At 38.3% G+C, this 66,854-nt stretch overlaps 2 protein-coding genes across 2 annotated transcripts; both read right to left on the bottom strand.

The window, feature by feature from the left end:
- Positions 1-25,267: 25,267 nt before the first annotated feature.
- Positions 25,268-34,379, bottom strand: LOC149067488 (uncharacterized). Its single transcript, XM_089252721.1, has 4 exons — positions 34,088-34,379; positions 28,086-28,162; positions 27,095-27,228; positions 25,268-25,909 (listed from the first exon to the last, which is right to left on the bottom strand). The coding sequence occupies exons 3-4, from the start codon at positions 27,201-27,203 to the stop codon at positions 25,620-25,622; spliced, it is 399 nt and encodes a 132-aa protein (XP_089108847.1). The 5' UTR covers positions 27,204-27,228; positions 28,086-28,162; positions 34,088-34,379; the 3' UTR covers positions 25,268-25,619.
- A 16,127-nt stretch (positions 34,380-50,506) lies between these two features.
- Positions 50,507-57,134, bottom strand: LOC149067487 (tubulin polymerization-promoting protein homolog). Its single transcript, XM_089252729.1, has 3 exons — positions 56,909-57,134; positions 53,547-53,679; positions 50,507-50,935 (listed from the first exon to the last, which is right to left on the bottom strand). Exons 1-3 carry the CDS (start codon positions 57,100-57,102, stop codon positions 50,729-50,731), a joined length of 534 nt encoding a protein of 177 aa, XP_089108855.1. The 5' UTR covers positions 57,103-57,134; the 3' UTR covers positions 50,507-50,728.
- Positions 57,135-66,854: the final 9,720 nt, after the last annotated feature.

Raw genomic sequence — 66,854 nt, 5'->3', positions numbered from 1 at the left:
AAATAAATAAGAGAAATATAATTTGCGGACCGGCAAAAAATAAATAAATAGGAGAAATAATTTGAGGGCACATTAGAAAAAAAAAAACAAATAAGAGAAATAACTTGAAAACCACAAATAATATGTTCCTTTTGAGGAAATAGATTGGTATTATAGCATATGGTTATAGTGAGATTTTAATTGGCAAAGGAGTATTTATTGGAAAAAAATCGATTTTTTTCTTATTATTTATTTAATACTTATTCAAGTTCCGGTAAAAGCTTTTAAAAGACTAAATAAAAAGAAGGAAAAGTGGTTGAAAACAGAAGACCGTGGGAAAATGGCTTTTTGTTGGTGATCGTGTGAATTGAATTGAGCATTCTCAAGTCCATCCCTGACATTGTTGACTCAAACGGATTCGTGATAGAAATTCCTAGCGAGTATTTCTCGTTCGACGACTTTTCCGCAGAGTTTCTTCGTGAGAGTTTCATTTAAAAACAAAACACATATTAGCATATTTTATGGGATTTGTATATATATGAGGAATTAATTATCGACATTATATTAATTGCCGCATTCGAGGGAAAATATGTTACTGTGTCGATATCCGTGCTTCACGAAAAGTACGTGGGAGTTCTCTTGTGATGCTAAATACGGGAGCCACCTTGGCTCGTGATCCGCTGCTTATTGTATTTGTAATATGTAATTAGTAGAGCCCGGATTATATGCAAATGCATAAATGCATATGCAACTGCATATTTTAGCAAGTGCTTGTACTTTTTACTTTTATAACTTGTTACTTTTTATAGCAAGTGCAAGTAAATGCGTGAAATCAACGGAATTTTTGAATAAGTGCATATCTTTAGCACTCCATTGTACTAATGCCTGCCAGACTATTTTTATCTTTTTATTCTTTAAATTTTTAATCAAATTTCTTGAAATTTTTCAAGAAAATATATCTCACCATAGAGTATTTTTATTTTAGGGCATATTTTTAAATGCATGTTTTTGCACTTCTAAGTACAATGTACATGTGCTCATTTTTGAGCATATATTTTTAGTTTTACAGCATATTTTTCCGTCCTCGTACGTTAGACTTTCATATGCATATTTTTAGGTCATATTTCTGCATTTTTAAATACACATTTTTGTACATTTTTTGCGCATATTTTTCATTTTTATGGAGAGAGAGAGGAACCTCAGCATTTTTAAATGCATACTTTCCCATTTCACATATATTTTTCAGTATACCTATAATGTATAAGCCCTTTAGGGCATATAATAATTCATATTTCGGTATTTTAAATATACATACTTCAGTATTTTAAACATACATACTTCAGTATTTTAAATATACATACTTCAGTATTTTTAAATGCATATTTAAGAACTTTATGAATTTTTTTTCGGCACTCTTTCAAAAGCATTCATTTTTTCCATTTTTTCATAATTTTTCATTTTTAGTAATATACTTCGGTGTTATTAGATAGATTTATTTTCATTTTTTGCGCATATTTTTCATTTCATAACACATCACGACAAATGTAAAAGATTTTCTTACTCACAGACATGCGTACGAAACTTGCGTACTTCTTGAAATTCATAGAATGCTTTCTCGCTCTTAGACATGCGACGGGAACTTCCGTACCTCTAGAAATTCATGGGGTACTTTCTTAGCACTAGAAATTCTTTCGAAGCTTGCGTACCCCTAGAAATTCATAGGAAAATTTCTTGCTCCTTAACATGCGTACAAAATTTTCGTACCCACCTAAAATTCGTGGGATATTTTCTTTCCAATAGGCATGCATCCGAAACTTGTGTGTACACTTAGAAATTTAAGAGATACCTTCTCATCTTTAGAAGTGCGCTCCTAGAAATTCATACGAGTCTTTCTTACTACCAGACGCGCTTATGAGGCTTACGTACGACTAGAAATTCATAGTGGATTTTTCACTCCTAGACGCGTGTAAGAAGCTTGAGCGCCTCTAGAAAGTCGTCGGAGGATTTCTTACGTAGACTTGTCATTTTTCCTAGACATGCTCACGTAGTTACATTACACTCCTAGAAACTCGAGGGAGAATTTCTTACTCCTTGACATGTGAATAAAATTTGCGAACCAATTTAAAATTCGTATCTAATCAATAGCCATGCGTCCGAAACTTGCGTACACCTAGAAATTCAAGCGATACCTTCTCATCCTTCGACGTGCGCTCCTTGAAATTCATACGAGATTTTTGCTACTAGAAACGCGTGCGAGGCTTACGTAACTAAAAAATTCATAGGAGAACCTATGAACATACCTTTAAAACCCTAAAAATTCATAGAAGACTTTCCACTCCTAGATACACGTACGAATCTTGAGCACCTCCAGAAAGTCGGACGTTTCCTCACGTCGACATGCTTACGTAGACATGACATTTTTCCTAGGCATGCTTACGTAGTTTGCGCAACCCCTAGAAATTCATAGGAGATTTTCTCACTCCCAGAAGATACGTGCACGAAACTTGCATACCCGTAGAAATTCGTAGGAGAATTTCCACTCCTAAACACGCGTACGAAGCTTGCGTACCCCCTTAAAAATTTACAGGAGACTTTCTTACTCCTAAATAAACGTACAAAGCATGTGTACACCTAGAAATTCATGGGGGACTTTCTTACAGACATGTGTACGGAGCTGTTGCCCTACCTCTGGAAATTCATAGAAGAATCATACGCTCAGGCATGCGTACGTGATTTGCGTACACCTAGAAATTCGTGGGATAATTTCTCATTCTTAGACATGCGTCTGAAACTTGCAGGCCCCTTAAAATTCATAGGAGAACTTTTTGCTTCTATACACGTGTACGTGGCTTGCATAACCCCTACAAATGCGAATCTGGGTATTTCCTATTAAAAGACCAAATGTATTTGCGTACCCCTTGAAATTCATGGGAAATTTTCTCACGACTATACATTCGTACAAAGCTTGCGTACCCCCTTGAAATTCACGAAACCTTCTTATACGCTTATACATGCGTGCCCATTCACATTTATTGGGTACTAACTCCCCTTCTAGAAATGCGAGCCCATTCATGTCAAGAAATGCTCTGACATAAATATTTCCCTATTCCATCAAGAAGAACGGTTTTTCCTCCTAGATTTATAGGGTCGAACGTTCTATTAGTTTGGTATGTCATAACTATTTTATACGCGTAATGTGTAAATTGTTATTACGTTTATTATTATTATTATTGCCTGCAGGAGAAGGAAGGAAGGAAGGAATGAATGAAGGCATAATGGCGGCTACGACCTGTATGTTAAAAAGTGAAATATAAATAGAAAAACAAAAAAAACATTGTAAAGATGGCGAGTCGCGACACATAGCACTTGTGTTAAAAGCATTCTCTTGTCGCATCCTAAAGTAAAGAAGAAGAAACCTTTTAACCATAACTTCCTTGGAATTTCTTGCCTGAAGGCAAAGGAGAGATGGACTGCTGCAAGGAAGCTGATAGCCGTTATCTTCTCTCGTCCACAAACTTCTTACTTATTTTCTCTTTTGCGCCACCCCCCACCCCTCTTCCTTAAAGGACACGCATGGCTCTCATGGCATGGCATCCATGAAATAGACATGACGCTTGTTTACATTCTGTATACCAGTGTTTCTCAACCGCAGGGCCGCGGTCCGGTACCGGGCCGTGAGTGATTCACTGTTTCATTTTGCTACATTTTTTGCTATATTACTCGTGTGTATGATTGTGTGCCTTCCATTCACGAAAAAGAAATAAACTGGGTTGCGGGCATCCAAAGATTGAGAACAATTGTTATATAAGTGCTATTCCGTATGATTTGTTAACTGTTCATGATGAAGAATAGAATTTTGTAGATCAGTGTTCTTCAACCAGTAGTCCGCGGAACAGTGCCGGTCCGGCAGCGTTTCCTGCCTGTTCCCGAGACGTTTCGGCCTATTTTACATAATTGAATATTACTCGGTCTCCACATTTTTATTCATGTCTTTGCCGTCAGCAGGTCTGCGAATTATCTATCCTATTACTTTTTTTTGCCGGTCCGCAAATTATTTTTCACACTAATTTATTTTTTGACGTCCATAAATTATTTCTCCCATTTATTTATTTTTTATTTGCCGATCCGCAAATTATTTCTTCTATTCGTTTATTTTTGCCGGTCCAAAATTTTTGCCCCATTTATTAATTTTTTGCACAGTCTGAAAATTATTTCTCTCATTTATTTGTTTTTGCACGTCCTCAAATTAATTTTTTGCTACTCCTTCATTTTTTGCCACTTTTCACTGTTCGCAGTTGTTGAAAGGTTGAAGAACACTGCTCTAAATCAAATGGTCCTGTACCTGTGATCATAATGCGGTTCTAGGATATCTTAAGGCAGCGTTTCTCAACCTATGGTCCGCAACGATATCGGTGGTCCTCAGGCAGACTTGATAATTTAACCGTTGTAACTGATATTAGTAATATCCATATGGATCAAATAATTATAATTTTATTTTCATACTTAGGTTTACCATACACGATTCATACACGGAGAATGCAGGAAAATTGCGGTCCTAAATACGGGATAATACTGAATTTTGAAAAAAAAATGCAATTGATTGCTTTAAATGCAATTTGCAAATTGCTGAAGAGTGTGGAAATAAAGGGTTGCTACAAATCACAGTAAAAAAAAAAATGTATTTCACGAAAATATATTCAAATGATATGATGACCATATTTCATTGAGAAAAAATTCGGTCAACTGGGATCTTAAATAATAATCAGTAAAATATGGGACATCAATAATTGTCAATGAAAACATTGTCAGAAGTAGGCACAATCTCCAATCGTAATTAAAATTCCAAAAAAAACAACAAAAAAACAACTGAACACAAAAGGTTAAACCTGTCAAACATGAGACATGGATATTTATAATTTTTGGCAAAATTATCATAATGTAATCTTTTTTATGAAACGCTATGTGTATATTCACGACTTTAATAAACATTAGAAATGCAAATAAAAAATATCGTTGAAAAAACTGGACAAATGTATAAAAAAAATCGGAACAACGAAAATTGCAGGAATGCCCCGTAATACGGGACACAAGTGGTCCGTCAAATTGTTTCAGACATTCTACTGGTCCTTGTTTTAAGAAAGGCTGAAGGGGATCCATGAGTGAAAATCAAGAAGAAGGGGGCCGCGACAAGTGCTATGCCACGGGTCACTTGAATGATTTGTAACTGCACCGCGGGTCACTTTAGTTGTTTGGAAATGTGCCGTGGGACGCGCTGATTTGGGAATGTGCTGCGACACACTTAAAAGCTCTGGAACTATGACGCAATTATCTGTTATTATGCCGCGGGTCACTCAAAGATCTCAGAATGTGGTGTGCGGGCCGCTTGAGTGAATTTTATATCTGCCGCGGGTAAAACCGAAGTATCTGGAACTACATCGCCGGCGAATTACTATTTCCTTCATAAATTCTGAATTTCCACCATATCTGGATTAGCTTTCATTTCAGTAAATTCTAAATTTTTGTTCACTCTCGGGAATTCAGAGTTTTCATCATATTTGTAATTCAGTTCATTAGTTCTGAAACTATTTCTCTCATTTATTCTGAAAACTTTCATAAATCCTAAAAGCATTTCTTTCATTTATTCTAGATTTCCATGGGTGCTGGAATTATTTCTTGCATTTATTCTCAATTTTCACGATTTGCGTTTTCCGAATTTTCGACCCCCCTCACAGAAGTAACAATTCGGCCGTGAAGGCGAGCGGCGCTATTAGCTTTGCACCAGGCTCCGCGTCTGGTAAGGGTGGCCTTGATGGGTTGAGCATGTATGATCTAGAACCAAGGTTTCTAGAATATATAGAACAGTGATCTAGAATGTACAGTGGACATGGAATAGTGGACTAGCACAGTAGAATGAACAGTGATCTATACATAGAACAGACCTAGATTCTAGAACGAGGACCCGGAATCAATCATATTTGAAACATAATTTTACACGAAAAATTGCTAAAGAAGAGCCCGTGAAAAACTATGACATTGGGAACCCCCCATCCTCCAACCTAAAGCCTATTTCAAGAAATGGGAGTGAGGCTGGATTGAGGAAAAATTTTGAAGTTCATAGAAAGTGATTGTAACAGTATTTTTGGGGGAATTTGATTGTATGCCAAGCCAAGCTGTTGTTTGGATTAATCGGACTTTGTCGAAAGAAAGATACGCCGCCCCCCAAGTAAGAAAGCTGGCTCCACATGTATCACGTGTATCCTCGAGATTAGGTTGGAGAGAGATGCTGTTTATAGAAACAACAACACCAAGTCTCTTCCTGCTGTAGTCTTTGTGGCGCGACTGTTTCCTCTTTATTCCAGATAATCCCCACCAATGAATACGTATTAGGCCTATTGCCAAATGTTGAAGAGTTTCATCATATTTGTGCCACCCCCCCCCTCCGATTGGAGGTGTCATCAGGGGCCCCCCCCTCGACACACGGAGTCACCATTAGGGATGAGCGACAGGTGCGGTCGCATCGGGCCTCGCACTTGCGGTAGGTTATTTGAGGCTTCGCCCCCCAATGGTGAAATTTTTTGCATCGATTCTGAGTTTTCTTCAAAATTCTGGCTTTTTTTTTCTTCCTTACTTCCCAATTTTAATTAATTCTGGAATCATTTCTTGAGTTCATTTTTAATTTTTTTCAATTTTGGAATTTTTTTTCTTCCGTTTATTCTGAATTTTCATCATTTCTGGCATTTTTTCTTCCCAAATTCTGAATTTGCATCGATTCTGGAATTTTTTGTCTTCCATTAATTGTGAATTTTTGTCAATTTTGGATTTTTTTTTCTTCCATTAATTGTGAATTTTTGTCAATTTTGGATTTTTTTTTCTTCCATTAATTGTGAATTTTTGTCAATTTTGGAATTTTTTTCTTCCGTTTATTTGTAATTCTCCTGAATTCTGTAATTTATCTCTTCCGTTAATTCTGAATTTTAATTAATTCTGGAATCAAAACACACACACATTTCTTTCGTTCATTCTGAATTTTCTTCAATTTTCTAGAAATTTTTTCTTCCGTTAAATCTGAATTTATATCAGCTCTGGAATTATTTTCTTCCGTTTATTCTAAATTTTCCTTATTTCTGGTATTTTTCTTCCAAAATTCTGAATTTTCATTGATTCTGGAATTTTTTCTTCCATTAATTGTGGAATCAATTCAGTTCAATTCTGGAATTTTTTCTTCCGTTAATTCAATAAATAAATAAATAAATAAAAATAAAGATTGACCAAAAAAAGTGACGGTGTGCAAGCATTAGAGAGACGAAAAGAGTGACTTTTAGCGACAGAGGCGTATTTAGAGGAGCAGGTTTGGGGGGGGGGGTCTGTGTGGGCCTAGTGCAGGATTTCTGACAAATGAGTGGGTAGAATAACAGAAGAGCGGCAAAATTTGTGTGGACCCACGAGTGGCAAAGTCATAAATACACCTCTGTTGGCAGAGCCGTCTAAGAGCACCATGAGGCCCCCGAGCTAAGTAATTTTTTGGGGCCCTACCAGAAAATGCATACTCCTCGAAAATTTCAACTATATTTCATTTTTATGAAGCGCTTTTCTTTTGAGGCCCACTCTGTCTGGCAGTCACTCATTGACTGGTTCTTTGCTTTCTTGGTCACTCTTTTGATCTGCTTGCGCACTCTTTGTTCACTTACATGCTTACAAACCCAGTGGGTCACTCGTTTTGTCACTCACTGACCTTAAAGCAGGCATCTTCAACCCGTTGCCCGCGAGCATCACGGTACTCTCTCAACTATCCAAAGTGCTCGAGGCTTGTGTCCGATTTCATGCTCGCGAGCACTTGATCAATGCTCGAATTAAAAAACTGGTACGAATGGATTCAAGGATTGAAATTATCCTGATTTTATGCATTTCTATGCTCAACTTGTCGTAACGGTGCTCTTCTTTTGATGATGGGTAATCATCAAAAGAAGTGTGAGTCAATCATCAGTGCTCGCGACTGGAGAAAGATTGAAGACTTCTGCTCTAGAGCATAGTTTCCCAAACTTTTTGTTCCATCGCCCCTTGTTCAAAAATGTTTTCTTCTCATTGCCCCCAACTCAAGCTGACCCATAGGATTTTATACAAAATCCAAAGCTTCTACTGCCTCCCCCCCCCCCCGGACCTCTCCATTGCCCCCAGGGGGGGGGGGAGAGAGGTAGAACCTACTGGTATAACATAGAATATTATGGGTACGTTTGAGTTGGGATTGTTCAGAGAAAAAAATTTCTGAAGAAATTTTTGGGGGTGATGAAGAGCAAAACGTTTGGGAAACCAAGTTCTAGAGCAGTGGTTCTCAACCTTTTTGAAACCGCGGCCCGGTTTCCATAGGCTGAGATAGACTTGGAAGTCTGGGGGTCATTATTGTTGGGGGCTGCGCGATGATGATGATGATGTCAATTCATATATACATACTGTATTTACATTAGCTGTTCCAGACTCTGCCACGAAGCTGGGCTGGAAGAGATCTCGGCAACGGGATAAGTCCAGTGGCAAAGTTCTGGCGTTCATTCATTCATTGTATATACATTAGATCCACCTTTGACGCTTGGGGGGGGGGGGAAGGGCAATACGGCCCCCCCCCCGTATCTCCGCCCATGCCGGTTTCATTCATCTTTGCGAGTCGAAGGCTCGGTCAAACACACGAACAACGGAAAATGAATGAGGAAAAATGAAACGGCTAATCACTCGCTGCCCGATATGAATGATATCAGAGACCGGTACCGGGTCGCGGCCGAGAAACACTGGTCTAGAACAGTGTTTCCCAAAGTGGGTAATATCGCCCCCAATGGGCGATGGAATGGTCCGCGGGTGGGACTAAAGAAGCTACGGATTTACATAGGATCCTATGGGTTCAATTGAGTTGGGGGCGGTGAGAGAAAAAAATTTCGGAAGAAGGGATGAGATGGAACAAACAGTTTCGGAAACTGAACCTATAGGATCCTGTGTTATATCCCCAGTTTCTATCGCCCCCCCCCCCTCCCTCCGGACTATTCCATCACCCACCAGGGGCGATATTGCCCATTTTGGGAAACACTGGTATAGACAGAGACATATTAATGGCTTTACCAATTGGGAGCTGTAAAATATTTGCCAATTTTCTCACATTATAATAATTTTCTTGACCACAAATTCGCCGCCACTCCGGACTTGCACATTGTATTATGAATGTGCTGCCATCTAGTTTTTTTGTATAACTATAGATATTGATGCAATGAAATCGATTTTCTTGCACGAAAACATTAAGAGATGCACAATATTTGTCAAACGTTGTGGGGGGTTTTGAGGTTTTTTACTCAATAAAGTTTTTACAAAATGAACGATTTTAAAGGATGAGAAAAAATTATAATACAGCCTGGTCACATTCACATTGCCACACTACCGACACGCATGCACAAACACTTGTATTTTCCTCATGGACATACGACGCATACCCCCCCCCCCCCCAGCGTCAAAAATGAAGTCTACTGATCTAATGCTTATATATGAATTGCCATAATCATCATCATCGTGCTCTCCCCCCAGACTTTCAAGTCTATGTCCGCTTATGCCCTCCCGTAACATCGTCCTAGGTCCGCACCTGATTGACACGGCCCTTATTGTAATTATTAATTTTATCACTATACGTCGCGTTGTAAGATATGGAGGGCATCTTTCTCACCTAAAGGATCATCCGGGTTCGCACCGGGACTGCCAGCATCTTGCCAATAGTAGTACGAGAACTGGTACGGGCCGCAATAATATTGATAATAGCCGATGTTGGTGCAGCCTATATCAAGCTTACAATCGGAGCTCGCCTAAATTATAAAAAAAAAAAAAAAAAAAAATCTAAGGAATAGAGAATACTAATTCAAAATAATAATTAATTGAATAAATAATTCAATCCACGTGCGGGCCAAATTGAAATTTTCCACCAAGCCCGCGGGCCACTGTACAGTGGTGCGGTATTTAGAATTGTAAGATTGTACGCAGATTCACAAGGACAGTGCAATGCCGTCTTAACGAATGGGCCAAAGGACCCAGGACAGTCTTAAGTGTATCATGGGCCAAGTGATTTTTCTGAGACCCTTCTTGGCAAATTTACATGCTAATTCTCTAATTTCTGCCAAATCTTATTTGTGAGTCCCATCCCCCCCCAGGCCGTGCCAGGTGGGCCCATGAGTTAAGACGGTACTGAACGGGCCCCAATTGGGGACCCAAAAATATATTTTTTTCATTCTGAAAATATTTCTTCCATTAAATACAAATTTTTAATTATTCTGCAATTAATTCTCGCACCAATTCTGAATTTATTTTTCTGTTACATAATTCTAAAATTACTTTCACAAATTATTAAAAATAATTTCTCTTTTCAAATCTTTACTGTTTCTAAAAGTAATTTGAAATTATACTTCTTTCATTAACTATAAATTATCATTTTTCGTTAGTTCAAGCTGCCTTTCATTATAATGAAAATCAATTATGAATTATTTTTCATGTAGAATTTTTTAAAACTAATTATGAAATTAATTCTTTTAATATATATATGACTAGCTATAATACCCGGCGCTGCCCGGGTTTTCTTCAATGAGGCTTTTTTGGATCACGTGATATCTCCCTCTCTTTTTCTTGAGGGACATACAAACCGTGTCCAAGTTAACCAATATAGCGACTTCGCGATTCATGAAATAATTAAATCTAGATTTCCAGAAACGTAGAAATGAATATATATTTTTCCTTTTTTAAGGGGTGCTAGGTATTTCGATAAACCTCCACCCCCTGAACTTCAAGTTACCCATCTTCATGTTACCCACGAATTCATGTAAATAAATATCAAAAGACAATACAGAGACATTAATTTTCATGCTTGAGAAAATATAAATAAAAAGTTGAAATCAATGTTATTGCGTGGATCTCAACTCAAAAGTAGGTTTTGGCTAATCACTTCATATTTAATCTCCTGGGCTTCGTACATCTCTAAGCGAACTCAATATTTCAAAAATCGAGAATTCAATACAATTTTTAAAATTATTGATGGGGCGGAAAATCCCACTAATTTCCGCATTTTTACAGTAAAATCGACAATTTTAGCACTGATTTCTATGAGGATCACCCTTTTCCTGACTCTCAAAGCGATGCTGATGATGGTTATGACGTCTATTCAAAAAGCCTCATTACTGAGAGTATATTGAAAATGTGGCAAACCATTATAAAGGCATAAACTATTATACATATACTAACAGGATTAAAGAAGTGACAAACCATTGTAAAGGGATATACACGTCTGAAACGCATTGCTAGGGAACCACGGTAACCAAAGTAAACGTTCGGAAAATGATTGTTGAGGCCCAAAAACCATTGTTGCCGGACAGTTTTTTGCCCATTTGGGGCATTTGCCCTGGTCTGACGAAATTTTAAAGTAGCCTATTGTTCAAGTCGGGTCCCATTTGGCATATATGCAAAATTTGGCGACGATCGATCTAAAATTGTAGTTTTGTATAGAGAACATACACACACACAGACAGACAGAAAATCAATTTTATATATATAGATAACGAAATTATTTCATCCAATAATTCTATAAATTTTATATTTAAAAAAAAAAAATCGAATATATTGATGGAGGTGCTATCTATATAAAATAAGATGGTCGCATTCATTATTTTGTCCAGTCTGTGCTGCCATCGAATAGAAAGAAAAACAGACGACAAATATTTTTAAATGCAACTTTTATTTGATTGGTGCTGCCATCTATTATAAACTATACAAAAACAAAAGACTAGATATCAGATTTTATTTCCAATTTCTGTTTTTTACAAAATTTTTATTATTTCGCAGAGGTGAATGCAGACCCGCACGCATTAATATGGCAACGAAAATTTTTGCATATTCCCGCATCACTCACATCACACTCCCACCTTTGGGCCCCCAACGGGGGAGGGGGCTCCAGGACAATTCTTGCGAGTTTTTTTTTTTCACACAACAAATGTACTATAATGGGACAGTAAAAAATATTATCAGAGGCCCGCCGAAGATAGCAGACTGTAGCCTCTTCTACAATATGTTTGGGCAGGGGGGGGCACCAAAGCAGTGCCGTCTTAACGCATGGGCCCACCCGGGCACGGCCCGGGGGCCCTCGATGCTCTTAAGACGGCCCTGCACCAAAGTTCAAAGTCTAGTAAAATGACCTATAAAAGTTCTTTGGAATCGGCAAATCTCTGGCAACGATTTTGAGAAGATGAGTAATTTAAACTATAGAGAATAGTTAAATATTGTCTTAAAAATCAATGAAGCCCTCAGTGTCACAGAACGATAACGCACCCCCCCCCCCACCCATATAAAAGTGGGGTGGAGGGAAGCACGGGCGGAGAGATACGGGGGCGATGTATCGTTTTTCCCCAGACTTCCAATTCTATCTCCGCCTCTGCCTTTCCTTCCTATGCCAATCCCAGGCAATTTGCAGGTCGGAAGATACTCTGCAAAGGCTAGGAACCGACGAAAACGTTCAATTCTGGTCTGGTCTGGACATGCTGTTTTGCTGTCTTGGTTGAGCATACGCTTGCACACTGGTTATTCACATGATTGCTCATTGTTTTGGTCATTCACATGTTTGCGCGCCCTACAACTGAATCCTTTTGGGACACTCTTAAGGCGATCTAGGCCAATCTTTTGTTCTCTCTGATCTGATCTCTTGTCCTCTAGGTCACTCACTTGCTGTCACACTGTTTTGGTCACTCACATGCTTGCAAATTTCATAGGTCACTTACCAACCTGGTCCCTCGTTTCTAGGGCATTATTTTGGTCATTCACGTAATTGAGCACTTTTTTTGTCACTCTTATGAGCGCATATGCTCTGGGTCACTGTTTTGGTTTCAATCACGTGCTTGCAAATTTGCATCAATGACTGACTGCCCTAGGCAGGATCATATGTTATAACCGTAACTTCAACCACCCCTCCCTGGAACAGTTCATCGCCCCCGGGGGCGTTAACGACCACGTTGGGAATCGCTGGTCTAAATGGGAATCACGTTGGGAATCAATGGGAAGACGAATGATATCACTCCTCAAACGCATAACAGATATTCCCCAACTGAGTCTGGATTCTATCACATTAAGCAGCGTGCTCTGTAGTAAATATTTTAAAAAACCTGAATTTTTTTCCTTCTGAATATCTTAAACGGTAGATTTTTCCGATTTCATGTTTTCCATTCAATATTCGTACTGGTGCTTTTTTCGTTCTAGCTTTTCAAAAGTAAAACCTTCTCACGTATAAATAAAGCATCAGGTTTCTGTTTGCATCTTGTACCTGTTGCATCAGTGAGTTTTGCTGCTCGTTCAGAAATTCACTTTGAAATTCACTCAAAAAAAATAGAGCGTTGGACAAGTTCTAAAATACTACGGATAATTGTACAGCGCCGAGAAATGAAATGAAGAAAATTCTTTCGATCACAAAAGCTGTGACTTCCTGATTAAGTACATTGGTGCACACGATCGCTATCATTGCTTCCCAGAAGCCCGAACATCACAGTCGACACCAACAGTAAGTGGTACAAAAGGAAATAAAGTGGCTGATGCATTAGAAAAGGCCGAAACAGAATTTGAGTAACGAAATAACACCTCAAAAGTCCCCGGATGAAAAGAAAAAAATCGGCTCATATGTCCGGATTATGAATCCGTCCGAATTATGGGTGTCCAGATTTGGGAGATCCTACTGCACCATTTTAATGGTGCATTTGCACACCGTTTTGTATATTTGGCAGCGTGTGCTTAACTGTGTATTTAAACTGTTTTAGCAGCACCTCGTAGAGATAGAAGGCCTCCACAGTCTGCTTGTGACGTCAGTAAGTAGTCCATTTTCCCTCGGAATATTCAGGGGGAAAAAATTCCCTAATTGTGCCAGTATCATCGTTGTTAGGAAAAGAAATGATCGGGCTCAGAATTATCGATTTCTATGCTTCACATCCAATCACTATGCGGTATTTGTGAGCCAATCAGGAAGATTATACGCCAAAATAAGAAACGGAATAGGATGCTGTGTTTCAAAATGTGGCAAACTTACTAGGTAGACTGAAAGACGTTTATGGCAAACAGTGCAGAGGCCTTCTATCTCTAGGAGGTGCTGGTTTTAGTCGATTATTTCTCTTTCTTTAGTTCTCATTCATCAGCATATTTTATGCCCAATGAAGTCCAAATAAATGTTCAAATGAGAAGTGCCCAATGAAATTCTACGCCTTTAACCTAAAGGAAGTGCCACGACACAGCCCCTTCGGTTTCTTTTTTTTTTCAACGTAAATACGGCAACGGCTATCGTAGCCTTGTATTGGATGGCCCGGGTTTGAGCTCTAACCCAGGAGTCCCGTCCTATCGCCTCCACATCCAATACTTATTTAAAGTCACTTCGAAACCCCAGCCTTCCACCCAGGTGTAGATTAATCACAGCAATCCAGAGGAGATTACCAACACACCTATATAAGGCGCCCGCCCCTTCTATAGGTGGTGTTGGCTCTACTCATCCCGTCCTCGCCATTATACACCTCACCCTGAAATCGCACGTGATATAGACTGTTTGGTTCTTGTTGAAACAAACTGACAGTGACAAAGTGGCGAAAGGGACGTCCGTTTTAGAGATATCCCGTTCGAATCCCTCCACGCATACACACGCATAGAATGTTTTATTCATTTTAGTTTGTTACGCATTTAATTTTAATTATTATAACTAAATTTTATTTATTTTTAATTATTGTTTTAACTATAAATTTTATTTTATTATTGTTATTATTATTTTTTTGTTGTATTTGTCCAAAGGGCCCTCTATACATGAGCATATAATCACCAACACTCAATCAAAGTCATCTACAAAACAAAATATCCCCCCACTGTACACCCAAATGACTTGCGCATTCCGAAGGAGTAAACTCTCCACTATACCCACACCCACCAACACTCTGAGAAGCACTGTAGACCTTGTTCAATTTGAAACAAACCAGTTAACGAGAAGCATCGAGGGAATATCCGTCGAAAGGTCTCGAAATCCATGTCAAGGTACCCAACCCATTTGTTTCTAAATAAATTGAATTCGAACTGATAATAAATTATTAGGACCTTCCTATTTATATATATTTGATGAAATTTATTTTCTTACTGTTAACAATCAAGTATTCAGTCAATAGTGGAAGATCAACTTGGCAACAATTGCTCGTTTCATCCACTCTTTGATATTTACAACAATGATAGTATTTGTATTGCGTTTAATCGGTGTCGTTCTGAAAATTGAAAGTCACAACAGTCTTTTTTCATGTTTTACTTGTTAATTTTTAAGCGATTGTTAAAATTTCCCAGATCCGCAATTATAACTTCCACAAAGAAAATCCCTAAACTATCTAGAAATTTTCACCTATTTTTCAAGAAGAATATTTTTTTGAACGATTTTGTGCGATGATATTGTTTTCCTCCCGAAACCAAGAATAATAGTAAAAAAAAGGAAGACAAATTCTCTATCTTTTTTTTTTTTCATTACGTATTTACACACATATTCCTTCACTATTCCGAAAATAAGGCAAAAAACACCGTCTCTCTCTCTCTCTCTCTCCCCATTATCAAACTTTGAACAAAAGATAACTCCCTCCACTGGCAGTCTCCTAATTCAGATCAACAGATTGGGTGGGGTAGAAGATACATTTAACTGTAAAAAATGAAAAGGTTTCAAGGAACCGAGGTATTTTGTGATTGCCGAAATAAAGGGCATCATGTTAGATGAGGTATAAATACAAATACAAGGTCACAACGGGAAAAATGCCCAACGAGATGGCTTAGAAAAAGATGCAAATGCGCGGAAAGGGCGATAAACTGTCGGGCAGCAATGGTTTCTGGGACTAAACAATAACTTTCAGAATATTAACATTGGTTACCGTGGTTCCCTAGCAATGCGTTTTCGACATGCATATGCCTTTACAATGGTTTGTCCCCTGTTTTATGCCACCAGTATTATGTTAATATTATATATTCATTCTTTTATAATGATTTGTCACTTTTTTAATCCTGCCAGTAATTGAAGAAAACCCAGGCAGTGCCTGGTATTTTATAGCTAGTGTATTTATAAAATACAGCAACACCAAATTGAAAATGAAATTACGAAAACTAGAAACTATACAGGGTGAATCCGACCCATTCTGCCAAATGAAAGGAGGTGATAGATGAGTCCAGGTGGAACATGAAACACCCTACCAACAATGTCTTATCTCGAACCGTTTTCGAGTTCTGGTGGATAATCGATTGCAGAAAAAAAAAAAAAAAATGCGAGTCAGAAAAAAATAATACAAATTTGTGAAGTTTCTAAGAGATAAAATGCGCAAAATAAGCACATATTTGGAAAGAGCAGGAAAAATTCTATGAAGTGATACCAATTTCATCGAAAGATCCGGATTTAATGACGAGCGGTAAGTGCTAAAAGATAGGCGAAGTTCAAAACGGCATTGTTGCCAAAAATTTTCATCGTGAATTCCGCAGACACCCTTCCAGCTACAACCGGTAAAATTCACCAAAACCCTGTCCATTGCACCAGATTTCGTTCCTGTTTTATATGCTCTTCGATTGCAATCACAGGAAACTAATGAGGGGCCCAGACCAGACCAGAATTGAACGTTTTCGTCTGTTCGTAACCTTTGCAGGCTGTTTTCCAACCTACAAGTTGCCTATGATTGGCATATGAAGGAAAAGACGAGTTTGTGCTTGCGTGTTAGTAGTGTAGTGAGTGTATATATATTTAGAGAAATATAAATTTTAATGTCAATCTCTCCAAGTGAGTAATTTACAGATCTTAGAATTCAGAGCAAGAAATATTTACAACGAATGAGTGGCAACCGCGAACGGCGTCAGTTGTGTTTACAAACTGAAATGAGTATTACTGAAATGATCAACAGCATAATGGTCGCCCACCGTGTGCCAAGTACGAATAAAGACAAACCTAAACCGATTATCGTTCAATTCTCGTCCAAGCTGGTGCGTGATCAGGTGTTGAAGAAACTGAAAGATTAAAAATTAAGTGCATCACACAAATCAATTCCCGATTCTCTGCTATCCCGGTATATTTCACAATGAACATTTAACTCCTGAGCTGAAGAAGTTGTTCTTCCTTGTACGAAAATTCAAAGCTGAGCATAATTATAAGTTTGGTTGGGTACCGTGACGGCAAAATGTTTTTTGCGAAAGAATGAATCACACACATCCAGAGTCTTATAAACTCTGAAAAGGATTTATCTTCGAATTTCTTAACTGATTATAATAACTGAACCTGATTATGATTGTAAAATTATCACAAGTCTGGATGATATAAGTGCTTTTTCACGTCTTTATCAACCAAGTTTAGTTTAAATATATTTCATAGTTTAAATATATTTCATAGTTTATTCAGAGTTTGCGAGCTAAGATCCGGAGTTAAAGCTGTCGGGTTTTAATGGAGCAGGGAATCATCGGATATATCGCCAAATAGTACAAATGTACAAATGTTGTAGATTACAATTAATGATTCTGCCAAAGCAGAAATTGTATCGTTTTCAAGGTTATTTGGGGGTTGTATGCGGGCCATATTTGGTTAATTTTTATTTTGCTTAATCTGACAGTTCAACAAGTAGAGTAATCATTAGGGACGGCTTAAGCGAGGGTGCAAGGGGTGTGGTGCACCTGGGCGGCAGGTTGTAAGGGGCGGAAACCTAAACTTTTGAGAGTTTTTTGAAAACAAACAGTCCAAACAAATTTTTTAAAATTTATAATAATGAAAATTAAAAGACAAATATATACGCGCTGCCACTCTTTTGAGCCATAACTTGACAACAGAAATGTTGAGAAAACTGGGAGCATACAGGGCCTGGGGCAGTAATACCAGAAACAAGAATGGACTATATGCACTACTTCTCTTGTCGGAAAAGTCTGCATTTTTTTTTTTGGTTTGGCCATGGCCCCCCACATCCTGCAGCACCCCCCCCAGGCTGGGATCTTTGGCATCCCCCCAGGTAGGATTTCTCACGGGGCTCTTTATAGTAAATTTACAGTATGAGAAAAAAAAGATGAGATCGTTTCGGGCTGGTGCCCTGTCAGTACCACCCAGTAATTTTCCATTAGCAGTCAAATAAAGGCAATGGAAAAAATTAAGGTCCTCACTTGTCCGGAGTCCGAAGCACCAGAAACCCCCACATTTCCTTACTTTTCACTTTTTCACCTTGGAAAGCTTGGAGTAAGTAATCCGTTAATAAGGTTCAACTGTATTTTAAAAAAAAAGTAGAATAATTGAAAAATTCGATTCCAAAAGGAAGGAAAATATAAATTCATCAATAAGAGCTGAATGTGTAAAAATTTATCTTCTGTCCTAATTAAGAACAGTAAAATAATTCTTAAAAAAAAAAGAAAAAAGGATCGTATGGACAAGTACATTTTTTGTTAAACATTAGTGTGCGGGTGAAAAATCAGGTTTATCTCGGTGTCCCCGTGACTAAAGCCCTTTCAGCCTTCCACAACGGATGTCTTCAGGTTTTGCACCCGGGTGGCAGGCGAGCTAGAGCCGTCACTGGTAATCACTAAAAACTTGTCTGGATGGAAAAAAATAATTTTGTATTTACTTTTCATAGTCTTGGACAGTAACTAACATTCACCATTCAAAATTAAGGTGCACATTTTGTGTATAGGTGAAACAACAGTTTGCATTATAAAGCAGTTGGATACATAGGCCTATTCTAGGTTTGGTGATTCTGATGCTGCTACCCAATAGCATTCCATCGTCTTCCGTATTTTTAGGGCATGCAGAAGGCATTAGCAATGTATACAATACTCAGCAAAGAGCTAGAAATGAAAGTGCTTCATTTTTCAAAAACGATTACACTGGTATTGAACAGTAAAATGCAAGCAAATCCTTTAAGAAAGAGATGGCAACGCAGTAAAATCATCCGATTCACCTTGACTTCACCTTGACCTCCGGTGAAAATAAACATCAGAGCTTGTAATTTAAAACATTTTGCACTGTGCTTTTGAAAGGGGTTTCGAAGGAGCATTATTCATAAAAATCTTACATGCTTTCATAATTTACTGTGCATTGTCGAAAACACTTGACAGAGAACAGAAAACATAAAATTATCTGTGGTTGCTAGTGCACTGTTTTGGCCAAAAATTGTTTTTGCAACCAAGTCATTTCTCTCATTTTGGTTTGACTTGAATCAATCTTATAGGGTATTGAAATAGTGCTATAAAAAAAAATAATGGAAGAAATTTTTTTTTTGTTATGCTATAGTTATGTTGTCTAGGGGGGGGGTGCCCTCCTCCATCCTACTTTTTTGTCCTGCTTTTTCGTAGTTTTTCTAGTTTTTTGAGTGGGAGCCCTGCACTATGCAATATGCTGAAATATCCGTTTTTAGAGTTCAAGGAAAGAAAACAACCTCTTATCATAGTTCATTTGAATTCATAAAGATGATATAACTCTACCGAACCTTTAAACTTCTCTAAAACTAGAATGTTCGAACCAGAGCTAGTGAATGTTGCTAATGTCATGATGACACAGTAAGTCTCAATAAATTCCTACATAGCCTAGTACAGCGGTTCTTCCACGGAAGAAAATGAAGTGGAAAGGGATTCCATGACAAGTGATTTGGAGGGCCACAGAGAGCCGAGAAGAAAAATTTCTATTTCTTCATTTAAAAAAAACATTAAAATTGCAGCTCAACCTTTTGAAGTGTACGGGCCACTTCATTGGTTTGAAAATGTGCAGCGGGACAATCAAGTGAACTAGAAATGTGCAGCAGGTCACTTAAATTATCTAGGAAAAAAATGCACCCTGGGTCACTTAAATGAGGTAAGAATGTGCCACAAACCACTTGAACGATCCGTAAATGCACCACGGGTCACTTAAGTGGTCTGATAATGAGTCGTGAGTCACTTAAGGAATTTAGGTTATGCGCTGCTTCGTTCATTTTTACAAAATTAAGTTTGAAGTTACAGGCCACATCACACATAAGATGACTCCAATGGCCACAATTGGCCCTTGGGCCAGGAGTTGAGCACATATGTTCCAAGAGAAATATGGTGGGGGAAAAGTGTGATTACTTCAAGAATCCCGCAAAACCACTCATAAAAACAGGGCCATCTTAAGTCCTCCTGGCCTGACCCCCCCCCCATATTTTACAACAGGGCGTCCAGGATAGGGTGATTTTTGCAGACCTCCTGGCTAGATTTTTCTCTGGTTCCTTCATATTAAATTTATAGTGTAGAAAAAAATGATGAGAATCATATCGGGCCCTAGAACCTGCATATCCTTAAAGGATGGGTCAGGGCACATTTCAACTTTTTCCTGGGGGAGGGGGCAAAGTACATGTACTCAATGTATGTATATATATATATATACACTATTTTCAGTGTATTTTAAAAAAGCCAGGGGGGGGGGTCTTCCCCCCCTCAAATGACGGGCCTGGGTCAGAGGTGAATCACAAACATTATTAGCATGTTTTGTTTAGATTTTTTTTGTTGGTAGTGTCGTAAACACGCGTGACTTCACGTGACACGCATTTGATGATAAACATAAAAAAATCCAGTCAAATGTCAAAGAAACATTAGTTCATAGTTGTCGCGGCTAGAATCAATACGTGAAGAACTATTCAATGAATCTTTTTTTCCAAATCTAAAAAAAAAGTTAAAAAATAGTGTTTTTTTAGTTCTGTTTTGAATTAATTAAAAAAAAATGAAGCCAAAATTAAATTTGCCATAGCTGAAAAGACATTAAACAATAAATAAAAGAATTAACATAAATTAATTAAATGTAATCAATTACAGAAAAGAAACCCTGAATTTTCTAACAGATAAACCCCGTATTTGAATAATATTTAAGTAATGCTAAGTAATAATATCATCATCTAAGTAATAATATTCAAGGGGGTGCGGGAAGGAAAAAAGGTTGGGAACCTGGCTCTCACCCAGGAGGCCAGGGTTCAATTCCCGGTGTAGAAAGTTTTTGCGCCCGAGTGGATCAGTGGTAAGATGCTCGTCTTCCGCTGTGAGGACTACCGTCAAGGTCCGCGGGTTCGAATATGGCAAAAGAACAAGTGAATTGTGATGAATCGCCACAGAAGACGCACCATCACGCCAATCTCGATAGAAAGTTGCTTTGGCAAGCCTGGAGAGAAAGGGAAAATCTTTCCTCTTTGCGCGTGGGTAGGTGTCAGAGCAAGGTGAATAACCCCGCTAGAAACATGTAAAGATGTCCTTTACGAATATGCAGTTGTTGTAAATTAATTATCCCAACACTGATTTAAGTATAATGTATAAAAGTAATTGGTTACCATCGAAACGTTGTGCATTCGATTAAGAAGGCAAAACCATCAACGGACTCTATATCACCTTAGAATCAAGTTCTTTACCTACCGAGCCTGCCATTTCAACACACGTCCCTAAGTTGGCATGGCTTTGAAGTAATCGTGTCCATAGGAGCCTACATGATGAGATCTGTTGCTATGATTTCCGAGCATAAATATGCAAGCTGTTATGTTTACTTCCAGCTAAGTACAGGACACACTGAACATCACTTTGTTCGAGGACCCAGGTTAGTGAGATGACTACGCATAGAACCACCCCCCCCCATAAAAAAAGGAAGTACTGAGGCCTAGTACTGAGCTCTAGCCCAGGGTAGGTGCGGACCCATAATGATGTGTCGGGCGAGGCGATTTATTTTGTAGGTTTTGATCGTCCCATATTTTACACAGACCTACTTTTCCCATATAATTCGGCTCTTGGGAGGGATGATCACCAACCAACCCTCTCATGGATCCGTGGCTGGTGCAGGGTCACATTGATCGATCTCATTTACAAACTTTGTGGTTAATATAGATTTAGTTTCGAGTAAATTTAATTCAATAATTAAAAGAGTCAAACTCCTATATGGGGGGGGGGGCACGGGAAGAAAATATGGTCCAAAGGGGGCCCATGGACTAAAAAAGATTGAGAACCGCTGCTTTAGGCACACAGGCCGTGAATGGTACACACACTACAGTATCAGTTCTTTCAAACATTTCCAGTGGAATTTTCGTTGTGGTGCTTGCTAGCAGGGTCAGAAATGTTTGAAGTATTGTTTGTTTCCTTTCATCTTCAAAAAGGAATAATTGAGGTAATATTCTCTACCAATTTTATTTCTTCAAGCTAAGGATGTACAACTTCCTGCCAAATGCAACCCTCCAACGGGTCCTATCTGGCCAGCGATACTTCTCCCGGGAGAAAAGTATCAATGCACACAACACAATAAATACATAGGCCGATCATATTTCTTTCATAGAAATACGGGATATTTTATTGTCAAGCAAGTAAACTTGCAAATTACAACCCCAAACATTGTCGAAGGCAAGTAAAGTTGTTGTTAAAGCAAAAAAAAAGGGGGGGGGATTGTCAAAGGCAAGTTGCAGCCAAAAATATTCTTAAATGACAGTAAAGTTTCCATTTAAAGCCAAAAAGTGGATCGTTTATTTCAGAAAGGGCGCACGTCACATTTTTTAAAATTTAAACCGGACACATAAAACTGTTTGTACCTACCCCCCCCCCCTCCGGAGTTCATTTCTATAAAAAAATAAATTTTGAAAAAAAATGTGATTGTGCCCTTTCTGAAATAAACGATTCAATTGCCAAAGGCAAGCAAAGTCGCGAACTACCGTTGAAATTGCTGGAAAAATCGCCAATCACTGAAAATAATGGGTACCGTAAGTCTCAAAATATAATTCACCAAAAAAAGAATGTTTGGCAAAATATGTGACATGAATTATATTATATGACTAAAAACCTGAATTTTTCAAGTTTTTTAACCAATCCGTAACGGCGCCAACACGCAGAATCGGAAACCAGCGTACACTATGGTTCGTGTTCTAAGGATAAAACCCATAGTGCGGTAGGTTTTCTGATTCCTAGAGTCACTTGACCCAGTTTCGGAATCGGAAAATCTGTCGCACTATCAAGGAGACTTATTTTCTGGATATTGGGCTGAGGTGATCTCGGAAAGAAAAGTCATCTCGTCTCCGCCGGTACTCGAACTCAGGCCTTCTTTTCTTGCATACCGGGCCGCCCGGTATGCAAAAGGGCGTGAGTTCGAGATCACCTCAGCCTAATATCTAGAAAATAACTGTTTCCTTGATATCTTGGGCTGAGAAAAAAGCCATCTATCTCTGTCGCACTATGTTCTTACCCTTAAGGTACGAACACGCTGGTTGCTGATTGTGCGAGTCAGCGCTGTTACGGATTAGTTAAAAACCTATAATTTCAAGAGTTTTTTTAACCAATCCCCCCCTCCCCCAGTAATGGCGGTGATTCGTAGAATCAGGAACCATAGTGCAGCGTGCACTATAATTGTTGTTCGTACCCTTAGACTCTGTTGCAACTGGTTTCGACAATGAATTTTGATTTGATCGCTCACCAGGTACCAGCAAAATAAAGCATATTCTATCGGACGGTCCCGTAACTTTTTTTTTAAATTGTAAAATCATTAAATGTATTTGTGTTACGGTAAATGTTATAAATCGGTTATATATTACATATAATAAACGGCTGTTATGCATACTTACCAGTCGTCTTGGTAAGTTTGACAAATTCATCACTGATAAATACTTAAATTTATCTCCTTTATCTGTGATTATGCATAATACTATAGTATAATTGGTGAATTTGATAAATATGAAAAAAATTCAAAATGAGAGTACAGTATGTGTGATTAATATAGACGGACCCCGATATAATAATAACAAATTTTACTATCATATCCCGGTATAAGGATAAAATATGTATGACTTATCGTGTAAAGTATACAGGGTGATTCAGAAAAGACGGGGGGAAAAGAGGTGGTAGTACACACAAAAATAAACAATTTTCATCAAAGAAACAAAAAGCTTTTTATTCACTGTGACGCAGATTTGCATACGATTTCTTCTTCTTCCCCAGGTTACATTTGTATGCATGGTGGTGTTTGCTTTCTCCCGATAAATTTCGACAGAAATTCCGTTTTAACGTTTGCTGAGCGGCCATTTCATGTTAGACCATGCATTCTTTGATGACAATCGTTTGTATTGGCGTGTACTAGCACATCTTAAAGTTCCCCCATCTTTTCTGAATCACCCTGTATAACACTAGCTATAATACCTCAGCTGCCCAGGTTTCCCATTATACTGACAACCATTGTAAAGGCATATATTAACCATATAGTTAAGGGAACCGCGGTAACCAAAGGGAACATCCTAAAAGTCATTGCTGAGGCAGAGAAACCATTATCGCGTGACAGTGTTTTTGCCCATTTCAGATATTTGTCCAGCTCTGGCAAACTTTCAACGCAGCCGGGGCCGTCATTTCAACTTTTTCCGGGGGGGCAAAGAACATGTACTCAATGTATTTATAATTTTATATATATATATATATATAAACCATTTTTAGTGTATTTTCAAAGGCCAGGGCATTTGACAAGGCCAGTGCCCTGACCCCCCAAATGACGGGCCCGAACGCTGCCTATCATTCAATCTGGGTCCCGTTCGGTATATATGCAAAATTTGGCGACAATCGGCCCGAAATTATAGATTTGTATAGAGAACACACACACACAGAAAATCAATTTTATAAATGTATATATATGTATAGATTGTACGATTTATCATGTTTACCACTGACGCTTGGGCGTTATGCATAATCGCCAGTAAAAGTGATAAATTTATCAAACTTACCAAGATGATTGGTATAACCGGGTATTATATATAATAACCACATTTATCACATTTACCGCAACATATCTTTTTTATAGTAGGCGTACAAATTTTGGCATCGATTCATTTTTTGGTCCGGGCTGCAAAATACTGTTGACAAGACAACTTATTCTTACATAATTACCTTCAATATTTGAAATTATCGTTATTAATCACTCCAAATATCCATCATTTTGTTGTTGAAATGATGGCGGCACTAATTCAATGCAATGTGGCTGGTTATCAGAGACCAGAGAATTGAAAAATCCTAGGATCTTTTAGTGAGATTATTTGTTTCGGTATTGTCAAATTTCCAATGTCCGTGGCCAGGAGGCGTAGTTACAATCCTTACATTCTTAGTAACAAAAGAGGCATTAGCACTCAGTGATTGATTACTACGAGCAAGAGATACAGCAAGACGTCACGAGGGACGGAGATCTTTCGGCAAAACTTAATTTTGCCAAATAACTCGCTAGGCACTCTTTAATTGACGCTAAAGAGGACCCCTCTGTGTAGAGCCTTTAAGAACCCTCTGAGGAGTCCCTCGTGCTTCTCAAAAAGGACCTTTTTGGAATTAATATAATGAAACAATGAAATTTAAAACAAGAATCGAAAAACCCCCCTGCAACCACGCGAGAAAATGAAACGAGAGAGAGAGAGAGAGAGAGAAATCACACACCACCCAACTTCTCCAAATGTAAATTTCGCCAAGTATTTCACTGTGAGAGACGTAATTGTTCATCACTCATTGCGACCAATCACGATGCGCTAAATTCCTTATATTGTATCTAGGAATGTAAGGTTTGTTTATATGCGGCCCGGAGAACTTTCGGTGAGTGCATCCGATGTACGCAAGAGTGATTTCGAATGGATATCCACCTTATAATAATCAAATCAGAGGTATTTAATATCTCTATTTGAGACGTATCCGGGTGGCAACGTGAGTTCATTGCTGGTGGCAGTCGTAGATGTAGTTGCCGTAATGGCCACTGGCTGAGACGGATGATAAGCTGGTGTTAGGGGTTGAATAGGAGTCGTTAGCCTGCTGTAGTCATCCTTTTTGATGCACAGCGGAGGTGCCGCGGCAACAACTTGCTTGACGTCGTCGTCGTCACCGTCATTGGCGGTCTTTGGACGGGCGAAAAATGTCACATCTGGTTGGATAATCCCTTCTGGATCACGAACTGAATAAAACGGCAAAAATAAACTTAGCTAATTAATTATTCAATAAATTGATGAAAAATATAATCTATAAGAATGATTGGTAGAACCTGGATTATATGCAAATGCATAAGTGCATACGCAATTGAATATTTTAGCGCTGTTTATAGTAAGTGCATATGTTACTGCCAAAGCCCGAAATTATCCAATTTCATTAAATGTTGACACTCTGCCAACGTCCGAAATCCAGTCCAGGTATCTCCGGCCACTTCACGAAATGGCCGGCGAAAGTCCGAATCATTTCTGCAATTCGGACTTTGATTCACGAAGTGGCCGGTCCCGTCGCGAATTGGCGGCACTTCGGGCTTTGGAAGTAACACATATAAATGTATAAAGTCATCGAAATTTTAGAAAAATAAATGTATACCGTTTGCATTTTTTCTATTGGTGGCATTGTACTAATGCCGTGGTTCCCAAATTTTTTAAGTCACAGAGTTTCAGGCGTACAGTTTATCGCGGAGCACGAACGTTCCCAGGGACACCGAAAGTCGCACTCGACCCGGTTGCAACTAACATTTAGTTCTTATGTATGACATACGTCCTGACTTCAACAAAAATGCCCCGTTTTTTGGCAACGTAAGTAATTTTATCAAATAATTTTTTATTCAATTTTTTCAATAATTGCCCGCCTCCTGAACTGACTTTTTTTTTCTTACGTCGATTTTTATTTAATCATAGGAATGTGATAGGTAATTTAACTTATTTTTCCAAGAATTACTTCCTATCTCTGAGGGTTTTCGTCACTCACTCAGTAACTCAATCGCTCATTCCCTCGCCAACTGACTCGCATAGAACTGTCGTCGGTGAATTGTTGGTCGGTGAATTTTCCTAGCGGTGAATTTTCCGTAAACCCTCCATATCTTGCCAACTCACCACAGCAGCACTTTCAAACGCATTTTATTTTTTATTTTTTTTTGGCAAACTTTGCATTATTATATGGATTTGTTTTCCTTTTCACACATATTTTTGATTTAATGCATATCTCAGTATATTTAAATGAAAATTTATATTTATTTTTAGAGCATATTTCGACGTTTCTTAATGCATATTTCCGAATTTTTAGTGCATATTTTGAGCCCTTTTTTTAGCACGTATAATCCGAGCTCTAGTGACTGGTTTCCCTTGGTGGAATGTTATTAACTACTTACCGGTCCTTAAGACAGTGGGTGGCATCGGACGAATGAGTTGAGCAAGAACTTTGGGATTTCGAGTTTTACAGCAGTATAACAAACAGATGACGAAGGAACCAGCGAACATACTCACTACTACCAGCAAGGCTAACCTACAATCAAAACAAAACCATAAATCAATGTATCATCTGATCACAAAATTCATAGCTCTTCGGTTATGAACAATGTTATTCAAATTTCTCATTGTATACTTGAAATTCGAAAAAATGACCTTTCCGGCATTTGAAACCGCTTGACTAGTTACTGTAATTTGTTGTTTCTAGCTCATATTTGTGGTTTCACAGACCTAAAAAAGTTTCAGTTTTCTTATTTTTTTTTTCTCCCATTAAATATATTAGGCAGGGATCCGCTAAAATTCCAAGCTTGAGTGACTGGCTGGAGATCTTGGCATAAATCTCTGCCACAATTTCCTCCAAGCTAAGTTGATAATTCTGAAAAAATATTCGATGCTAAGCTTTGTCAATGATAGTAAATGCTTTGGGGCTCCTTGTGCATTCTCCAGGAGCTCCACGGCCGCTCGAGGAAAATAAAAAAGAACAGTAAAATTTAAAAAAATAATAATTGTAAATATTTTTAAATAGTAAAAGTAAATCAGTAACTTTGTTAAATAATTAAAAAATTGGATTACGGGGCTCCGCCATGGAATTTTTTTTACTTAAAAGGGCTTTTTTGTCAAAAAAGGTTGAGAACCGCTGGTCAAGGGCGTTGGTTCGATTCCCCGCAAAGGTAGTTGGATTTTTTTTCTCTTTCCTACATATATCTTCATATCAACCAGCTGTTAAAAACCTTCGTATGGATAGCGAAGAGCGACATCATCCTCGGATAACTGTTCTCAACTGTAAACCGAAGAATTTTTAATTGTCCGTAAACCGAGTGTTCACTATACATTGTATTATAAATAAATAAATAATAATAAAATATAAAGATATATAAAATATTCTCAACTTACCAGAAGTACCAGGTGGAAAGGATGTGAGCCAGCTTCTTTGAGCGGTCTCAACTACATTTATCAATTCTGGACCTCATCTGAAAAATATTAATACGTACTGTATTTTCTGGTGGCTTTATACATACACTACCTGATAATGAATATAATCGAACAGCCTCCCCCATTCAATAACTAATTATTGAACTTATAGCTGATCTAATCAGTGGCCATGCTGTTACTTTTCTTTCTGGTATGGAATCGGCCCATTGATTTTGATGCATGGGAACTTTATGATATCAGTGTCCGTTTCGGTTTTCATATGGTCCGTTCGCTCGTACAGTGAGTGCTCAGTCTGAGCTTTATGCAGCAAATTTTGATTCGTAAATTAATTATAGGATTTTCTCGTTCCTGTTCCTTCGGTGCTCGTGCTTCCGTACCATCCCCGGTTGTGATACTTCTGGGTAAGAGGGAAGGCTTCGATATCAACCTTATTTCTAAAAAAAATTTTCCTACTATGAATTTTCTCATAAGTAAATTTGCTAAGTAGAAAAGATCTCGCTCCTGAATATGAGCAGAGGGGCTTTGTTCAAGACGTTGAGTCGAGAAAGGGGAGAAATATAAGAAGAAAATACGGTAAAAATGGGGCATGGGCGAAAAAAAAACAACCCGTTAAAAAACTGCTCTAGAACATTCTCACAACTCTGTGAATGTGAGTGAGCAGAGAAGTTTCTTAGGTCGAAGCCTAGAAGGGAGTATAGTTGGATTTTTTCAAATATTGGCAAGATCAAAATAAGAAAGATGGCTACACACGGAGCTGTAAAATATCAGCATTTTAATTAGAATTAAAATGTAATGACTACGTATCTCATTTTGACTCGAACTCTTTAATACAAAGGCTTACCATAAAGTTCTATCAATTTATAGCTATCTATATAAGATATACAGGAAACTGGCTGTTCGTGTAGAGACGATGACTTCTGGAAAGAAAATTCATATTTGTCTCTACTGGGTGATCCCTATATATGAGATCAGATTCCTTTGATTGTTAGAGGGATGTCATAATAGAGGGATCATAATAGTTATGGATAGCTATGGCTAATTATAAATGGCTGTAATTATCACAAAAAGTACGCCAACGTGGTGATGACCCCGAATCATAGGGATCGATATATACGGACATAGAGGGATCGGTATGAAAAGGAAATTGAAAGCCCTAATTTCGAACATTGGGTACCGACAGTTCGCGAACTAGCACTTCGGGCTTTGACAGTAACATATCCATTATAAAATTCTTTCAACGAGCTATAGAATATATCAAATATTTTGCAAATGATGTGTATAAGAATAAATCTGTCATTATGCGTAGTCACCAACTATTTCGGTAAGTTTGACAGATTTCATTTCATTTATCTCATATAACTAATTGATGTTTACATAATTCTCGAATGAAGTTGGTAAATAGGAAAAAAAAACCACACATGATACGTACACCACACGTATTTCGCTATAGATAATTAAATTGAATAAAAATAAATTTTAAAAAGTGGATGCAATAAAAATTATTATATGAGTCCTGACATGTTGAACTTCTTTAATGTATCAATATATGTGCAAACAAAACCAACATTACCGACCGAATTCATCGTCCTAGACCACTGGTTCTTAACCTTTTTTCCGTCCTGCAGCCCCAGTTCAATATGGCTTACCTTCCCCCTCGAATAATCAGTGTTTTCTCTTCATTATTATTATTATTTTGGAATCAGTTGCATTAATTACCGTGTATTAATTCATTTTTATAAACTCTTTCATTATATTTGTTTTTTCGGCTACTGTTAACCCTTTCAGCAGCAATCCCGAGATATCTCGTCAAACTTTATCTGCTTTGTTTCTGTCACCCCGAGATATTTCGTCTTCTAAAAACGCAACAAAGCTGTTTTTACAAAATAAAACATGTTTCCCCCCCCCCCGCCCCTTCAATCAATCAACTGGAGTCAGCTATTGTTCAACCTAGGATAAGAAGAAGGAAAAATGGAAAAAGAAATATACGCTCAGTGTAAATGATACAAAAAAAAGTATTTCCACTTCCTAGAAAGCCAGAACACACGGCGGGTGTTTTTGTATCATAATCAGGGAAATAAAAGCGATGGGCGCAGTAAATTTTCTTGTTGGTTGGGAAAGCAAATTATATCTGCTCACAATCGGAAAAATTCTTCTTAAAATACGTGGCAATTTGGAAAGGTTCGGAAATTTCAAATGTGACTGTTTTGATGCGGATCATGGGAGAACGTTTGAATCTCTACTTTTTTCTTGCCTATGTTTTCTTTCTGCAACCATCACTTTCTATGAGACATATTCTATGCCTTCGAAGTATTTTTTTAATCTAAAATCGGGGAATGGCCCTCAGGCATAAAGACCTGTATAATTGAAGATAATGCAGATCAGGAAAATTTTAAAAACTGTTTAAAGGATTAATATATATTTCATTTTGGCTTTTTTTTTTAACAAATTCAGTAACTAAACTAAAAAAAGTCATTTTTAAAATTTTTTTTCAAAATTTACACTAAACGCAATACACAATAATATACAAGGTGTTATGTAAGTCCTAGCTCGGCCTTCATCCCATCAAGTATTCATTCACAGAGAAAGAAATGGTTCCAATTTAAAAAATGCTCAAAAATGTGTTCAGAAATCACCCTGCATCAGTTTTGAGAGTGAAAATACAGTGTGTCATAAAATTAAAAAAAAATCTAAATTTTTTATGTGGATACCCTGTCTTGAGAAATACCTAATTAGAAAGTTGTTTCCCTGTCATCTGAGGCCAACAAAAAAAATTTACGTTTCCGAGTGATATATATTGAAAATTCGTTGATACATTTGAAATCAAAAATTGGGGAAGAACAGCATAAGCTAACGGACCCTTTCCTTCATTTACGCTGTTCTTCCCCAATTTTTAAATTCAAATGTCTCAGCGAATATTGCACTTAGAAACGTGATTTTTTTCACCTGAGAGGAAACGGGGCAAAAACTTTCTAACTAGATTTTTTTTATTACGAAGTATCCGTATAGAAAATTAAGATTTTTTTATTTTGTGTCACACTGCATTTTCACTCTTAAAACTAGTACAAGGTGATTTTTGAACACATTTTGGGAATTTTTTAAAATGAAACCATTTCTGTACGATGAATGGGTGATGAAGTAAAGGCCCATAGAGTTAAGACTTACACGACACTCTGCATATAGGCCTATGTTTGTTTGGCGCTTGATCAAAGGTTGTGATGTTTTTCTTGAGTCATACTCAGCACAGTATCAAATCTAAGCGCAGCATGCTAATAACGCGAGGTGCAATAATGTCAATAACAGTTTTTCTCAACTTTTTTCACCTCATGGCCTCCTTCGAGCAATATTTTCTTCTCATGGTTCCTCGTCTTATACAAGGCCATCCTCTTACCCTCACTCCGCAGCAAGAAATTTTGTACTTATTCAATTGATATTTTAAAGTAAATGTATCATGAACAAAAAAAGTAACGTCAGTCCCTGGATCCCTGGGTTGGAGTTCCCTCTTTGTGGCGGTTCTATGCAGGGCCGTCTCAACATCACTGGGCCTCCCCAGGTAAAGTAATGCTCTGGAGCTGCAAGTAACAGCTTACATGTTTGTGCATTTATTTTTTCGAAACCTTTTTTTTTTTTTTCCAAACCGAGCACAACTCAGGTCTATCGCCATAGGCAATTTACTACCTAGTGAGTTGTGCCGGAAGTGTAAGTGTACCTAACAGTCTGAGTGCGTATCTAGTGTTGTGTATGATTTTTCAGTGCTGCCATCTATATCTCAGAAGTGAAGTGAGTGATGTGTAGTGACTGAATATTTGTACTGTTTGTAGGACTGTTGCTCTCTGTGGCGAGACTTTATAATGGGGAGATCGGCTCGCATTCGCGCCTCGAAGTTGGGAACCACAGAAAACCAACTTCAGCCGACCACCACTATGGTGGGGCTCGAACCCGGATCCCCGCGATGCGAGTCCGTCACTACGACCACTCGACCACCACAGCGGCTATTTTCGAAACCATAAAGTAGATCTGTCTCAGCATCAGATCTCATCATGTAAGCCCAGGGTGTTCTTAACAGCATCATGGCAAAGTGATTTTTCTGGGCTCCCCTACCTGCCTGGAAGCAACTGCCAACACATTTGCCACATACTCAGAAAATTATAACTAGATCTCCCTATTCTGATGCCCTCCAGGCAGGGCCTGATTCTCGTTGGGCAAGCGAGGCACGTGCCCAAGACCCACAAATTTTCAGGGTCCCGAAATTAGCTGCATTATGTATTACAGGCATGGGGGGCCTTTATTCTACCAACGCCTTTGTCTCAAAGAACACAAAATATAAGGGTCCCTTATATTTAATATATGGGGGGAGGTAATCACCCCCATTCCCCCATAGATTCGCCCTTTTACTGAGTAGTGACCTTGTGAATATGAGGTCCCATGGACAATGCCTGGATTGGTACATGCGTTAAGATAACCCTAGTCCTAAGCGCAGTTTTGCTAAAAAATTGTCACTCTTTTTCCACCATATGTGTTTGTTCACTTGAAAAAAAAAAAACAATTTCTTTACATCGAAATTTTTTGCACATCTTTCTGTGGCCCCCTTGAGTACCTGTTATGGCTCCCCCTTCACTTAATTTTACGCTGTGGCTCTCTTAGAACATCCCAGGACTACAATTGAGAACCAATAATGCAAACAAACAGCGAAATATTTTGTATATTAATGATGTTTTTTTCTCAATCGAAATGAGAAAAACAAGTACGGACGCCTAATGATTAGGCCCTAATCGAAAAAGAAACTTTTGCAACATGTGAATTTCATATGATACATTTCTTCCAACGAAAGTTGAAAGATCAGGTGTCAAAACGTCTGTAATTTTTTAAGAATCAAAAAATTGTATTTTTATCATGCTCTCTCTCAGCCCTGGGGGTGCGGGTACCCCCCCGGTTAAGAACCATTGTCCTAGACCAAGGGTGATCAACCTTTGGGAGAGTGCTGGCCACTTCACCGATTTAAAAACGGGTCGCAGGCCACTGGATTAACTGATCTGGAACAGCACCGCAGGTCACTTAAGGGATCTGTAAACGACCTCGGCCGCTTAAGTGATCTCAAGTACCGTCCGTAGGTCACTCAAATCATCCATAAATATGTCGCATGTCACTTAAGTGATCCTAGAGTGACTTCAGTACTCTGGAACAACACCACAGGTCATTCAAGTGATCTATAAATGTGACGCTGGTCATTAAATGATCCTTAAATATGTAGTGTGTCTCTTAAGTGATCTGACATGTGCTGTGGGGTGTGTCACTCAAGTGATCTGAAAATGGGCTTCGGACCACTTGAGGGACCTGAAACAGCGCCACAGGTCACTTGCGTTACCTGTAAAAGTACCGCGTGCCCCTTGAGTGATGTTGAACTGTTCCGCATGTTACTCGAATGATGTAAACATGCCGCTGGTCACTTAAGTGATGTGAAACTACACTGCGGGGCACAAAAGAGATCTATTCATTTCATGTGCCAGTATGTTTATTTTTACAAAATTAGGTTCAAAGTTGTGGGTCTTGGGTTGAGCATATATGTCCCAGACCGAAGTTTATGCACTCTTTCGATTTGCCATATCGATATATATATTAACTAATAAATTTCATAATCACCGGTAAATTCACAATATTTTATTGATAAATTTTATCATACTTCCTAAACTGATTATACATAATAACTGGTGGTTATGCATAGACAGCAGATTTATAGAGTCGAATATCGTTTTAACGAATACCGTTATAGCAAAAATCTCGTTTTAAAAAACACTTTTCAATCCCCCAGATAAGTTTGCATAGAAACAATGCAAAAACTTGGAATTCCTTTATAACGAAATTTCGTTAAAACGAAGTGATTTCTCCGGTCTTTTGGAGTTCGTTATAACGGGATATTCGACTGTATATTGCATTTACCTTAACATACTTAATGCATCACAACTTACGTTGGGCTTCAGCTGAATACACCGACCTTGAGAAACGTCACGAACAGCAAATACCTATCTCGATATCCAGCATCTCGTTCATTAATAAATTAAGCATCCACATGAATAATAAAAATTGATATTGATCTTTTTCTTATCGCAGCAAATATTCACAAATTATTCAATAAAACTTGAAGATCCGAACGATTTTAGGATATTTGTTCACTAATCAATGAGTGACACGAAGGCAACGTTGGCGAAACACAGCTGACCGATTCATTAATTCATGTGGCAGCGTAATATTTTGTTTGCAAATTGGCTGTCGCCGGACGACTGGACACGAATGGAGAAGGTCGGTAATATATTGTTAGGACGCTTGCGCGTTGACCAAGGTAACAACAATAACAACAAAAAGCCAAGTTCAATTGTTTCTCTCTCTCTCTCTCTTTCTTCATGATATGCATCGTAAGTGAATCAATATTCAATAACGACCATCTTCTTCAAAAGTGGACCTCATTTTCATTTCGGAAATTACTATAATTTATTTCATTATTTTCCGTCTAATATATTTTTCGGGTTGATTGTTAGATGAGAATAATTATTGTCGGATGTCGCATTTGAGGGATGACTTGGCAACATGTTCCAGGAAAACAACATGAAAATCTCGCCAACCACTGTCAATAAAAGCGTTCTGACTAAAAAATACCTCATTGATTATCAATATTGTTCGATACACTGAAAAAAAATTAAGGGAAATATTCACTCATGTGGCCATATATATTTGCTACTGCCAAACCCCGAAGTTGGCCACTTCATGAACTGGCTGGACATTTCCGAAATTAGAGCTTTCGCCTGTCTTTTGCCTTCCCCTATACATGGATCACTTGGTTATCAATATTCAGATTCTTTCAATCGTTAAGGCTGCCATAGCTAACCATAATTATTATGGTTAACTATGGCTAATTGTAAATACCCATAATTATCACAAAAACTACGTCACGTGGCGATGAACCCGAATTATAAGGATCGATATTAGGGATTGATATATAGGGGCCGGCCAAAATTCCCGAATTTCGGAAACTGACCGGGTCAACTGGGCTGGTCAGTTCACGAAGTGGCCAACTTCGGGCTTTTTCAGTAACATATTCATTTTTAATTTAATTAAAAGTAATTTTAAAAGTGGAATTAATTTTTCTTAACTGAAATTCGAAAGTTATTTCTAAAAAAAAATAGAAATTAAAATTTTTTTCAACGAAAACTAAGTAAATAGAAAATCTATAAAATATATTAATTTTTTGTATTCGAGTTTGTCTTAATATTTGTTATTTTTTAACTTAAAAAATTTCAAAAATGTGATTTTTTAAAGATTGACTTATATATAATTAGAAAAAACTGAATAGAAATAAAAAAGGAAATTATTTCTTAGTTCAACTTTTAAAAATCATTACATGGGGGAAGATTTCAGATAAAAATTCAGATTAAAATTATAAACAATTTCAAGAATTAAAAAAAATATTTAGAATAAAAAAAAAGAAAAACTTTTCAATGTTTTAAACAAAATTCAATTCAACGCCAAATATGTTTTCAAATTTAAAATTTATTTCATCTGGAAAACTTTTCAGGTTTTATTTATGCAAAAATTAATCATAATTAATTTTGCAAAAATTTAAAAATTTCGATGCTCAAAAAAGGGGAAAGAAACGATTCTTTCAGTATACAAATGGGAAAAAACCCGAAATATTCTCATATTCAAATCGATTCATGATCAGAAGCATATTTACAGGGAGGCTTACTGGGCCACCCAGGGCGACAAATTTGAGAAATGAGTGGAGAAAAAAATTAAAAGAATAAGGCCAGGATACTTACACTATAAAAGTTTTACAAAGTTCATTTATAAAACTTATTACATTATAAAAAAATGCGCATTCGGTTACATTCGAGCAAATGCAACCGATAAGATTATTGGCTGCATTTTTCACTAGTTTTATAAAACATTTTTGATAAAACTTTTATAGTGTAATCCCGACCTAAGAGAAGGCCCCACCTTCACCAAAGTGGTGGTCGGCTGAAGTTGGTTTTCTGTGGTTCCCAGTTTCAAGATGCGAATGCAAGCCGATCTCCCCATTAAAAAGTCTCTCCGCAGAGAGCATCAGGCCTACAACGATAAAGTATTCAAACATTACACTGCACTCATAGTTCGAAAAATACGTGGCAGATGGCAGCACTATACAAGCAATACACAGAAACAAGCTGCACTTTAGGTTCACAACACGGACACGCATTTGCCAAGTTCCGCAGAGGAATATGGACGAGGTACATGTGTGGTTTAGTGGTAGTAGCCTAAGAGAAGGTCAGCAAAGTTTTTATAGCTGAAAGTTGATAAAATCGTTAATCCGCCTCTGCCTAGAGAGTGATAAGTATGCAAGCATGTGAGCGGCGAGGAGAGTGACCTAGAGTATGTTCAATCATGAGAGTGACCAAAAAAGTACGCAAGCATGTAAGTGACGAGGAGAGTGACTTAGAGTGTGTGAGCAATGTGAGCGACTAAAACTATGTGCAAGCATATGAGCGATCAAAATAGTGTGTGATCATGTTAGTGACCAAAAGAATTACCTATACGTAGAGTAGTTCATCAGTCAGTGAACGAACAAAAGTATAACTTAGAGCACAGGTATCCAACTGGTGTTCTGCGGAACCCTGGGGTTTCGTGACACCTTTTTTGGGGTTTCGTATGATCGAACGCCACGGAACCCAGAGTGCATTTAAAGAAGAAAACTTTCTTGTGACTCATACTCGCAAACTGTTCTTTGTTTAGAATTTTAACGAGATAGTGTCGTTTATAAAGAAAATTCAGACTACTGGAATGACTAACCTAGAGAGTGTGCAAGCATGTTAGTGACCAAAACAATGCCCAAGTGTGTGCGTGTCCATGCGTTAAGACGGCCCAGGGGTAGTTTATTAAAGAATCGGTTAGTATCTTACTCCTTCAATTAACAAACAAACAAAATGAGTGAAACAGCACTCAATGCTTGATAATTAATAAATATTCTCAGTTCAGAAGCACCGGAGGTGGGGTTATGTTTTGGTCGAAAAACAATTGTTGTTCATTGTTGGTGTGGTGGTGCCATCTCTTGTAAACATATGCAAGGAATATAGTCAAAGATGTGTGTACATCCGTCCTCCTGTCCAAGTTTAGTCATTTTTAGAAACCCTACATCAACACTTTCTCTCGCATATTGAGTACGTAAATAATAATTAATATTGTCACACACACATTACAACTCTGCTGTCATCTATAGAATATAACAAAACTAAAAATTAGCTTGCTTAAAAAATCCTGCTGAGCTGAATAAAAATTTTTGTTTCGGTGGACCAAGGATCCTTTTTCTCCAGATAATGGACATATATTTTCTTTAATTTCACCTGCACAGACCTGTTGTTTCTCTGTTCGCAAAATATCTATGCAGAATGAAAAAAATAGCATGCCACCTCATACAATACGGGGTATTTTTTTCTGCGCAGCAAAAACTGTGTACGCGGAAGCATTCTCAGCAGTGTTTGCCAATACGCATCTAGATGCGTGATTCAGGAATCAAAATTCACATTTACGCCTCCAAATTTTATTGAGGAGTGAGAATACTCCTTCAAATTTTAGGTAGTTTTTTAATAGAGCTTTTTCGGGGGGGGGGTTATTTGGGGGGGGGAGGCTTTTAAAAATACACTACAAATGATATATATATATATATATATGCATACCTTGAGTACATGTTCTTTGCCTCCCCCTTCCCGGAAAAAGTTGAAATGACGGTCCTGGGCTTTTTCTCTGTTTTTCATTAAAAGATATCCCTCTTTTCACAAAATTACACACAAACATCAACTGTTAAAATTTTATCGCAAATTTGATAATTTAACAAATATTATTGCTTATAAAATATTTACTAATATCAAACTGTGTTGCTTTTCTTTATTTAGCACATTAATAAAAACCTGTTTCCGATTCGGATCCGAAGAATCATAACAGTTGTATTTTTTATTTGATAGGTAGCAGAAAGAGTTTCACTTTCTCTCATGATGTTTTTCTCAATATAATATATACAGTTATTTCTCTGTACAGTCATTTTCTAGAAGACATATTTTGCGGCTGATAAAACATTATTTTTACCAGTTTGTTGGTTATGGACAAAAGTATCTAAGAAAGGCACTATTTTTTCATATTGAATAAGTTTACTAAATATGCACGTTTAGAGTCTGAAAATGGCTGAGAATCGGTGTTATCCGGAGAAGTAATTTTGATGAGTAATTTCACTCCTCTGCAAAATTTTAACGGGCAATTTTGCGAAAAGAGGGATATTAAATTTAATGAAAAACTCTGTTTTAATGAAAAACAGTGATAAAGCTCTATTAAAAAACTACCTAAAATTTTTGAAGGAGTATTCTCACACCTGAATATAATTTGGAGGCGTAAAGTGAATTTTGATTCCTGAATCACGCATCTAGATGCGTATTGGCAAACACCGCTGAGAATGCTTCCGTGTACACAGAGTTTACGCTGCGCAGAAAAAAAAAATCCCCGTATTTATAAGGTGGCATGTTATTTTGTCATTCTGCACAGATATATAAATTGTGTGCACAGAGAAATAACAGGTCTGTGCTAATGAAATAGATGATGTGCCTCATCTAGAAGAAAAAGTTCGAGGAAACATTTCATGCAGGAATAAAATTTTTTCTTTCCCTGGGAGCATCTTGTTTCTCAGGTTGACATCATATAATCATCCCCTCCCCGACCATGGAGCCAATTTCCCCTCCCACACAGATCTTTGGTGGTGCCTATATTGTGAAGATATAGTTGAAATTTTCAAGAAGTATGCATGTAAATTTGCCTGGTAGGGCCTCAGAAAAAATCACTTGGCCGGGGGGAACCCGTGGTGCTCTTAAGACGGCCCTGCTTCCGGGATGGGGGCCCTGTCAGCCCTATACCCTTGTTTGGATCAATGCAACGACCTCAGTTGAATGGGGGCTCCATGATGAGATCTGTCAGTATGATTTATGACTATAAATATGTACATTGAGGACAAAGAAGTAAGCGGGGGGGGGCCGTGCCCCCAATTTCCCTACAAGCCGACCAAAATTAAAAAATCATTAAAAAAATTAAAATGAACCGAAAGAAAAATTTGTGTGCCTTACGAAGGTCGACCCTGCGTACGGATCTGATTAAGAGGTGGGACAAAGCCTTCTCTTATTTTGCCTTGGGGCATAGAACAGCCTCATTATCATCAAGGGTTCCGTGAGAAACTCTACGTTGGAAATAAAGATGATATAAAGAGGGTGAGCATAGCGACCTAGGGAACAAGAACCAAGTCAATTAACGACTAAATGAGTGACCAATAAAGTATTCAAACATTTGAGTGACCAAGAGAGCGTGCGCACATGTGAATGACAAAGAAAGAGTGAGCTACCAATACAATGTGCAAGCATGTGACTGACCAATACAATGTGCAAGCATGTGACTGACCAATACATTGTACAAACATGTGAATAATCAAAAGACTGACTTTTAGAGTCCGAATAGATCAGTGAGCAACCAAAAGAGTGACCTAGAGAGCATATGAGCGTGGGAGGGACCAAAAAAATGACCTAGAGAGTGTGTAAGCATGGGAGTGACCTAGAGAGTGAGAAACCAGGTTCACCAACCAAAAGAGTGATGACCAAGATGGCGTTGAAGCAAGGGAGTGGCAAAAAGAGCAATAGACGGATAGACGGATACGTATTTATTTTTTTTGTGGGAGGGGGGGGGGGTTAGGCTGAGCGGGATATCAAGTTTGAAGAATGAGTGGTCAAGAAAATCAGACTAGAACGGAGGAAGGGCAAAATTTGTGCAGCCCACATGCGGCAAAACCACAAATCCGCCTTTGTTCATGTTGACTTAAAATTAATTATTTCTCATTAATCTCCACCATATAAATGTGTATCGTATGAATCACTCTTTCACAAAAAAAAGTGTTTACTCAATATTTTCTACGGACACAATCCGATCGATACGATCCCCTTTCTTTAACGAACAACATTTACAATCATTGATGAACGAATCGCCGACATTTGGTGCTCGTTGTTGTGGCAACGACCTGTTCGAACGTCACCAAAGAGCACCCCTGCCTCCAAAATAAAGGGAAAATAATTTAAAAAAAAAAATGGTATAATGAGTCGGAATGAAATCGGGAACAATCACGAATAATTATAATTATCTTAATAACAAAAAAGACAAATACCCCATAAAATATGCGATTGATTGCCGTTAAGTATTGGCCATAACACTTGTATCGACCAAGTGTTTATGAATGTTTTCCCATTATCGAAATACTCATTACGCTTCGATTTTATGGAAAATACTGAAAATACCGAATGGTCGTTAATTATAAGGTAAAGACAAATATCGCGTGGATTGGAGTCATTATTATCTGGATGAGTACATGACACAATACGATGTTTGCGTGTGAAAAATCCAGAGAAAAAATATATTTCATTGTAAAACAGTTTCACGTAGAGTGTTAAAATGGTATTCTATTAATGGTACTGTGCTAACGGAATTGTGAAGATAAAATGGTACGAAAAACAATTAGTAAAAAATAAGCGAAAATAATCAGTAGAAAATAACTAGTAAAAATAAATAAATAAATGGAAATAATCAGTAGGAAATGGCCCCTAGATTACGTGAAAATACGTGAATTTCCCCGGGAAGCACCACGTATCCTTGAATATAGTACATATGCGGTATGTTTTAATAAAATTGCGCAAAATCCATTTAAATTCAATATTTCATTATCAACTAGAGTAAATTATGAAAAATATCAACGAAAATATGGAAACTGGGCGGTGAATGAATCCAAATTATTATTGTGGGGGGGGGGGATGACTCTCGGAGGGAGCGTATGAAGACTAGTAATTTTCAAATTATAATTAATTTACTAAATTAGTAATTTTTATACGCACCCTCCCCCATAAAGAGACGTCAATTAGACAAATTTGTGACTATATAAGTATAAGAAAAGAGATTTTTACTTATTTATAAATAACACATGAAACATGTGGATCAGGGGTATTGGTTGAAAGTATGGCCAACGGTCCACATTTGGCCCTTTGAGTTTTTTGCTATAGCCTGCCGATCATTTTGAGATAGTGGTTGGAAGCATCAAAAAACGGTTAATTCTTGAATAAATGAAATAATTTAACACGGAATTGATGAACGAAATAATTTTAGAATAAAACTGAAGAAGTAATTTCTTACAAATTCATGAAAACTCGGATTAATGAAAAAAATAATTATCAGAATTGATGAAAATTAAATAATACGTAAATGAAAAAAATAATTTTAAAGTTTTTAAAACAAATTATTTCAGAATTAGTGAAAAAAATAGCTTATAAATCAATGAGAAACAATTTCGCGATTCTTGATAGAAATTATTTCACAATCAATAAAAAGTAATCGCATAATTATTGAAGGACATGCTGTTCAAGATTCGTATATTGAGAAGAAAAATGTTTTCGGAATTGCAAAATAAATAATTAAAGAATAATTTAAAGTTCAGAATTAATTAACACAGTCAGTAATCAATCAAAAACCTTCTCAGAATAAGTGAAAAAAAATATTTTAGAATTTATCAAAGTTAATAATAATAAAGGAAGTGTCAGAATAAATAAAAATCCAATTATTTTTGTCCCTGCTTAATTTGGGGCTCCTATTGGCCAATTCTATTAAGATGTCACCAAATTACATCAATTGATGGTCCACGGGCTTCACGGGAAGTCTAAATTCGGTCCGCCGTGTCTGAAAGGTTGAAGACCCCCTGATAGAGGTGGAAAAAGTTTGATTTTTGACACTTTTTATAACTGTCTCCGACTCCTTTTGAAACTTGAAAAGTTTCTGCACTAAAAATTGACAAAAATCAAAAATTGCAACCATCGATATCTCGACGAATTTTTATCATACAAATATGTTACGGGATAAATTTTTTCGATACAGTAGTAGTGAAAGACAGAGGCGGAAATTTTTCGGATTGACATTTTTTGACAATTTACACGAGTCTTTAGGCAAAGGAGGTATTCAAGATATCACATTATTCTGATTTGAGTGTGTGTGTTTCTCTTCTTGCAATCAGAATAAATCGGGGGGTCTTCAATCTTTCAGACACAACGGGTCAAATTAAAACTTCCCACTAAGCCCACAGGCCACCAACTATTGTTATTTAATGACATCTTAATAGAAGGGTGTCGGTGGGTCCCCGACAAAAAATGATTGAAAACTTTTATTTATTCTGAAATTATATCTTTTATTAATTATCAATTTCAATTAGTCCTTAAATAACTTTTCTCACTAATTGTGAATTTTTTTTTATTAATTACTGATTAAAAATTAGTTAATTCTCACATTAATTTTTAACTGAAGTCACTTCAAATGATTCTGTAATTATTTTATTTCTGTAATTCTGAAATTATTTTCCTTCTCAATATTTTAGAAATCATTTCTTTCAGTAATTATTCAATTATTCTTTTATTGATTGTGGAAAATAATTTCTATCAGAAATTGTGAAATTACTTCTCTTAAAGTTATTTTATTCACTAATTCTGAAATTATTTGTTTCATTATTTGTATTTGTATTTCAAAAATTCTAAAATTATTTCTGTCACCAATTCTGGAATTATTGCTTTCGTTAATTCGGAGTTTTTCCATTTATTCCGGATAATTCTTTCATCTATTCTAGAATTATTTCTTTCATTCATTTTAGAACTATTTCTTTCATTCATTTTAGAACTATTTCTTTCATTCATTTTAGAACTATTTCTTTCATTCATTTTAGAACTATTTCTTTCATTCATTTTAGAATTTATTTTTCTTACATCTATTCTAGAATTATCTCTTTCATTTATATACTAGAATTATTTCATTATATGCATTCAAGAATTATTTCTTTCGTTCATTCTGTAATTCTTTTTTCGTTTATACTAGAATTATTTCTTGCATTCATTCTAGAATTATTTCTTTCGTTCATTCTAAAATTATCTCTTTCATAAATTCAACCATTTTCTGAAAATGTTCGGTAGACCACAACAAAGCTCCAAGGGCCAAATGTGGCCCGTGGGCGATGCGTTGAAGACCCCCACCGGCATAAATGGTGCTCACATATTGGAAAATGTTGAAACTTGTGATAAATTTTTGTGGAACAAAATGATAATGTTATGTACCCTATTTTTGAATTAAAAATATAATTCAAGGCAAAAAATAGTTTTTTTTTCCATCGCCATTGTGTGACCTTATTGATGGTTGTTTGTTTGAATTACATCAAGTCACGCCAACACTCAAAATGTTTTGTTTTATTTTTCCCCAAGTCCAAGCCTTTAGGCACAATCGACTGAGCTTGACCTTCGTTTTAGCCATCACGTTTGCCGACATGCCAATCTATATAGCGTTGGCATGTAGCTTACAAATAACAAAGGTCAAACTTATTTTGCATTTCGTAGTGCGAATGTGATGCGTTTAAAAATAGCCACGCAGGACACAGCGAAATATAACGGCTGTAAAAGAGGATTTTAATTTTTTTTCACCACGTATATCAGGGGGTTGCCAATTTCTCTCTGTTCGAGGGCCAACATAATGGTCAGCTGCAGCGTCGCGGGCCGCAAACAGGACAACACGCCGGCTTATAAGTCGCACCAGTAAAATGACCCAGAACTCGCAGATTCGACTCCGCCGTAAGCAATATGGTGAAATAGTTTTATACCCTGGGCATATTCATAAATCGCTACACATTCAACGTTTATCTAGCTGTCATCCCAGTTAGATGCAATGTGCCAGAGTGGCGTGTTGGTAAGATGCTCGTCTACCACCGTGAAGGGTTCCTTCAGGTTCGAACCAGAGAAGGAATATATATAGCAAGACATTTACCCTAGGGAGCTTGATGTTACCATCGATAGATGGTGCCTCCATACCCACTCCCACTTAAGTTTCAGTATAGCGATATGGCCGAAGTTGATGCGTGGTGAAATAGCTAGATGAAGGCATCAAAAATGGCTGTTTCTTCGGCAAATCATTACGTCTATAGTTTGAAATTTTAAAACAGACAAAACATTTTTTCCACAGATTTCTGTAATTATTATTTTTCTTTATCCCTGATTCAGCAACGCGTGGGATTTCACGGGTCGAGTAGACACTCAAGGAATTGATTCACACACACACAGATAGACTTCAAGAGGCGTCTTATAATTGGGTGCTGTGAGAGCTTGAGCACCCAGAATTGAAGCAGAAATCAAAATTTCTTACGTAAAGCTCAAGGCAAGCACTCACGGGTCTAAAATACTTCAGACGCTCCTGGTCACTGCGGCCGTATTCACCATCCAGAATAGGTAAACTCGTGATAATACCAAAATCAGGTGGAAGCTTCGCATGGACCGAGCAGACTATCCGTAAATGTGAAAGGATGCGCACAACCACCATTGACGTCCATGATGATTTCCAGATTCCCAATATAAGTGTTCTTAGTACGTTAGTTACCTTCTTTAAAAAGAATACCGGCATATTGGTTTTAAAAAACGTCAGTTTACTTCAACGTATGAGGCCACCCAGGGCCGTAATAGGATTTTTGCTGCCCGGGGCAAGCAATATTTTGCCGTCCCACAACTTTAAAATTAGATAATTTTGTAATGGTGTTCTTTGTTCCTCCATAAAATTGCCATCCCCCTAAATTTTGCCGCACGGGGCAGTTGTGCCCCCTGTCTCCTCTAGTTACGGCCTTGAGGCCACCAGCTTCTCATGCCGAAATTTAGAAAATAATGCTTCATCTTTTTTAACACAAATAATAATCGTTTGGAATTCCCTCGGTCAAAGGTGCAACATGAACCCGACCATCAAATATGACACATTTTTACCCTCTTGAATTATTAGGCTCTGCGTAGCCTAGTCAGCTGAGGTTTCAAGGTGCCATTATGAGTTAGTACCCACTTTGAAAAAGTTTCTTAACAGTAAGCAGAACACCAAATATTCATTCAGCTACAAATACAAAGGCCATCGACACACAACTTGCTAAAAAAAGGTAACGGGGAAATAATTCACGTAAAAATACTTCTTGATACTTCTTTTTTGCGATCGAGAGAGTGCAGTATGATGTATGACTATAAAAAAATTACTATCGTCACTAGAAATAATGAATGTAAATATAGTCTGTTAACCAGAAAGTCACAGGCGGCCCGCGGGTCAGCTGTTGGCCATACCTGACGTATATCATTGAGATTTCAGCTGCTTAACAAAGCCCCAAAACTGTGTTTATTCGCATTTAATGCTGTTTTTTTCCCCAACTTTCCTGTTTTTCGAATTCGAATGTTTCAACGAATAGACGGAATTTCTTTTGTTAGCATTGGAAAGTTCTTGCCCTATCCCCCGATAGGGCAAGAACTTTCTAACTGTGTGTGGGTTTTTAAATTTAACTTTCTAATTGGGTTTTTGAGGGACTCTATAAAAAATTTAATTTCTTAATTTTAATAACTATACAACCCCTTGAAATATGAATGACATATCTGAGCTCTATATGTTGGTTGGATAGTTTTTCTAATTGGAAGTGTGCCTCTGGGATCAACGGTTCGCCAGTAAAATGCCATACGTGCATGCTTACCTGTGCACCCTGTGAATATATATATGCGTTCGCCATCTATACATCATTTAAGAAACTTCATCTTAAAAGAAGATATTGTAACCATCCTGGATGATTGAGCACATAACTACGCTGATCATTCCTGTATGATGGAGCATTCTAAGGGTCAAAGGTTAAGAGCGCAGGGCCGTCATTTCAACTTTTTCCAGGAGGGGGGGGGGGGGAAGCAAAGCACATTTGCTCAATGTATGTATATATATATACCATTTTTAGTGCATTTTCTAAATGACGGGCCTGGTTAAGAGTTATGGATATGCGGATCTGAAACTGAAACCAGATCCACTGAAGTGATCTAGAAATATGTCTTGGGTCACTTGAGTGGTTTGGTTATTGGGTCATGGATGGGTTGAGAAACACTGTATTAAAACAATAACACGCTGTAAGAAAGTCTGTTGCAGCGCCATCCAGTGACAATCTCTAGAACTTTCAAATTCAAATATAAGGCAGGGCAGCAAATCCAATCATGAAATAGTTGTTTTCGTCATCTTCAGAAGGAGAAAAAACCGAAATGTTTGAAAAATGGCGTATGCAAAAAATACTGGACGTGAGAAGGTTTTCCATTCACTTATAATTCTGCCCTGATAAGTTTTATTGACTGGCTGTAAGTTATTGTTGCGAGGATATCGATCAGAGCAGAGTCTGTAGCGTGCTAAATTCAGATACAAACGATTGGCAGCAATGATCAATGATTATAAAACAACTTACGTGATCCATCACCCTTTTTCAGCCTGTTACCGGTGACAGGAAATGTAACGGTCTCGGCTATCGATCAGAGATCGATATTCATTCATTTTCTAGAAGCCATTTATAACAAAAGAGATACCAATTATTTTTATTAGTATGTACATTGAAAAATTGAATGGTGAATCAGCGTAAAAACCAACAACCAACGCTTCTTAAAATTGCAGATCACAGTGGTTTCCAAACTGTGCTCCTCGGACCACCAACTGCTCCACAAAAAATTTCCTAATGCTCGAGAAGATTTCTGTGCTTGAATGGCAGACCTTTTTTTTTTAAACCTCAATATGTTCGAATGAAGCACGGGGCAAATACGAAATACATAGATTTATTCGCGTAAAACACTTCTTGGTGCTTCTCCAAACACAGACTACTATTGATTTCTCCGCTTTCAGTTTTTGTGTATGTATTTAGAGAAAAAAGAGTAAAAGATTATTTTAATAATAACACAAATTATAGAAAAAAAATCCTTGAAAAGGAATGATGGTTGCCATGTGTCAACAGACAATAGATTGCTTTTGCAGACCTATTGAAAGGACAACTTAGTCTTATGTGGTCACAGAGTGAATGCTTCTAATCTATGTATTTATACGTGTATCTCCGTTTCTGTTTGTCTTTTTTATCAGTTTGTACTTGTGTTTTTGTCAAATAATAACAAAAAAATTCATATTTTTTCAAAGCATTTTACCTTACTAGCATCAATGCACTCTTTTGCATTTTTTCCCCAACCATTTCCTACAAGCATATTGGAGCTTTTCAACTGATATACTGTTCGAAATGCTCATGAGCAAATGCTTTTGCGTTTCCGAATCCTTTCCCATGAAGTTCCTTCTTTATTTGGCAAATAAAAAGTAAAAAAAACAAACAAACTAAGGAATATTGAGCCTGCTGAGGTGTCACAATGCAAAAAAAAAAAAAAAAAAGACCTCTCAAGCTTGTCTTGTGTGGAATCGCCGTACGTAGTATGCAATTATTTATTTTGTAGCTATTTAAGAATTTTTTTTATTAGCAGGTCTTTTATTTCCACAGAAAGCAAGGACACTTACAACACTGCACTTACATAAAATCAACTTACAAAGGCTTAAAAACTAGTAAATAAGCAGCAGAATACCGAGTAGTGATCGCACGTGACTTAAGTACACTAGTTTCTTCAATATCTTCCTATACATAATTGATAACCAAGTTTTCATTTTCATAAACTAAATGCCTTTCTAAGACCTGGTTGTCAAAATTTTTTGTCTATTTAGATTTCAAGATAACACAAAAAGTTCCTAAACTTTCCACCAGGCGGCGTTCTAACCTTTCTTATCATTTGGCGCGTACTCGTATGGCTATACCACTACATTACTTTCATGATTCTATCTGCCATATTTCAGGAGTTATTCACAATTGTATGAAATTTCCAATGTTCTCTTTATTTTCTCAAATGTTTACCATTTTTGCTCCCGGGCATCCCAAAATGATTCTTAGGGGATTGAAAGTGATTATGATAGGCTGCGAATATATGTCACTGTTTACAAGATCTTCCAATGGTCATAAATTTTGAATGGATGAAGATAAAGCGATGGAAAAAGTGTCTAGGAATACTAAATGAGACACGTTACACGATGATGACAACCGAGATGCCACCTGGTGGAGAATTTTTGTACTTTTTTTTTACTCATCTTGACAAATCAACGGGCTTTGAACAAAATCACAGCCTAATTTTTTTGAAGTTCTATTTGATAATATATAAAGTTTACTCAGAACATGTACGCTGACTGTCAAAAATTTTGATATTCAATATCATCTGATACTACTTTCAATTATCGATGTCTCAAAAACTTTTCTTCAAATGGTACGGGATGAATTATTTCGGTATAAAATTAAGGATTGCAAATTTAACCAATTTGCATGTTTTTGTACTATAAATCGCATAAAATCTTAAAAAATTCTTCAAATTATAAAAATTTACAGAGGTGAGACCATTACAACTGAATTAAAGCTGACAGTTTCCCACGTGTAACTTCAACTCCGAAGTGCTCCGTATAATTTTATTATTTTTGGACACTTTCTAAACCTCTTCCCTTGCGAGAGCGAGGTATCCCAGCCTAGAGTGAATAGTAGCGATGCATTCTAGCTCACTCTCTGTTATTTCCCTTATCAAGACGCTTTATTGGGTAACCCTATAAAAGGGAATCTATTTTTTTCTTTACCTCAGAATTCTTTTTATTCTCGCTACGGTTCGATGAATAAAACATATACTGAAATTACACATATATATAACAGGAGGAGGCTGCCTGAGAAAGCAATGCAAAAAAACGACTCTTCTCTTTTTTTTCTCCTTTCAAGGAAAATATTAGAGGAAACCGGTTTCAAAGAATTATCGCTGGTACTCCAATATATATCGTACAGATTTATTACGGAAAGCCTGTATATAAAGGGGTTGACATATTTACAGATGCAGGCAAGTAGCGCTACAAAATGCGCATATTGTTGTCTATTCTTAATTCTGTGGCACTGAAGTACATTCTACTAATTTACTTGATCACCCATCCCTCAAGTATACCGTCCCCTCCGAACCTGAGCTATAGCCCGCTAAACACTCCTGTAAATCCACCACTGCTGGCTGTAAGCGGATTTATGCGACCCATCTTGAAAGTTCCCTGTAAATCAAGTTTATTCAGATCGTGAACCATAGCTCAAGAGCACCTGGCTATACGCGGATTTCTACGACCCACTCTTTTTTTCTTTTGCTCACTGACCTGGTGCCTTGTTCTCTAGGTCACCCCCAAGCCTGCACACGCTCTAGGTCACTCTTTTGGTCAGTCCCATGTTCTCATCAGGGTTTAAGCTACGGTCGCATTTTTCGCAAAATGCGAAAGAAAATCGTAGAATTCGAAAAAAGTAGTAGCCACTTTCGCAAAAATGCGTACAGGAGGTAGGCAACGAGTAGACATCCAACCATCAATCATTACATTAGGGGTCATTCAAGTATTACGTCAGCATCGGGGGGGGGGGTTTGGATTTGCTGACTTTTGATGACGGGGGGCGGGTTTGAAGGTTACTTACGTTATCAACCACCCTTTTTTGAAGATATGAAATATTCTAAGCTGCTAACTAAATTTTGCTGACAAGGGGTGGATGGGGTCAGTGTTTTGCTGACAAGGCGGGAGGGGTCAAAAATGGCTAAAAATCTGCTGACGTAATACTTGAATGGCCCCTTAGCATTGTAGCATTTTGCTAAAGCTTTTCCTCCCATTTTCGCTTTTTTGCGAAAGGAATTTTTTATCCAGCTTAAACCCTGGTTCTCATACACACTCGCTAGGCCACTATTTTGGTCGCTCATTGACCACTTGATCTCCGCTTTCTAGATCTCCACTTGATCTCCGCTTTCTAGATCTCCACTTGATCTCCGCTGCTCTTTTGCTCATTCACAATGCTTGCAAACTCTCTAGGTTACTCGTTTGACCACTCACGGGTCTAGTCGTTTGCTCTCTGGCCAGAGGCGGATTTATTGTGAGCTGCACGAGTTTTTCCACCCTTCTCCCGTTCTACTAATTTATTTGATCCTCCATCCCTCAACTACAGGGCTACAACTAGATGCTTAGTCAGCCGAGACAAGCACTCACATTGCCACCCCTCCCCCCCCCCTCTGTAATGTTAAAGGGCGAAATTTGCGTTCCCCTTTGGTCCGGCACCCAGGGCACCAGACCGCCTGCTCCCCATAATTACGGCCCTGCTCAAGTATACCATCCACCAAATTTGCAATCCTTTTCTCGCTAAGCACCCCTGTAAATCCACCACTGATGGGTGTAAGTGGATTTGTACTACCCATTTCGCAAGTTCCTGCGAATCAAGTTTAATTTTGTTGTGACTCATATAGCCCCTGGCTGTTGGTGGATTTGAACGACACATCTCGGGTCATGACTCCTAGGTTAAGTAAAATCCCCGTTCTTATGTCTCGAAGGCAATTCATAGTAAATTCTTATAGTAATCGATCAGGTTGAGAAAGAGACCTGTCATAATATGGCGACTGTCTTTATTTGTAGCTTGCGTACATATGTGACTTATGAATGCTATCCTACCCCCCCTAAACAAATTCTATGAAAATCTTATATATGTAAGATACATGCGCAAAACATGCCAAGTAAATGTTTTCTTCTGTACAAAAAAAATAGCGGGTCCTAACTATAGATGAACTGTTGGACATCAGACAGCCTCTGGAGGTAGAGCAGACCGACGGACTTCACTCGTTCTCATTCTTGTGGGTTTCGTCGTACTTGTCTTTCTCCTTGTAGCCTTGGACGTACCCGGTGTTATCGGCGATGTCCGCTCGGCCCGCCATTCCTTTGCCACGTCCACTCTCGTCGAACCGTTCTTTGTGGGCACCGGTGTAACCCGACACGTCGGTGAGGCGGTTCATCGCGTCCGCTGCTGCGCCAGTACAAGCCGTCTGCCGATGAGAGAGAGAGATACACGAGACATTATGTGCGGTCACATTCATGTAAACTAAGGATGCCGGAAGTAAAAAATGTTTGGTATTGTTCGAGTAATGAACATAATGTTCGTTTGGGTATGTTTGAAGACCATACCACGGGCGGAGGTACGGGGGGGGCGTGGGGGGCATTGCCTCCCCAGCGTCAAAGGTGGATTCGACTGATCTAATGTATACATGTATATATGAATTGACATCATCATCATCATCATCGTGCCTCCCCAGCAATAATGACGTTGCCCCCCCCCCCAGACTTCCAAGTCAATCTCCACCTATGGACCATACGTCCCACATTCAACAACAATTTCCCGTTTTTGGTAAATCGCCCGTAGCCGGACCCGAGGGTGAATGAGTTATATTTCAATGATGATTGGTGTGTGTGTTGTTGAGCAATACCATTCAAATGATCGGTGTTGCTTTAGCAATATGAGCACATATGTTCCGACGTCCCTGGCTCCCCCTCCTATCCAAGGCCACCTTAAGAGCATTAGGGCCTTCCCCTCTTAAGGTAAAAGTGATTTTTCTGAGGCTTGTATCTGGCTAGAGAGGCTTGTCCACCAATGTACACGCTCAATTTCGAAAATTTTAAGATCTGATTTTTATGAGGCCTCCGAACCACGCTCGGGTGGGCTAATGTTTTAACACGTACTACCAAACTCCCCCCCCCCCTTCCCGGGGGAAATAGGAGTCCGTCTTTTAAATATGAATCCATTGCAGAAAATCAATAGAAAAGTCTGTTCTCTTAAGGCCCGATTTCCGCATGGGTCGGGGGTGTCCCAAAATGTTGGTGCATTTGAACGACCCATCTCGGGTCGCGACTCACAGGCTAAGTAAGATCCCCCGTTCTTAAGTCTCGAAGGTAATCAATAATAAGTTCTTATGGTAATCGATCAGGTTGAGAAAGAAACTACCCCACGGATGGACCAAGAGACCGTCATAACATGGCAACTGTCTTTATTTGTAGGTTGCGTACATATGTAGCTGATGAATGATACCTTACTACACAAATACCCCCCTACACAAATTCTATGAACATGTTATATTTGTAAGATACAAATATAAGATGTAATAGATAATATAGTGTCTGTAGATGTGAATCCACCCGTATAGTGAGAAAAAATTTTGCTATTTACATCACGGGAGAAATCATTTTGGATACTCTGGCTTTTTATGCTACTAGATATCTACTTATCTGTAGATAATCAGCGGAAGATAAGCTTTCACAAGACTCGGATTTTATTGAACCCAGATAAAACCAAAGCCAGCGTTGTCAAGAATATTTCTAACTTGAAAAGCCCAATTATTTTTATTACTGGTGGATGAATTGAAGAGTATGTGAGATAGGTGGTCATCTTATTCTTGTCAAACGTGATTGGTTCATTTTATATAAGCAAACGTATCCAGAATTTTAAAATATATATTTTTTTAAACAAAACACTGAGGCTTGGGCAGCCAAGTTCAGCTCTCAAAGCAGTGTCCTAGGAGTATTTCTAGAAACTATTAATGGTCTCTTAGCTAACATACTAAATATTTGATGCATTTTACCAATAAATTGTATTACCCAAATGGGAGGTGCATATGAGGCTGTTGAAAGCAAAAGGGAATTGAAAAGTTTTAAGGCCGTGACCAAGGAATTATTATGAGCTGCTCCTAAGTATTTTTATTACTGGCGGTATAGCTGTTTTGGACTTTGCCAGAAAGAGTAAGTATGCTGTATGAAATTTACCGGAACTTGAAAATGGAACCCCGTAAGTACATACAAGTCTAAGTGGTAGTCAGTTGTTGACCCCTAGAATATCATTCATCATATTTTGGCAATTTACCTGATTTTCTGAATGCAATAACTTCAGCTTTATTAATACTAAGGTCAATCAAAAAACCACAAAAACCATGGAGTATATCTATTTTTCGTTGCAAGTTTTTTGGGGAATTTGATAAAATCACAGCATCATTCGCCTATAGAAGTGCATGTATACCAATGGTTTCATTAATAAAAACTGGTGAAATACTAGATGAGTTCAGACGGTCTGTGAGTAGTTCTTTAATGAAAATAGAGAAAAGTGAGGGAGATAAAATTTCACCCCTGTAAAACGCCTTTAGTAATATTTATTTCAGCAGTTAGCCCTTCGCGAGTTCTAATTCTCACTCTTGCCTTACTATACACGTCAGAGAGTATCTTGATAAGTTTATCACTAATTCCTATGAATCTCAGAACATGCCAAAGTAGGGAATGGTCAACAATACCGAAAGCTTTTTCGAAATCAATAAAAATTGCATAAAGTTTACCCTAGGTTCTAAAATATATTATAATACGTCCCATCCTATATCTAATACGGTCTTCGTCACGAATCGTTGTACGTATTTTCATATACACACAAGATCAGGAGCGGATCCAGAGAAGGAAAGATGTGGTCTATCCCGTAAAATACAGGATGATCTTATGAATCATCATCTGCAATACTAGTCACTCCTTCTCGACACACATCACCTTGTGTGGATCCGCTCCTTCCCAGATACTGCAAAAAAATAAAATAAAAAATCTGAGAATATGCAAAACTCCGACCCATACCGTTACGCCACTGAGTCCAGGAGTCGGAACAGCTGCCAACTTGTTCTTGGCTTCTTCCAGGGTCATACCCTTGGAATCGCAGAGTACCTGCACGAACTGCAAAAACTGGGCCAGGTTCATGCGCTTCTCCGTCCTGGGAATACAGAAAGAGGAGTTTTTAGTTAGTTCCTGGTCGAGAATCCTGGGATTTCGTTCATGCAATGTACAATGAGAGGCCAGAAAACCTATCGCAGACTAGCTTATGCAACTAAGAAAGATGGGGGAAAGCAGCGTCTATATTATACTACTACTTCACCAAACACCAACTCTGGCCATATCGCTATATTGGGTGAAGTGTTAGATTGATTTCTGCTGTTACAGTGGCAAGCTACCACGATTTAAGTGACTTTGAACGTAGTCTGTGCTCGTGAGATGGGTCGCAGCATTTCTGAGGTAAAGACATGTCCTCCGCCCCCCCCCCCATCACATCCGTGAACAGGGCCCTCTAGGCTCAGGACCGCAACTAAGTGGGAGCAGACGGGTCTGATGCTCAGGGCATTGGACTATAGATTGCGCCTTTCAACTGCTCTTTCTACAAACACGGGGGTGCCAAAATGCGTGTTTGCCTTGGCTCACAAAGTATCCAGTTGTGGCCCTGTCTAGGCGAGGAAGGCGGGTGCCAAGTCAGACTACTACTTACTAGGATTCCTCTTCCCAAAGAAATCCGCTTCGTTGAAAATCATCTCGGGGTCCCGGACTGAAACCCTGTCAGCTCCCCTCCCCCACGGACATGGGTAGAGATGAAATTTGGATTTTTCTGCTCGACCATCGCAAGAGTGTGTATCGGACGTGAATATAAGGAATCCGGGAACACCATCGAATCTCCGACAGAGGTGCGGGCGGAAAAAATACCGTGGGGGGGGGGGAAGGAACCATCGATGGCTGACAAGAATCGTTTCAAGAAATAGACGTGCTACGCTGCCTTAAATTGCTATGTATTTCAATGTCGGTGTATCGACAAGTATCAGCGTGTGACTTTGTGCAATGGTCCTTTCATAATGTGGGCTTTCGGAGCCGAAGAACCCGCTCGAATACCTTTGATGACTATTTTACTACACACCAACTCCAGTCATATCGCCATCCAGCAATTTAACTACCGATAGAGTTGAGTTGGCGATCTAACTTTTGCAGCCGTTCTTGAGAATTAGTTCTACACTGCGTATTTAAAAAATAAATGAATAAAATCTCTCTCTCGATTGGTATCTTTAGCACTATTTCGGCATCCTTTAAAATTGACTTGTAGCAGCGCCCAAATGCAGAATGGAACCAAGAACATGGCGGTAAACGACCTGATGACACAAGCTGCTATTCATCAAGACAGCGTATCAGTGTTATCACCGGGTTACACATTCCTTTGGCGACAAAAAAAAAAATCGGTCTTGGCGAAAAGTAGTTTTTCACCCGCTGACAAAAGGTAACGACGATATTAAATACAAAAAAAAATTATTTATTACCAACTGCATTCTGTTTTGTAAATAAGTTCACAATTGGGGAATTCACAAATGAATTCACCAATTTGAAGCTTCAACGGAAACTCAGCCCATCAGTAAAACTGAAAAGCCCAATTATGGACTGGGTTGAAATTGCATACACACAAAGTAAAGGAAAAATCGTCAAGAGTATGTGGCCGGATCACCTTGACCTCCAGAATAGAATGGCCCGCTGGGCAATGTAGTCATTAAAGGCCCACTGACTAGAATCAATGATGTTTGGTTGGTCAGCGAGTTGTTCAAATTTAGGGCCCATAATGGGAACCCTCTCGCCCATGAAAGAATCGCGCTCAGCTTGACCTCGAAAACTACTTGCATCTAGCTGGAGATGGCCAAGAGAATGTGACCAAAAGTAACAATAGCTAACATGCTATATAACAACCTCCAAGAATTCTCCCTCCCCTTCGTATCATCCCACAAAACATTGGGCTCTCTTACCAAGGGAGCAAGCATTCTAAAGGTTATTTTTCACCTAGTAGGACACCCTTCGGATGACCACGAAAGGGAGCTGCGACGATGCACGTTAAAAACTACATAGATAACGATCACCAGAGCTGTCTTGGCGAACAACTTGGCGTTGAAAAATAAACAAACACCAAAGATGGGACGCATTATGCATTTTAGCCACTGTTGCTTCCATGAATAAGATCTAGACCAGACCTATGCATTGGACAGGCGGCCTCTCTAAAACGAGTTTTCTTGAATCCAAGATCGCGGCACGTTCATGGCGGGTTAACGTAGTTACCCGGGCCTGTAGTTTACCAGTTTTACCAGGGCCGCCTCAACACGTCCTCACCGCCACCATTGGCAGAGTGATGGGGCTCTTCTTCGTGGCTTGAAGTGCTAAAATTACATCAAGGGAGCTCGACCTTCAGGAGAGTGCGAGCCACTTGATTGGTTTGCGAACTAGTCACATTTTGTAAATGTGCTGCGAATGTCTTAGATGATCTCTAAATGTCCCACAAGTCACTTGAGTGATCTGTAAATGTGCCGTCGGCCATTTAAATAGGGCCGCAACTAAGGAGAGGAGTAGGCGGATCTGATGGCTTGGGTGCTCGACTAGCTGGGGGAGCACCAAATTTCACCCTGTAACTGCTCCTTCTACATTTCACGGGGGTGCCAAAAATGCCTGCTTGCTATGGGTGGCAAAGGGCGACACTATCTTAATTTTTTTACTGGTCGACTCACCTGCGCATACCACAATAATTCATATAGTTTTACAAATGTTCTTGATTTTATGTTCATCTCATCTGTGTGTATTTATGCTGCTATTTGTAAATTGAGAGAATGAATAAAATTTTTCCTACACGGCCACGTCCTCCGGGGTGATGCGATTAAATTGCGCATTCGACAGAGCCTGGCCGTGTTCGGTAAGTAAGTAAGGAAGTTTCTGCCGTGAATTTAAGTGATCTGTAATTGGGCCACTTAAGATCTTGATCTGGACCACTTAAGTCGTATGAAACGGGATCTCACGTCATTTGTGAATACGCTGCGGGTTCCTCTTAAGTGGATCAGGATATATGCCGCGGGCCACTTAAGTGATGTTAACTGCACCACGATTCACACGATAAAGGGGATCTGTGACTGTGCCGTTTAGTTCATTTTTACAAAATTAGATTTTGAGTGTCACGGGACACACATCAGATGATTCCGAGGACCACGGATTGAGCAAGTATGAGTTACACCCACCCCCTCTACTACCAGATCTCATTATTACTGTGTCCCCCCCTCCCCATACACTCGAGACCTCCGGGTATGGCCACGTGGTTAAACGAAGATGCGCGTACAAATCAGCAAGTCAATACTAGAATGATCTGAATCATATCGACTTACTTGACGACCTTGCTAAAAGTGATTGCCGTGTCGGTGGTAGTGAACTTTTTGGTCAGACCGGCGTCCTTTATCCACTTGTCTATGTTCTTCAAGGTGATGGTGCCGGTGACGCCTTTCTCCCTCTCACCGAACGTTGAGTAGGCCTCGAATTTCTCCTCGAAGCCGCCGCCACCACCTGAAGATCCCTGGGCCATGGTGCAAAGCAGACTACCGACCGGGTTCGAAGCTGGAACTGGAAATCAAAAAGACATCAACATCAATGTGCGAACGGCCCCCAGAGGCACCGACATGAATAAAACATTGGGGGTGGGGGAGAGGCCGAAAGTTGCCTGTAGTCCCATATATACGGGATTCAAGCTCGTACGATGGAAGAGGAAAGGTGCGTTGAATCGTATGTTCATAAATTATTGGGGGGGGGGGGCTTAGTCTCCTCTCGAAATTTATTGATTTATCGGGTGAGGGAGCTCAAATAGCCGTAGTTCCTCCCAGGTTCCGATGCCTATGCGACCATCCTCACATTAGGCATGATTTCTGTATGGGCCGGTCTCGGTCGTTAAGGGTGACTCAAACCCTCTGGGTAACCACCTTATATCCCTATGGTTGGCAGAGAGGGGGGTCACGGTTGGTTCCGGGTCGTTAAGGGCCCCAAATTAAAAAAAAAAGGAGGATCTATTGATCACAGTTGTGTGGAGGCCCCCTACACCCCCCCCCCCCATTAATTCATGTTTCACCACGGTCCCCACAGTCAGAATTTGGTTTCCGAGCATGACAGTTTCTAGAGGGTCTCAATTTAAATAACAATCCCACAAAATATTACCTCTAATCTTGTCAATCAGGAAGGGGGGCTTCTAACAGCGCCGTCTTAAAAGAATCATGGGGCCCCCGGGCCAAGAAAGTTTTCTAACGCCCTGCCTGGATAAAAATGCTTGCCTACAAAGTTACTCTCGAAAATTTCAGTCGTATCTAATTTTTGTTATGTCTCACCACTAGTTTCTTGAGGCCCTCGGGGTCGTGCCCGGATGGGCCCATTCGTTAAGACGGCACAGCACTCTAATGTCTGATTTCTTGACGGTTCTGGAGATTTAAAGCCGGCCATTGCTGTTTGACATATTACAGTAGTACATCAATCGTGGGTCCGAGCCAGGAGCAGTGGTGCCGAGGATGCCTGAGCATCACCGAAAGTGATCCAAAATTCGAAATCTCCTACGTCAAAAAAAACCAAGCTGGGCACTCAACGATGGAGACGGGGGAATCTAAAACAGTGCTTTATGTCCAGGGATAGTCCAATGGAAGCCATGGATGAAAATAAAATGGAAGGAGACCCATGAGACAGCAGTGTCGTTGGAACTGAGGGTGCAGTGGGTGCTCCAGCAACCACAATATTCTGTACCACTGGTGTGAGCATCCCGGAATTCATTAAAGATGAAAATTTGTCATATAAAGCTCAAACCGAGCACCCACAGGATGATTAACACTTCCGACACATCTGCATGACAGGTTGGTCAAGGGCCCACCATGGCTTCCACGAGGGGGGTGTCGACAGGGCTCCAGCCTCGACAGGACGGCTCTTACAACTTTCTGTTTTTTCACCCTATAAATTCATTATAGAGGGGGGCCCCACTTAAAATCTAGCCCGGAGGCCTGTCAAAGATGATGAGATCTGTTATGAATATGATAACGTGTAAGAGCTGTTACACATTAAGAACATCGCGGCGCTCGGGCCCCATGATGTTGAGACGCCCGGCATAAAACTTCCACACGAGGTAAGTTTGGTGGGAGAGAGGACTAGGGATCGATTTTACTTGGAAAAGTTTTTGCTCACCTTAAATTACTCGAAAATTCGATTCAATAAGTAGAGAGGATCTCTTTCTTGGATTAAGGGTAAGGGGGCTCAGAATAAAACAGGGGGTCACGAGAAGAATGTGTGTAGTCCAAAGGGGAACATATAAGCAAAAAAAAAAGTTAAACACTTGTCCTAAAACACTACCGATGTCCCCAGTTCGAGTAACCCCCCCCCCCTCCCCCAATTCGGAGAGAAACGCCACATCGATTATTTATTATAGGCATTATCTCTCGAACCCGAATCCCATTTAGGATCAACATAACCCCCGCGATCCCGAGATCCCGATCCCTGGATTCAAATGACGATCCGTTAAACATTCAAAGACAATGGGAAATATGACGTGTGTAAGACTGAGGAACTCACCAGATCTCACGGAATTCAGACGAGGGCAATTTCGGCCGATTTGAAAACTGAACCTTGTTTGTCGACACTCCCTGTAAGTCTGAGATCAATTTTCGAACCCTTCGCTTGTGGGAACGCGAGGATCGACGTCTCACGAGATCGTCTCTTCATCATCTGATAAGAACGGCCTTTGGAGCAGCTGATGCAGAAGCGACAATCTGAACATATTGCATTGACTTGCATCTAGTGGAGTATTTACAGTGGAAGGGGGGGGGGGCTTTGCGGGTTCAGGATGGAGAGGCTAAGAGGGGCGGCAGATTTGAGGAATGAGTGGCTAAGAAAATGTGTAGAAAGGGGGGGGGGGAAGAAGGGTGACGTAATTCGTATAACCCTTCAATAAATCCACCTTTATCCAAGACAGCAAGGGACAAGTGAGTGATTAGAGTTTGCAAACATTGTGAGTGAGCAAAAGTGAGGGGACCAGGAATTAGAGAGCGATCTAGAGAGGGGTAAAATAATTTGATTGACCAATAGAATGACCTAGAGCAGCGGTTCTCAACCAGTGATCCGCGGAGCCCTTGGGGTTTTATATGCACTTCCCAATGGCTCTGCGGCTAATTATGGGAAATACAAAAAACACCGACCAAAATACAAAGACTTCACAGATTCATTGAATTCGCCATGACTGCCTTTAACTGCAAAGAGTATGTATGTGCACTATGCCTGGACATCTGCAAAGCTTTCGACAAAACGAATCATACCAGGCTCATTGCTAAATTAATCGGTGTATAAACCTACCCGATAATTTTCAAGAATCAGTTGAAGATATCGAGGAATGGTGTGTAGAAAATGACATCAAGCTAAATCATCATACATTTTGTTCACTAGTAAATACATTTTGTTCACTAGAAGATATAAATTTCCAAGGAACTCAATATACATTGGAAACTGTGTTAAGGAGAAACGGTACTTAAATATCTTTGGTGCATATTAGATAAGTGTCTCTCCTTTGCTCCACAAGTAACCTATGTAAGGAATAAGGCATCACAAACTGTAGAAATTTTTTCACGAATCATGTTTCCTCAAGCAAGACTTTCACTACAGAACAAGGTCATCCGTTTTTAAGAACACCATCAGACCCATTTTGACATATGCTGCCCCCAATATGGGCATATGCCAGTAGAAGAAACATGAAGAGTCTACAAAGGCAACAAAATATTATACTACGACAATTCGCCAAAGCGCCATTGTACGTGAGATGAAAGAATATCAGAAAAGATCTGGTTGTATCATATTAATCTCGGACTTCATCAAAGAACTCGCAAGCGCGCATTTCGAAAGGCTTGGATCATCGAGAACATCCTCACTTACGTGAGATCGTCGAATTTGACCACAGAGTTCCCATAACGCATCCCAGACCTATGGATGTATTAGATGTCACTTGGAAATGAACTTAAAAAAAATCTTTTATATATTTACCATGTCAGTACCATGGTAAATATATAAAAGTACCAGTATGGTAATCCGCATTTATTTGAATATGTAATCGCATTTATTCCCATGTATACTCATATTAACCGCATATATTCTCATTTATTCCTTTTCGCAAACTTTATAAGATGAATCACTTATTTTCATTTTGTGAACATCGGATTGTGTGATCAAAGATATATTGCAGTTATTACAATTTTGTTATTTTTAGGAATTACACTTAGTTTTGTCTTGCTTGTATTGTTATGAATATGTATGCGTAAAGTATTGCAAGGTCTGCAGTTTAGTAACAACCCATAAGAGGGTTGACTACTGAGGAGTGTTCACAGACAGTGCAATCGTAGTTTATAATTATTGTACTGTGTGTGTGTGTGTGAGAACGATATATATTTTTTAAATTACTCATGCTCTGTAAACATAAATCTCTGATTAGCATTTCTCAATTATTACATTACTCTCCCACATAATCCGTGGGGGTTTTTTTGGGTAACACAACATCAGCTACTCTTTTCACCCCCTTAATGACAAATGTTCCTTCAGGATACATTCAATATTTCTCGTGATTTCACATGCTCTAATTTTAAAGATCTGTAAATTACCCACTTGGAGATTGACATTAAAATTTATATATATATTTATTTATTTATCTAAACATACACTCACTACACTACTGACGCACAAGCACAAACTTGTCTTTTCCTTCATATGACAATCATAGGCAACTTGTAGGTCGGAAAACAGTCTGCAAAGGTTAGGAACCGACGAAAACATTCAATTCTTTTTCTTCTCGGGCCCCTAGTTGGTTTCCTGTGATTGCAATCGAAAAGCATATAAAATAGGAATGAAAGCTAGTGCAATGGACAGGTTTTTGGTGAATTTGACCGATTGTAGCTAGAAGGGTGTTTGCGGAATTCCCGATGAACATTTTTGGTGACAATTCGATTTTGAACTTCACCTATCTTTTAGAACATGTCACTTGCCATAAAAACCGGATATTTCAATGAAGTTGGTATCACTTTATAAAATGCTTTCTGCTCTTTTTAAATATGTGCTTATTTTGCGCGTTGATTTCTTAGAAACTTTAAAAATTTGGTTTATTTTCAGACTCGCATTTTTTTCCTGTAATCGATTATCCACCAGAACTCGAAAACGGTTCGAGATAGGATATTGTTGGTAGGGTGTTTCATGTGCCACTTGGACTCGTCTATAACCTCCTTTCATTTGGCAGAATGGGTCGGATTCACCCTGTATAGTTTTTAGTTTTCGTAATTTCATTTTCAATTTGGTGTTGCTGTATTTTATAAATATACTAGCTATAAAATACCGGCACTGCCTGGGTTTTCTTCAATCACTGGGAGGATTAAAAAAGTGACAAATCATTATAAAAGAATGAATATATAATATTAACATAATACTGGTGGCATAAAACAGGGGACAAACCATTGTAAAGGCATATGCATGTCGAAAACGCATTGCTAGGGAACCACGGTAACCATTGTTAATATTCTGAAGGTTATTGTTTAGTCCCAGAAACCATTGCTGCCCGATAGTTTTTCGCCCATTCCGCGCATTTGCATCTTTTTCTAAGCCATCTCGTTGGGCATTTTTCCCGTTGTGACCTTGTATTTGTATTTATACCTCATCTAACATGATGCCCTTTATTTCGGCAATCACAAAATACCTCGGTTCCTTGAAACCTTTTCATTATTTACAGTTAAATGTATCTTCTACCCCACCCAATCTGTTGATCTGAAGGAGGAGACTGCCAGTGGAGGGAGTTATCTTTTGTGCAAAGTTTGATAATGGAAAGAGAGAGAGATAGAGACGGTGTTTTTTACCTTATTTTCGGAATAGTGAAGGAATATGTGTGTAAATACGTAATGAAAAAAAAAAGATAGAGAATTTGTCTTCCTTTTTTTACTATTATTCTTGGTTTCGGGAGGAAAACAATATCATCGCACAAAATCGTTCAAAAAAATATTCTTTTTGAAAAATAGGTGAAAATTTCTAGATGGTTTAGGGATTTTCTTTGTGGAAGTTATAATTGCGGATCTGGGAAATTTTAACAATCGCTTAAAAATTAACAAGTAAAACATGAAAAAAGACTGTTGTGACTTTCAATTTTCAGAACGACACCGATTAAACGCAATACAAATACTATCATTGTTGTAAATATCAAAGAGTGGATGAAACGAGCAATTGTTGCCAAGTTGATCTTCCACTATTGACTGAATACTTGATTGTTAACAGTAAGAAAATAAATTTCATCAAATATATATAAATAGGAAGGTCCTAATAATTTATTATCAGTTCGAATTCAATTTATTTAGAAACAAATGGGTTGGGTACCTTGACATGGATTTCGAGACCTTTCGACGGATATTCCCTCGATGCTTCTCGTTAACTGGTTTGTTTCAAATTGAACAAGGTCTACAGTGCTTCTCAGAGTGTTGGTGGGTGTGGGTATAGTGGAGAGTTTACTCCTTCGGAATGCACAAGTCATTTGGGTGTACAGTGGGGGGATATTTTGTTTTGTAGATGACTTTGATTGAGTGTTGGTGATTATATGCACATGTATAGAGGGCCCTTTGGACAAATACAACAAAAAAATAATAATAACAATAATAAAATAAAATTTACAGTTAAAACAATAATTAAAAATAAATAAAATTTACAGTTAAAACAATAATTAAAAATAAATAATATTTACAGTTAAAACAATAATTAAGTTAAAACAATAATTAAAAATAAATAAAATTTACAGTTGAAACAATAATTAAAAATAAATAAAATTTACAGTTAAAACAATAATTAAAAATAAATAAAATTTACAGTTAAAACAATAATTAAAAATAAATAAAATTTACAGTTAAAACAATAATTAAAAATAAATAAAATTTACAGTTAAAACAATAATTAAAAATAAATAAAATTTACAGTTAAAACAATAATTAAAAATAAATAAAATTTACAGTTAAAACAATAATTAAAAATAAATAAAATTTACAGTTAAAACAATAATTAAAAATAAATAAAATTTATAGTTAAAACAATAATTTTAGTGTTTAAATAAAATTTAGTTATAGTAATTAAGTTATAGTAATTAATAAAATTTAGTTATAATAAAATTTAGTTATAGTAATTAAAATTAAATTGGTAACAAACTAAAATGAATAAAACATTCTATGCGTGTGTATGCGTGGAGGGATTCGAACGGGATATCTCTAAAACGGACGTCCCTTTCGCCACTTTGTCACTGTCAGTTTGTTTCAACAAGAACCAAACAGTCTATATCACGTGCGATTTCAGGGTGAGGTGTATAATGGCGAGGACGGGATGAGTAGAGCCAACACCACCTATAGAAGGGGCGGGCGCCTTATATAGGTGTATTGGTAATCTCCTCGGGATTGCTGTGATTAATCTACACCTGGGTGGAAGGCTGGGGTTTCGAAGTGACTTTAAATAAGTATTGGATGTGGAGGCAATAGGACGGGACTTCTGGGTTAGAGCTCAAACCCGGGCCATCCAATGCAAGGCTACCGTATTCGCTATCCGAACCTGTGGATACGATAGCCGTTGCAGTACTTACGGTGAAAAAAAAAGAAACCGAAGGGACTGTGTTATGGCACTTCCTTCAGGTTAGAAATGCGTAGAATTTCATTGGGCACTTCATTGCATTCATTTGAACATTCATTTGGACTTCATTGGGCAAACAATATGCTGATGAATGAGAACTAAAGAAAGAAAAATAATCGACTAAAACACAGTTAAGCACACGTTGCCAAATATAGAAAATGGTGTGCAAACGCATCATTTCAATGGTGTAGTAGGACCTGTCAAATGTGGACACCCATAATTCGGACGGATTCATAATCCGGACATACGAGCCGATTTTTTTCTTTTCATCCGGGAACTTTTGAGATGTTATTTCGTTACTCAAATTCTGTTTCGACCTTTTCTAATGGAAATAAGAAACTTTATTTCCTTTTGTACCACTTAGTCGACTGTGATTTTCGGGCTTCTGGGAAACAATGATAGCGATCGTGTGTACCAATGTAATTAATCAGGAAGTCACAGCTTTTGTGATCAAAAGAATTTTCTTCATTTCATTTGTCGGCGCTGTACAATTATCTAGTATTTTAGAACTTGTCCAACGCTCTATTTTTTTTGAGTGAATTTCTGAACGAGCAGCAAAACTCACTGATGTAACAGGTACAAGATGCAAACAGAAACCTGATGTACGCTTTATTTATACGTGAGAAGGTTTTACTTTTGAAAAGCAAGAACGAAAGCTCCAGTACGAATTGATATTGAGTGGAAAATCTACCGTTTAAGTTATTCTGAAGGAAAAAAATTCAGGATTTTTTTTTCGGATCCGAGCAATGACTACAAAAGATATTTAAAGAATAAGGAATTTTTTTCTGTGGCTGAAACAAGTAACGCTACGAAAATTGAAAATTATGGTTTTAACTAAATTATTTGTTACTATACGCATTTATATTGCTTTATTAGTTTTTCTTCAAATGAAGTTACGAATGAAAGGGATCAAAGAATGGGCGCTTTAAATATGAAAACTTGGAAAATAAGCAAAAATGGATCCATAATCGGGAAGATTCCCTAATCCAGAATCACCCTGGTCTGGATGAGTCCGGATTTGAGAGGTCCTACTATACCATCATTTATGCTGAATTTGAAATATTTACTACAGAGCACGCTGCTTAATGTGATAAAATCTAGACTCGGTTGGGCAATGTCTGTTATACGTTTGAGAAGTGATATCATTTGTCTTCCCGGTTATGAAGCTAGAAACTCGGAAGGTTATTTTGCGTATTACATTCTTCGTGAATATTTTGAATATTGAGCACCTGATTACTCTCTGCGGAGAGTTTTTATAATTCGCGATAGCGTGCTCCGCTGTTCTAATTCTTTTACGAGCATGGTGATTATGTTTAAAAGCTATGAAGATTTAAGGTCATTAAGATGCTCAATATACAAGTTTTTCACCTTTCCCACACCTCCATCATTTAGACCAGAGATTCCCAATGCGGGTGTTAACGCCCCTCCGGGGGCGATGAAATGTTCCGGCGGGTGGTTAACACTACGGTTTTAACATAGGATCCTATGGGTTAGATTGCGTTTGGGGGACGATGAAAGGTTGGAAAACTATTATTTAGACAAGCGGTTCTCAACCTTTTTTGACTCGCGGAGCCCTTTTTGGCATATAATTTCTATGGCGGAGCCCCGTAGACCTATTTTTTTACTTATTTAGCAAAATTACTGATTTATTTTTATTATTCTAAAGTAATTATACTTTTTTTTTCAAATTTTCAAATTTTGTTTTTTCATATTTTTCTGGAGTGGCCGTGGAGCCCTTGCAGAGCGCACAAGGAGCACCGGTTGAGAACCGCTGCAATAGGGTGTAAAAGTAATCCGTGCACAATTTTAAAGATGTCTGTTTGTTTGTGTTGATACTCACGCATTTTTTTTTAAACGGTGACGGATAACAGAAACTGACGGTTGAGCGAGTGACGGTTAATGAGAAATAAGAATAAGTGAAGGAGTGCTGAGCAAGTGAATGAAAAAATAAGTAGGTGAGTGAGTGAGAGTTTTTTAGTGGGTGGATGAGCAAGTAAGTAAATAGATGAGCGTGTGAAAGAGCAGGTGAGCAAGTGAGTGGGCAGGTGAGCGAGTGAGTAAGCTGGTGAGCACATGAACACTTTAGTGACTTACTAGCTTGTTCACTGGCTGATTCACCAACTCATTCGGTCCCTCACTCGCTCACACATTCATTCACTGGCTCACATATTCACTTACTTGCTCAATCGCTCAATCACACATTCGCTCGCTCAATCACTCACTCACTCGTGACGAACTGTTTGTCCGTGAAATTTTCATATTGGTGAATTGCGTGGCGAGATAAATTGCTGTCGGCGAATTTTCCCATGAATCGAGGATATAAGATATTCTTCAATAATGACTGATTTGCATAATTTTTCAATATTACTTCAATATTTTCGCTCAACGACCTTCTTAGAACGACCACGGTTGTTACGACAACTCGGTTATAACGTCAATAAGTGGCGGTTGTAACTAATTCTCATAGAGAATAATGTTAATGAACCTTGCCCCTTTTACTTTTCTCTATTTTCAACAAGGCTTAGTTGAAGTTTTGAAATGAATAATTAAGATTATTTACATGACTTATAAATTATATCATGATAATTATGACTCAGTATGACTATAATTAATTATAATCACATAAATATATTC

This window comes from Pholcus phalangioides, unplaced genomic scaffold (genome assembly GCF_987345545.1).
Source record: "Pholcus phalangioides strain wild (caught in Gottingen) unplaced genomic scaffold, Ppha-v1.0 ptg000030l_1, whole genome shotgun sequence".
NCBI classification, from domain to species: domain Eukaryota; kingdom Metazoa; phylum Arthropoda; class Arachnida; order Araneae; family Pholcidae; genus Pholcus; species Pholcus phalangioides.
This window is presented reverse-complemented; position numbering and strand designations above follow the sequence as displayed.

Excerpts from the sequence above, each read along its gene's own strand:
- LOC149067488 (XM_089252721.1), bottom strand. The coding sequence starts at position 27,203 with ATGTTCGCTGGTTCCTTCGTCATCTGTTTGTTATACTGCTGTAAAACT. Across the intron at positions 25,910-27,094 it reads ACCCACTGTCTTAAGGACCG|TTCGTGATCCAGAAGGGATT; the intron begins GTAAGTAGTTAA and ends CGTTTTATTCAG.
- LOC149067487 (XM_089252729.1), bottom strand. The coding sequence starts at position 57,102 with ATGGCCCAGGGATCTTCAGGTGGTGGCGGCGGCTTCGAGGAGAAATTC. Across the intron at positions 53,680-56,908 it reads ACTTTTAGCAAGGTCGTCAA|GACGGAGAAGCGCATGAACC; the intron begins GTAAGTCGATAT and ends CTGTATTCCCAG. Across the intron at positions 50,936-53,546 it reads CTGGACTCAGTGGCGTAACG|ACGGCTTGTACTGGCGCAGC; the intron begins GTATGGGTCGGA and ends TCTCATCGGCAG.